This window comes from Pinus tabuliformis, chromosome 8, assembly GCF_031772625.1.
Source record: "Pinus tabuliformis cultivar Carrire ecotype Pingquan chromosome 8, CPIR1, whole genome shotgun sequence".
NCBI lineage: Eukaryota > Viridiplantae > Streptophyta > Pinopsida > Pinales > Pinaceae > Pinus > Pinus tabuliformis.
This window is the reverse complement of record NC_142294.1, coordinates 480387711-480459799: the sequence shown is the minus strand read 5'-3', so window position 1 is coordinate 480459799 and position 72089 is coordinate 480387711.

Below are 72089 nucleotides of genomic sequence, written 5' to 3'. Positions count from 1 at the left end.
TAATACTTGTTGTGTATGTAGATGATATTATCTTTGGTAGCAATGAAGAAGCTATGAGTCAAAGCTTTGCCTTGGTAATGCAAAAAGAATTCGAAATGTATTTGCTTGGAGAACTGACATATTTTCTTGGATTGCAAATCCAACAAAATGAAGGCGGTATCTTTTTGTCTCAAACCAAGTATCTCAAGCAGATCTTGAAGAAATATGGCATGGAAGATGTAAAACCAGTATGTACCCCCATGGTTACAGGATGCAGCCTCAGTGCAAATGATGAATCAGCAGCAGTGCATCAACCAACCTATAGATCTATGATTGGAAGTCTACTTTATTTGACAGGTACCTGACCAGACATCATGCATGCAGTGGGAATAGTTGGAAGATTTCAAGCAAATCCTAAGGAAACTCATCTTTAGGCAGTTAAGAGAATCTTCAAGTACCTTCAAGGAACTCAAAACTATGGCTTATGGTATCCTAGAGATACAGATCTCACACTTCATGCTTATACAGATGCAGATTGGGCCAGAAGCGTGGATGACAGGAAGAGCACAAGTGGTGGTGCATTCTTCATGGGTTCCAGATTAGTATCTTGGTTCAATAAGAAACATAGTTCGATTGCTTTATCTATAGTTGAAGCGGAATATGTGGCTGCTGCATCTTGTTGCACTCAACTCCTTTGGATGATGCAGACCTTGCAGGATTTTCAAATCACTTGTACACCACCTATCTCCATCCTATGTGATAATACAAGTGCAATCAGCATTTCAAAGAACCCAGTCATGCATTCAAAGACCAAGCACATACCGATCAAGTATCATTTTCTCCGGGAACAAGTGTTGGAACAAAAGGTCAAATTGGAGTATGTTCCTTCTAAGGAACAAGTTGTTGATATTCTCACTAAACCACTGCCCAAGGAAACTTTTGAATACCTCAGACAGAAGCTGGGAGTAGTTGATGCAGCATCTTGCTATTAAATCTTGTTTGTTTCAGAGAAAAATGGGTGTACGCGAGTTTCCTGAGGAGGATCCGCGTACATACGCTGGTTTGTGCAGAGACAGTCACGTATATGGAGGTTTGATGGATATCAATAGGGACAGGCTCTGGTTGAAGATATTCTGATATGGGTCTGACAGAGACCATCCAACACAGGTTCAGGGGGAGCAGATAAACTTCTAATGATGTATTATTGGCATTATCTTAGAAGATTTTGGTTCTAGTTCACAGCTGTTGTTGAGTTCAGGTGGAACAAAGGCAGAGGGAGAACAGAAGGAAATCTTGGTTGTTGATCTGAATGGTGATTGACAGATGCTGCTACTATCAGTTATTGGTGACTTTCATAAGTATTTCGTCTCTATTTCATGTATCTCTTTTGTGGTATCTCTTTTATGGTGTCAAGGTCATGTAACTGCCTATTTTGGTTTCCCCACTATGCCTGGGATGAACATGTAATAAACTTGGTTGTCATATGTAAATTTCTGATGATCCCCACTTGGTTGGGTGATCGATGTATGTATTGAGTCTTTTGGTGATAGGAAGGTCTTTTATCATGTATAAGTCATTGTTCTTCTTGAAGAACATCTTTTTGCAGATCTTGCCTACAGTCAGGGGGAGCATGGTCAGCACAACAGGGCAGAGATTTCAGCATGTACTCAGGGGGAGCACAACCCTTTTCCCTTGATGACAAAGGAGGAGAATGACTTTGAGGATTGTGGGGTCGCCATCAAGTCCAAAGGGGGAGATTGTTGGCATTATGGCACAAGTTTGGAGCTATGGCATAGGAGTTGTCCTCGATGGAAACTCTCTTTGGTGACAGATCTCAAGTCCAGATCTCAGTTCAGGCTTTCAGAATGAAGAAAAAGATATATACGCAAGTTCACCTAGACAAAGGTGCTTATACACGCGGGTTAGACGTTACAAAGGTGCGTATGCGTATACATGCACTTTCATGCAAGGAAAAGCACGTATATGTTGGAGAACTTACTTTTGGTCCATGGTAGTTACTCCTTGGTATTTGAACCTATGGTTTTGGACCATGGTATCTCGTCAGAAGTGTTGACCCCAGGTATTGGGTCCAAGGTATTGTTTTATTATGGTTTTGGACCATGGTATTGTGAAAGGCATAAGACTATAAAAGAGGAAGGAGATCATTTGGCAAAGTATCATCTGAATTAATTGAATATCTAATAAGTGCGAGATCTGAAATATTGGTGATTGGGGTTATGGTGCAGATCTGAATCTGAATGAAGGAGGAACCTTAGCGCAAAGAAGGATAAGTTTTATTGATGGGTCATAATCTTTTGGCTTGAATGATAATATCTTTGCATGATTTTGATCTATTATATGTGGCGCATGCTTGATCTATAAATCTGATAATCTGGGTCTGAATATTTGAAAGAGTGAATTATCTTTTATAGATCTGTACGCAGGTTCAGTGAAGCGAAGGTGCGTATACACGCTTGTTCAGTGAATGAAAACAACGTATATGCAGGTTTCTCCAAATGCAGAAGCGTATGCACACAGGTTTCAGGTTATTGAAATAGCGCATATGTTTTGAGTTGTGATCTAGCTGCTTTTGTTTATTGCCGTAGTGTTATGGGTTCAGAATTGGTGTGTGGTTACAGTTACTGTGTTCTGGGTACAGCTGTCAGAGAAGTGTTTATTTTGTTTCAGTTTTGATTGGTGAAAAGGTGATTGATTGATGCAGAAATTCTTGATGTTTGATTGATGTGGATCCAGTCTGAAAATTTATGAAACGTGGTCCCTGGAAGAAAGAGAAGGTTGTACCCTTCTGTAGGCCAGCACCTATGTACTAGTATCTTGGCTAATGCAAGAGCTAAGGGGGTTGTAGCTCCCTTCCAGGAGAAGCTGGAGAACGAGAGAGGGTTGTAGCTCTCTGCAGGTTGCAGCCTGCGTACTAGTAAAGGACTGCACCAGTACATTGTAAAAAGAAGTTTCTAATTAAAAGAAGAGAGAGATGAATTGCAGCAGGTGGTTTTCACCCACATTGGGTTTCCACCTTATATCTTGTGTCCTTATGTGTGTGATTGTCTTCAGATCTGTTTTACTGTTTCTGGTTACTGTTTATTAGATCCTAATACACAGATTAATGATCAACATCAGTAAGATAAGCTAAATTATAAGTTTGCATTGCATACGTGGGTTTCCTTCTTTGTAGTTGCGTATATACGCAGTTCTATCTAACTGAAGTAGCGTATATGATCTGGGTTTGAAAAAGAAAATATTTGACTTGATAATACTGATTCACCCCCCCTCTTAGTATTATTTCCAACAAGGCAAAGAAAGGGAAGGGGAAGGCTTCCCATTTCAAATCGAATTCTTCTCATGGAGGGAAGAAGGGTGACATGTCTAAAGTAATATGCTTTAATTGTCACAAGATGGGACATTATGCGACTCATTGCCCATCGAAGAAGTCCAAGAAGGGATCCTCGGAAGGATCTGAAGGTGAGGCATTAGCCTCTCAGTTTGAAATGGACTTTACCCTCATCGCATGCATGGTGTCATCGATGATGGGTTGTGTCTGGTATCTTGACAGTGGAGCCTCATTCCACATGTCCAATGATAAAAATTTATTCAGTGCCTTGGACGAGAAATAACTCAAGATGTGCATAGAGATGGGTGACGATGTAAGGTATAGTGTTTCAGGAGTGGGCACGGTTGCTTTTAAGAGGGAGCATGGAGCTCCTATCACCTTGACAGATGTGAAGTATGTGCCTGGACTGAAGAAGAACTTGGTATCGGTCGCAATGTTGGAGGACAAAGGCTACAACGTTGTCTTCAGTAAAGGAAAGGCATTCCTAAGACACATAGCCACAGGTCAAACCAAGAGGATATGGATTTAGGTGAAGAATCTCTATAAACTAGAGGTAGATGATTGTGCAACATTAAGTACAAAAGAAGAATTGGTGCAAAGCCAAGACATTAGCTAGTTGTGGCACATGCGGTTGGGCCATTTGCATCATAGGTGATCCAAAATGGATTTTGGATTAGACTCCTAAGTCTAAGTGTTCCTCACAGAGGAAAATGTAAGTCCAAGAATGTTCCTGGAAATAGCCCCATTGCAGAGATATTTCCTTCTGAATCTACTGCAACTCGAATGGGCTAAAATGGACTTCGGAGGTAGAAGTTATCGCAGAAAGAAGTTGCCCTTTGTTCTTTGGAAAAAGAGGCAAAATCTTCAAAAAATGGCAAAAAAAACCCTTACAAATGGAAATTGCATTGGAGATGGATCGAGAGGAGGACTTAACACAGAGGCGGAAGGAACCCCTGACTGCAACCTCCAACTTATTGCATCGGAGGTAAGCCTTCGCCCGATGACGGGACCCCAAGCCAATGTGACATGTGACTGCGATGATCAGTGGATCAGCATCGATGATGCCACGAGGTAAGGGAAGGACCCCCGGGGCTATGCGACATGTGATTGCGATATATCGCAATGCATCATCGCATCGCAGCGATATAAAGGGGTAATAACATGCGATTTGCGATCGCCAGACCCGACAGATTTTGTAAGTGCAGTTTATAAATTTTGAGTTCTAATAAAAGGGTATTTGTTGGGTTTTCTGTGTATTAGCGGATTCCGATAGAAAAGTTGAAATACAAAGGAAATGCGCCCGGAGCAATAAAAAAGACCCAAAAGGAATTATAGACGCAGCCTTATATTATTTGAGTTTCATAATGAGCGGGATTTCGGGCGGGCATCAGGCGGTAAGTGGTTTTGGATGGGCTCCGCCTGATCCCATACACTAGCCGACACGTGGCTTGGCGCAGGAGAGAGAAAAACGCCTTTTCGGGTGGGTAATCTCTGCGCATATAAGCCACCCGAAATGAATATTAGCTGTGGATCTGAGGTCACACAGATCAACGGTGGGCTTGCGATAGCCATAAAAGGCAGACCTGAAAGGGTTTATAGGGGCGATTTAATGAAATTTCAAGTCCGGAATTCACGCCCGATAGTGTATTTTCAGAAAAATATCTGTGTATTGGATTTTTCTCCATTTTCGGGTTTTTGCCTGAGGGAAGTCCCTGAATCCTCTATAACGGCTCCTGATCATTGTTCCACGCTGCAAGCGGGCGTTTTTACAGACAATGATGTGTTTGAAGCCACAGAGCCACAGAGCCAAATGGCTAGTCGAACAGACAAGAAGCAGAGAATCCCAAGAGCCGTAGAGTAGTAATGACACGCAGAGAAATGGCTGGGGAAGTGATAAAGCCAGGAAAAATGCCTCAAAGGAGCCATAGAGCATGATTGAGGGGCATAAGCAGGTAGCGCAGAGAGCTGAAAGAGCAAAAAAGCCAAAGAGCACGATTGACAGGCATCAAAGCTATAAAAAGGTCGCTAGAAGGTTGCTAAAGGTCACTGGGAGGTCTAGCAAACCATTGATGCACGCAGAGGCCAAGAGAGAGAGCTCAGAGAAGCTAGAGCTAAGAGCTAGAGCTAGAGCCGAGAACCAGAGCTAGAGCCGAGAGCTAGAGCCAGAGCACAGAGCCAGAAAGCCGAGGGCTTCAAAGCCAGGGATGAGATGGTGCTCTAAGCCCATTGTTTCTATGTAAAACAGTGGAGTTGAGTGTGAAGCTTGTAAAATAACTGATGCCATAATCCCAGAGAGCCTAATCGAGTTGACTAGAGCTCATGGAGACATAACCCAAGAGTTTTGGGTGAAATCCAAATTAATACTACTATCCATGTGTTTGTTATTTGATGCACTATTGCATTGTTACATGTATTTACATATCAGCACAAACAACAGATTTTAAAGCATATAATCAGTTAAAATAAACATAAGCATACAGCTTATTGTCAAGCACATTATTAGTTCCGCATTGGTTAATCATAGTTGTCTTGGGAATAATTTAAGCTTTGGAAGTGGGAGAGGTTCTTGTAAGTCCACAAGAAGCCTTTAGTGCCCCATTTTCAGATCAATGGGGCTTTGAAGATAATGTAGCAGATATCTATAGGACTTCCCAAAGGTAAACATAAGCAATTTGACACATGCAAAGGTTGTACCCTGGGAAAGTACACCAAGTCTTCCTTTCATGATCGAGACAGTCGAGCAGAGGCTATCTTAGAGTGAGTTCACACTGATTTGTGTGGACCATTCTCGACAGCATCCACAGCGAAGCAAAGGTATTATTTGATTTTCATTGATGACTATTTTCGTAAATGTTGGACTTATTTCATGCAGAAGAAGGACCAAACCTTCACAAAGTTTTGTGATTTCAAAGCTTTGTGCGAAAAAGAGCCAGGGAAGAAGATCAAGGCCTTGAGAAGCGACAACGGTGGAGAATATGTCTCTCAAGAGTTTAAGGACTTTTGTGCAGTGGAAGGAATTAAACAAGATTTGATGACACCTCATAACCCACAGCAGAATGGGGTGGCCAAGAGGAAGAACAGAACTATTATAGGGGTAGCACGAGCAATGCTGCATGACCAAGGCCTACCACTTCACTTGTGGACTGAGGCATGCAACACAACGGTATATTTTCATAATAGAAGCCTACATCGCATACTTGGGATGAAGACACCAGAGGAAGCTTTCTCTGGTAAGAGACCAAATGTGGGTCACTTCAGGATCTTTGGCTCATCGGTATATTTCCATGTGACAAAGGATGCATGGAAGAAGCTTGAGCCGATAGCAGAGTTGGGGATACTTGTGGGGTACACTGATACACCTCACAACTATCGAGTGTACTTGCCTACCAGTCGAAGGACAGTGGTTCGCAGAGATCTCAAGTTTGATGAGCAGAAGGCCATGTGAGTTTCCCTAGAGAGGGAGCTCCAACTACAGGTTGTGGAGGAACTTTTGGTTCCTAAGGAAGAGGAGCCTCAGACTGATGCGGAGCAGCTGCATGCAGAGGTTCGAGGAGTGGAGACATCCACTCAAGCAGAGTCTTCTAGAGATGGACGGAAGCGCACAAGAGAAGCTGATAGATTGTTGGAGGATGCGAGAGAGAATGTGGGAGCACCATCTTCTCAGCGCAGACAGAGGAGGTCACTTGAGAGGTACACTGGATACATGGCCCTTGTTGGGGAATGTGTTGAGATCAAGCCATCTTCCTTTGAGGAAGCAGTGTAGCAGCCGATTTGGATTGATGCTATGGTGGAGGAGTATGACTCCATAGTTCGTAACAATGTTTGGGACGTGGTTCCGAGACTGGAGAACAAGTCAGTTGTGAGTTCCTGTTGGCCATACAAGGTAAAGAAAGCTGTTGATGGTAGTGTGGAGAAGCATAAGGCAATATTTTTTGCCCATGGATTTTCACAGGTCGAGAGGATCATATTGTTGTAGTATATTTCAACAAAGGAGCAAGATGCTAACATTTTGACAAAGGCATTGTCAAAGTGTAAATTCGAGTTCCATAGAGACAAGATCGGGGTGGCAAATAATCCCTTTCTTGTTGAGAGGGAGTGTTGAAATATGGCAACAAGAACATTCCAATTTAATTTGTCCTTGAATTAGATTGTGAATTAAAATCGAATTTAGTCTTAATAGCTACTTGGAAATAATTAATTAATTTATTTCAAGTTAATTAGTTGGAGAAATTCAAGTTAGAAGTCTTTCTGAAGTCATGCAAGAGTTATCCCTTAAATTAAGGAGATAAGATTGAGTTATATTTGAGTTGTAATTAGTTAACTCAGTTTACTAAGTTAAGTCGAGTTAAATTAGTTACAAACTGTTTGAGGAACTAAAAGTGAGTTAACAGTCAGTTGATGCATGCATGCACTCAACTAGTGCTACTCCAGTTAACTGAAGATTCCCTCATTAGAAACTCATGCATGTCTATTCTGAGAAAGACCCAGTTGAGATTAAAGTCAAGGATAGTGTACTATCAGTTGCATGTGTTTTCTTATAAAGAAAACTCATGCATGCAGTCAAGGCATCATCCTTGAAGATTGCGCAGTTTTGGAGGAGATCATCCACTTGGTAACAGGAGGTTTTCCACTTGGTTGAAGGCAGATCATCCACAAGGAACAACGCAAGGAAATAGGAGCCTGGAGGGCAGAGAGGAAGGTTGGAGAGAAGCCAAGATTACCTGTGAGCATGTGTGAGGATTGTACTGAGAGCTGGCTAGCTCTGAGAGCTAAGACTTTGTATAATTCCTATGTATTTCCACCATGTATGATAATACAATAGTGTGGGGTTTTTAGCTGAGGATTTCCCCAAAGTATTTTCATGTGTATTGTGTGATTGATTCTTCTTCTTCTGGCTATATTGTTCAGCTCGATCTTTAAGCTTCCGCAAATTTGATAATAGAAGTAGGTTATAGTATTCTACTTTGATTTATATTGCATTATCGGGTTAACCTACACAGATTTTCTACACGTGGTTGAGCTCTCCTTGGGTGAATGTGTTGGTCATGCATGCATATCAGTTGCATGTGTGTCTCTTACACTTTCATTCCATGTGCTTGTTGCATTTCATCTTGTTGATCATGGTTATAGAAAGGGTTGTCATGAGGGACTTGATGTTGATTTTGTGGAATGCATTGTCATGAGTATATGACTGGCTACATGATTTTATGCAGCTTTATTACATCCTTGTATGGTAGGTTGCATTCTTGGTATGTTTGATTACATGTATCAATCTTGTAGGTTGGTTACGAGAATTGATCACTCATGCTCGACCACATGTGTTCATGGGTGTGTAGCTAATTAGTCGTTGCTTATGCATGTTGATAGTTGCATGTGGCAATGTGTACAATGGAGTAGTGGTTATCGTCATACATGAGGTCATGGTTTGTGTGGTTGATATGGTCATGCATTGATGATTGGACTCTAGCTAGAATGATGTGTATATGGTTTGGTACTCATGTGTTATATGTCTATATGTAGTTGTCATGCATGGATGGTCTTGGTTATGGTTATGCATGAATAGTAGGTCAAACATGCCTTGTGAAGTCATGGTATGAAATTTAGGTCATCAGGGTGATATTGGTATGTTATGATGCTAATGTGTTGAGATAGAGTAGGAGATTCATATCATCAAGGTGAAGTTGCAACACGTGACCTCAAGGCAAGAGCATGTCATCATATATGTTTGTATGTTGGTCATGCAAGTATGTAGGTTAAGAATTGTTATATGCATTAGGGTTATATACATTAGGTTTGTGTACATGTCTTTTGATGTCATGGTTACATTCATGATAGATGTTAGTTGTTTAGTGTAGTTATATGCACGTGTCAGATAGTCAAGAATGATGGTAACCTATAGTTGTTGTTATGAAACAAGCTCACAAAAAGATAGAAAAGATAGATCAATGCCTTAGAATTCAACCTCTTCGAGGGGGAAACCTCCTTTACATTACACAAATGAATGATTCTTTGATGATTCAAATGACAAGACCTCCTTTCTATATATAGGAGTCTAAGGAGTCACAATATAACTCGGCCGACCTAACAATAATAATATAAAGGCACAAAAATAACAATAGAGGGATTCTATGGGGCACAATAATAACATTATGGGGACAATAGGGGCACAACAATATTAATAAGGGATACAACTACAATAGTAATGGGGTAATCACTAGTATTATAGGGACCTAACAGTTGTAGGCATTGCTATTCGTTTTTTATGTTAGATAACTTGATGATTAGGTTATATGTTTTTGATGAGCATGATATATAGCTTATTGTTATTATATGCTATTAACTTGATGATTAGGGTTATTTCATTGAGATCTTTATTTTGTAATTTGGATTGGTCATAGGCGTGCTGATTATGTTCCTTACATTGGAGATATTGATGTTATATGTATTGTGTTAACCTGGTTTGACCTATGCATATGGTTATGGCTGTGATATTCAGGTATGAGCCAACATATTTGTGATATGGTGTTGTACTAATCTAGACTGATCGTACATATGTGATTGTTATGCTTGAACGACAAATGCTTATGAGTTTATGATGTGAACATGTTAGTTAGTGACTATTATGGATATATGATCTTATGTATGTTTAAGTTGATATGTTAAGAAGTTATATCGTGCTAACTAGCTTGATTGTGCAGACAAGATAGCCTTCCCTGAGATACAGTAAGGTATGAGCTCGCTTATGTCATATATTTGGTGCTTGACGGTTTGATTATGTTGTCTAGTTTTTTAATTTAACATGATATGTTACAATTTAGTTGAATGTTTGATGAATTGAATAATATGAGTATGTGTTCAAATGATTTTGTTTTAAGATGTTTGTACTAACACATATGTGTTGAGACAATTGATATGTACTTGAATGTAGTTGACAGTTGTAGCATTATGTCTAATGATTATGAGTTTGCTATGGGTTATGACATGATTGTTTGTAAAAGTTGATTTAAAATTGATAAATATGATTGTCTTGATATTTGTAACATGTGGTTGACATGTGTGAGCAGTTTTAGGGTAACATGCTAAGTACTAGCGTGACAATGTAATAGTTGATGTGGTTATATAACTAATAGTTGGATGATGTGATATCATGTAATAAGACTCAATTGCAGCAAGATAAATGGTAAAAGAAAGGACTGGGGTAATAATTCCTTTGGCTATGTTAGGAAACACTAATTCCAAACGAATGAGTGCTTCACATACACGAAATATTCTTGACCTTAATATTGTCTGACATTATTGGATATGTTCTAGATTCATGAACATGTACTTGAAAGATATGTTAGCTAGTCTCTAGTTATGGGTGGATCTGTCAAGGAATTGGAGTTCCATGAGAGATGGCGTGGATGTGTTCAGTTGCAAGGAAACATACTTGGCACAATAAGATAAGGTATCTGGTGTATTGTTATATTTATTTACGCATTGACAGTTATGTGTTTATGGCAGTATGATGCAGGGGATTGTATGGAAAAAGAGGTGGTCATGGAATCTTGAAGAAAGCTCAGGATGAGCTTTCCTTGGGAACCAAGGGGATTGAGTAATGGTGTTTGTTGCTACTCTGGTGCTTTTGGTCTTGTTGACGGTGATGGACCTGCAAACGTGTTAGGGGATCTCCCCAGTAACAAGTCCCAACTATATCTCAGATCGTTTGGTGTAGGAGTCCCAGCAGTGGGTCGCACGGTATCCCCTTGACCGCGGTTACGCACAGAGGCAAGTAAGATGTCCCTGTTGGTAGAAAGGGCATGACATATGCATCAAATCAAGGAAGGTGCATGAACTGTTCTAACATGTGGAGGGTGAGGTGAGTGCGCCCCTTGGGAACCTATGAAAGGACAAAGTTAAGAAGGGAACACACGAGCAAAGATGCATCACAAACTGGAAGGCAAGTAAGATAGCAATCCAAAGTGATGGTTAAACCAACAACACATTTCAGTAAGATTCATACATACATATACAGAAAGAGTCTATACACACACGTGTAAGCAAACAGACACATATATCATTTAGAGTAAACAATATAGCTGAAATACAATATGACATATGCATGAAACGTGCTAGCTCTGTTATATTAAGAAGTGAAAGTTCCTGTCATACAATATAACCATGACCAACCACTAGTTCTGACAGCAGAACGTTACAGTCACTACCAACTGCTCCTCCAAAGAGATATACTACAACTGCTCCTCCAAAGAGATATACTATCTCTGCACAATGGAGAAGCTAAGGCTCGTTACAATACTCTCCAAGCTTTCTCTAAGATACTCCTATCGGAATCTTGGCTGACCAAAAGCCTCTACAATGAGTTATGAGGTACTATATATAGCAAAGGGTGGGGTGACCCTTGACATTCCCCTTTGTGATTGTTCACCTACCCTTATGACTCTTCAACTACTCTATGATTGTTACACTCAACTATCGACACTTGAACTTCCACTTGACAAGATGTTACATACAATCTGCACATGTACCCATGTGAGACAAAATATGCTTGAGCAAGCCATGCAAGACATCATTAAGATTCAGACAGTTGTGGTGAGACCAACTCTTTGACATCCTTGCGATGATCGACGACAGTGAACTGATGCCAAGCTTGGTCATCCATGATGGTGTCCGTGTGCTCAATGGTGACATCCTGTTGAAAGCAAAGTCTTGCCTCTGTTGCATCCGGGTACACTATTATGGCTCCTCTGTCCAACTTGTCTGATAATATGCACATCACTGTCTTGAGTGCAGTTGGACCAACAACACACTGATGCATGGTGTCTGTGTTGATCTCCGAGTGTGTGCTAGTGACCATGCACATCAACTTGTCAAAATACATGTTCAACTCCAATCGGACTTGCTTGTTGTCTTCGCCTCGGTGAATGTGCCAAATGGGTAAGATCGCATGTGTGCGCATAATGACATCCATGCTCCTGAATACCCTTACATGCGATCGACAACATTTCTCACCCTGTCTGCTCCATGCCAGCTGCTAGATGGATCCATAACCTGTAGGGGCACAGTTTCATCAGTGTGTGCATGTTATGCCTCCTGTTGGCTTGTTCCCACTACAACTTCTTCTCTTGTCGGTGTAGCTCCTGTTCTTCTTTGAGTTGCTGCTTCAGCACCTGCAACTCCTTCTATGTTTCTCTCTCTACCTTTAAGCGATCCTCTTGTCACGTCGTCGCCTCATAGCCTCAATCTCCAAAGCTGCTTTCATCACAAGTGGATCCACTTGAGCTTGCAACTTTGTTCTGCCTTTGTGCTGTCAACAACCTTCCTCTCGTATTTGTCGCATGAAGGTGTGCTACCTTCAACTGATGCTAATGGTGCTTCTCGCTATGACACCACTGCTATTTCATCTTGATATCCTTGTCCATGAACAACTTGATGTCTTCATTGATAGGAAAGTTCGTAGACATTTGATCGACTACATCCTAGTTGTGCTATGAACGATGTCTTTAACTCTGCTCTCTTGGAATCCATTGTACCTGTGCTGCTGAGAGGTAGATGAACACTTGTGATACCTGGTGACATAGAAACACGCATGACAAGAAATCTATCAGTTGAAAACCAAAACAAACAGGAGGACTAACATGCAACATACTTGTGTGACTGTCTGTGAAGATTGTGCAATTTTCATCGGGAGGTTGGGAGACTGACTGTCAAAACTACGCAAGGCATAGTCCGGACTGTCGAGAGGCTAGATGACTATTGGAACTGTGCAATGTATAGTCCAACCTGGCTTGTTGAGGACTGAAACTGCACAATGCACGATTTCAGTTTGTAGTGACATGCAAACCAGCAAACTGCATTACGCAGTTTCTGGGGCCAGCAAGGCACTGCCTCCCAGAATTCCGCAACGCAAGCCTAGAGGTCAGTGATGGACCAGACTTAAGCAATTTCTAGAGGGAATGAAAAACCTTCACTTCTAGAAATGCGCAATGCTAGCTGGGCAAGGCAAGGTTCGGGCTAAGGTAGCCCAGACCTGCCAACGGGCGACTAAAAACTTGAGAAGTTTGAATGCATGGTGATATTGAGTGTAAACAATAGTGAACGATCATGCATGCAAATAGCAAGTGCAGGATTCAGAAAATGAGAAAACATGCACGCGTGTGAAGTGAGTCGCCACAACTGTGACCGACAGTGCAAAAACAATGTCATGCATGCGACAGCAGTGAGATGCAAACGAAAACTAAAACGATGCTTCTACAAGCTAACATACATCAAAACAACAACAAGCGCTCACTGAAATCAAGAAGACAACACTCACACAAGCTGAAACACAAAAAAGTGACAGAAACACCGTACAAGACATGTAAAGCAGGCTTACCCTAAAACAACTGAGTTGAATGTGCCGACGACTCCTAGATGCGATGTGGGACGTCAAAGTTGCAAGATAAAGGCGAGGAATGAGATTTGTAGCGTCCGGTTCATAAGCTTTGATAAAATTGAGTTTATGACGCGCATGCCACAAATATAGGAAAAGCGACACTTGGCGGGAGGTTTCTAAAATGATCATTGCATGTAGCCTCTAGCTGCTAAAAATATATCCATAAATCTAGGGATTCCTTTGCATGTTGCATTGGGAAAAGCAGTCCATGCATGAAAATCAGTTTTGCTCAGTCCTGGAGGGAACCTATCAACCTGAAGGCACATGCATCGGTCTGTGAGCCTGGGATGAAAATTTGTGCAGTTCTTGGGCTGAGCTAGGCTAGCTGTCCCAGAGGGATTGTGCAATTTCTGGGGTCAGCAGGTGACTACCTCCCAGAATTGCGCAATTTCTGGGCTAAGTAGTAGTGCTAGGTCAGATTGCGCAGTTTTCTGGAGGAAGACTGCCTGACTGCTCTGCACAATTCTGGAGCCCAGCAGGCTGCCAGGCTGATTTGCCACAATTTTTAGAGGGAAGGTTGGTTCCCCTCCAGAATTGCACAATTTTATGAGGGAAGCCTGACAGACTGATTTGTGCAATTCTTGAGCTTAGTAGGTTGGCCAGTTGATTTGTGCAATTTCTGGAGGGAAGGCTGGTTCCCCTCCAAAATTGCGCAATTTTCTGGGGGAGCTGCTTGGCCAGCACATGGTCTAAGTCTGAAAAGACAGCCTGTGAGGGGAGTGAAGAAAAATGACATGCACAGGCTGACAAGACACTGAGAAACAATTAAAACCTATATGCTTGATGGTGCAAGACATTTTGTTGAGGATGGTTGGTAGGGAGGCTTCAGAACGAAGCTAAGGAAAAATTTTGGAGGGTGTTTGTAGCCGCTACAACACTTGGCAACACACTGGTAGAACTCCAGCTCTCTGAATGGACCTTGTTCGTGAAAAGCAATTCTAACACCCCTAGAAGTATTATTCAGTTCTCTATTCATCTTGGCTTCCACACTTGCTTGATTGTAAGATGTAGTATTTTCCAAGCCCTTGGTCGGTCGACACACATTCCAAGCCAAGTCAACACAATTGTTTTGATTGGGTAGGAGGGGTATATTGGTGCACAAGTCATATGATCGTCAGAGTTGTAGTTTCATCTCTGGTGTTGCTCCACTGCCAGCAAGGCTGGACAGTACCCCGGCGGAGTCACGCAGGAACACAAGCATCACTCCGTTGCCAGCGAGCCTGGTCAATACCCCGACAGAGTTACTTGCATCACCTCTCTATGTAGGAAGCCTTTCTCTTCTTTCTCCTTATTCATTTTTCATTTTTTTGAAATTTGTTCACATTTTCATTTTCATAATTGTGCATAACACTTATTCATTTTAGAGGCAGAAGAGGGATCCCGACTTATTGAGAGAAAAAGAGGTCATTCCTTCAAAGAAGTAGTTTATATATACCTCTGACGTGCTTGTTAAGGTTTTCCCCCTCACCTTACTCTACTTGACTAAGATGAAAAGGATTAACCCAAAACAACTGACTAGAGTAGGTCATACTAGTCAGCGCACAAACATTGTGTTTTCACCAAGTTTCACTTCGAATAGTACGTATTTTCCATTGATGTATCATGGACTGAAGACAACAAGTTCCTCATACAAAGGCAGGATGACAGATAACCAAGTATTGATAACTGCATAAGTCCTCTTGTACTTTATCCAGCTTGTTTCAAGAGTCACACACAGTTTCATGTGAAACTAACCTACGAACATAAACAAGCACACAAACACAAAACGAAGCAGAAGCAGAAGTAAATGCATAACCAAAGCGAGTAAGCAAACAAGCAAGTGAGCAAACAAACATGCAAGGTAAGATGCAAACAAGCATGGAAGAAAACAAACCAGAAACAAACACTACTCCTACTCCTAAGCTAACGGTGCATGGGCCTGCTCATGTGAAGTGATACTTCCAATGCAGCCATGGAACATTGGTCGACCCATGTTGGTGAAGGCATGGTTCATGAACAACATAGCTACGTGAACCAGCAAACAAGAAAGATATAACAATGAATACAAACACACTCTGAGTTTAGATGCATCCACAGAACATAAGTGAGTACAAGTGCATGGCATGCAATCCATGGACTTACCATGATGATGTGTGACACTGTGTGCAAATGTTAAGCGTATGCATTCTCTTGACTGTGACAAGAAAGAAAACGTGAGAAAGGTAGACCACTTACATTGCGCAAGTGTGCTTGTTATATAAGATTCCTCCAACGCATGAGTGATGGGATCATGTAGTTCGAGTGGAGGAAGCAAAATCTGTGTGTGAGATTGATCTTCAGTGCATATAGATGAGTGATGAGGAGCCTTGGGTGTTTGAACAATTTCCTAATCGGAAGTGAAACCAACCTCAGCACAGCGAGGGCCTGACATAACCATCAGCTCCGGCTGAAGTGCCTCGATAGCGTGTGAGGTTTTGACTTCGTCGACAAATAGATCATCATAGACCAGTGTCTTAAACAGATTAACAACGATTGAATCAACATCATGATCATATGAAGTAAAGAGATCACGATAACCAAGATCAAAAAATTCAAGATGTTTGTCAGCATCCTCATGATTTGATGAATCACACAGAGGGGTAGATGAAAAGAAAGAATGTTCACCCTCTGTGTTCCCAGAAAAAGTAGATGGAGAATCAAGTATATGTTCAATGAATGATTTATCCTCTCCGTTGTCGGATGATGGATCGAAATCCGGTGTGTTCTGTGAATGATCAACAATGGGTGCATCTATAGACGGAGATACACATGTGAAATCAAGGATGGCAAAATCACCACAGATGTCAAGAAAACATGGAGGAGGCTCAAACAGAAGGGAGTCATCCTTCACCGAGGATTGATTCTCGAGATCCCATTCATACACTTCATGAATGACAGCGTAGGCTGGTTGTGCAACACCAACTCCGTCAATAGATTGATCCCCGTTCACAACAAGTGTAGAGTCTGGAATGGAAGAACACAAGACAGTGTCATCCGGAGGATCATCCAAGTATGAAGACGGAGGTTGAGGTACAAAATGCATGTGATAACCCAATGGATTCACAACCAAGCTTGCGTAAAAATTGAAAGGAGCGATGTCGGGAGGATGTGACGGTTGAACAAATGTGTATGCATGCTCTCCCGCATCAATTTACGATGGTGGAGCTATTTGATGAGGGGACGACGGACAACCACTTGTGAAAGTGACCGTGTCCATCCATGATTATGTAGCTCCATCACCGAAGTATGTTGAGCGGGGCTTGGACTTGAACTTCTTCTTGGGATTGACTAAGTTGTTAAGATAATATTTGAATCTATCCCAAAGATATGGAAATTTCATTTGACTTTTCGAAGCTTGAAACTGTAACACACGGAAGCATTCTCAAAATTCCATAGGGGATTCATGCGGGTCCTTCCGTTGTTGTAACAGTTTTTGGTCAAGAGGTTTTGGATCAAAATGATGAAAAGTAGATTCAATGAGATCACAGAACTGCTCAAGTAGGGGATTTGTGAAGTGTGTATGAAAGCAGCAGACTGACCTCTTCTACATCATCAAGGAATTCATATAAGTCTTCTAAGTACTCAGGCCAGGCTACTTCGCCTTCACCATCATACGTGAATTTAGACAAGACATCAAAAAAATCCCTCGTGATGTTGAGAGGTTCGGCATGCGAAAGACAACGTGGAGGGATGAGTGTAATGGAATCCATGATAGATGTGCAAAGGTTCAAAACAAGATGATAGGGCATAGCTTGTCATCTGGCCATCCTTCTAGTGCCAAAATGTTGATGGTACTGGATCCGCCAACATGTCAGGGGATCTCCCCGGTAACAAGTCCCAACTATACCTTAGATCATTTGGTGTAGGAGTCCAAGCAGTGGGACGTATGGTATCTCCTTGACCGCAGTTGCACGCAGAGGCAAGTAAGATGTCCCTATTGGTAGCAAGGGTGTGACATATGCATCAAGTCAAGGAAGGTGCATGAACCGTTCTAACACATGGAGGGTGAGGTGAGTGCGCCCCTTGGGAACTGTTGAGGGCCCTGAAATCGGGTCAACAACAAGGGGGATACCCACCTGGTCGGGAACCTGGTTGGCGGCTCCATGCCCGTTTGGTGTAGCGGGTCCGACTGGGGATAACGGGACCAGCTTCCCTATCTAAGGGGTGTGTGTGTGTAGAGTTTGGTGATGTGTGTGTGTGTACAATATGATAATGAAAATCTGGAATTATTTCTAAGCTAATTTAATTCCAAACTCTGAGACTGAATTTTATACTACTTTAATCTATCAAGAACAACACATCTAATCTACGCTAACCTGGGATAGGACTTTTTCCATTATGCGATCTAGAAAGATTTCACACAATAACTGGTAATGAAGATTATTCAACTATTATGAGAATATAAATCAATTAAGATGAACCATCCTGCATAAAAAGTTAAGCAAAACGGTTGTGAACAGCATATCGCATAATCAATTATTCATGTATTAAGCACAAATCAATGACTCCACCGTACAAAAGTGCCAAATGGTAGTCCACTCATTCATACATTAACATATAAACAACATCAGCTGTATATTACTCTAAGAATGTGAGCAGAAATTCGTCAAGAGATAAAAGTACCATTTCTGACTGATTTTATACTCACAGACCTTAAGCAATAACGATCTATTTCTACTTACTTCTAATGCCTACTAGGAGTACAGAAGTGCAACATCAGTAGCAGGTATTAAAATGCAAACATAAATAAATCTCGATCCGTCCATTCATCAAAAACCCCCTCCGAGGGTGCAAAAGTGCATGTTCTGAGGACAAGTTTTTTGACAAATTTCCGGACCCTTCTCCAATGCAACGAGAAGGGTTAAATACTACTAACTGGCTAATTTTAATTACACAAATTTAGGGAACGGCTTCAAATGACCACCCTTTTACTAAAACAAATTTATTTCTAAAAACTGAATCTAATTTCTAACCATTTCTGTATCTGCTCCTTAGTGCTGTAAGCGATGCGTTGTTCGCCGTGAAAGAGTCGGCTGCTTGTCCTTTCCTTTTGTTCAAGCTTGAAAATTAGAAATAACAAGAGCTGGCACCTCTTTCTAATGAACTAGAAGATATTTTTGAAAGTGTTCTTCTGGAGGAGTGTCTTCACGGCGTGTATACTTAGTACAACTCAGATTTCTTTCAAACTGATTGTGCTGTTGCTATTTCGGTTTCCGGCCGTGCGAATGACTCAATGAGCTGGGGATTTTGTTGCCTGAACGATTTTCTCAATTGAAACTTGTTTCCATTCTTTGTTCCAGGCTTTTCTGAGACGTCTTTCCCCTTAAGCGTTTTTCTTTTTGCTTTACCCAATTTGGGACTCAGGATCTTTCATAAACGCTTTGCTTTTGTGCGCCTTTGACTCTGTAGATAGCCTATTCCCATCAGCATTTGTTGAGTGATACTCTGGAATCCGCGGCCCTATTGTATGCGGTATCCATCTGCAAAGTCATCTCCTCTCTGTTCTTCTAGCTCTGGCGCTTTTCCTTAGATGTTTCCTGCATATAGATTTATATCAGTTGCTGACTTATAGTTCACGTAAATGAAAAGAGACAGAAGAAAAGATTGACATGAAAGCAAATTAAGTTCTAATGAATGCATAATCATGTCACCCATTATGACTTGACTCTTCGAAAAACGCAACATAATCATCTTTGGATACACAGGCGTACAATCATTAATTTCCCGTAAGGTGCGCGCCTAATTTTGGGCTCACAGATCATGCCGAGGAATGCCTGCGACGAATGGCTTTTGCGATTTGCATCGCAGCATCGAAGATTGCGATGTAATTAAGTGGTATCGCAGCAATTGATGGTCTCATTCCTCGCAAACCATAGATCGCAGGTCGCAACTTTGCATGGTCGCAAATCGCATATCGCAAGATCGCAAGGTCGCAAGGTTTTCGCTTTGTCACTTTGTGCTGCTTATGCGACATTGCGACGTCGCATATCGGCCGTCGGCGGTTCTTTAGGTTTTCCCCTTTTGAGCGCTTTTAATGCACGCGGTGCGATGAGTTCTCGCGTCGCTCCCTTTCAGTGTATTTATGCGCTTTGGGAGAGCGCCTCTTTTTCCTTTGCGACGCGATATAGCTCTTAGGGAGTTAATACAAAAGATTTTTCAAACAAAAATATTTTTTGGATTTTTTGGTTAAGGGTCCCCCTTTGCTTGATGTTATTACTAGTATCAAACAAAGAGGGGGGTTGTTGGTGACCACAACAATGGCGATTCACTGTGAAGAACCAGTTATCTCTGCATTTCTATTGACCGTTCACTTCCGAAACAGCAAAAAAAATTTTATATGTCTAAATTTTGTTATGGATAGATAGAGTAGATTACCCCTCACCTTGTCAACGATATTTTGTCTCAACCCTTTTTTATATCCCAATTTCTTGCTTCCTCAGGTTTTTTCTTGCACTCACATCAGACATTACTTGATCTTGATTAAAGATAAAATAAGGTCTTCTCTGCGTACTGGCTTTAAAGTATGCTCATTTGTCGTAGGTAGAGCCTCTGCTGCCCGCAAGCGTCCATAGCCTCGACAGGGTTACCATGTTATCCAGCAATGATCCTTTTTCCTGTTTGAGGTTACTCGCAACATTCCAGAGAAAAATCCTTTTTGACACATTTTTCCTTTTTAAATTCTCTAAAGAACAATGTCTTGGTTTGGTGGCCAAATTATGACACAGTCATTCACTTGATTTACACTTTTGTTGAACAAGCCGGCTCGTGATGAGACCTCTTGTCTTTTGATTGCAACAATCTTAAGTCGTTGCCCTGTTTTGATAGACAGTATTGGCAAAGTCAGCAAGTTATAATATCTGTGATCATGATAAGCCGGCTCGTGATGAGACCTCTTATTCTTTGAGATATAGTGTTTTCCTTAGATTGTTTCTCTAAATGTTGTAATTTCCTTTTAGCAGGGAGGAAGTCATTGTTTTTTCCTTAAGAAAGCTCTGGACGACAATAATAGAGTTTTTGAAAACAACAGCTTTGCAGAGAATGCTTATTTTATTATTGATGATACCTTTCATGGTGCTGATACAAAACAATTCTTTTACCAAAGGTTGCTTTTGTCAAAGTTTTTTAGAGGTCGAAACGAGTATCGTAATCAAGGTGAAGTTAACTCTATTTGTCAATAATAAAATTCAGATTTTCAAAAAAAATTGCTATTTGTACAAGCGAAATCAAAATCTGATAGAGAATTGGCGTGCTCTTTCATGAATCCTTTTTAAATGATCATCTACAACGGGTTTTATTCATAAAAAGAGAAAAACAAAACAAAATAAAAACTAAAAACTAAATCTATCCTACAAAAATTAGAAGAATTCTCTTCTATGGAAAGTATAATTTAAGAATCAGTCCATTGACAGGTAAAGAATCTCTCCTTCCTGCCAGATCCCGCAACACGAATGTAGACGGGCCTACGACTTCTACAATCTGAAAAGGGCCAAGCCACAGCTTTTGAAATTTCGTATGTTTGCCCTTTTCTTCATGAGCCTTATCCCATTTCAAAACTAAATCACCCATCTGAAAGTTTTTTCTGGTTATGATGCTTGAGTCAAAAGAAGATTTTATTAGCGCTTGGTGATGAGCATGGGTTTTCCTAGCTTGTTCTCTTTGTTCTTCTAGTTTGATTATTTCCATTTGTCTTAATTGTAAAGAGGAAGTAGATACTTCATCGATATATTGCACTAAAGACAAAGAGGGAATGACTAGGTGAGTCGGAAGAACCACTTCTCTCCCATAAACTAAATTAAAGGGAGAAGTGCCGATTGAAGCTTTATTTGTGATTCTATCAGCCCATCAAGCATTTACCAACGCTTTGTTCCAATTCTTTTGGTTTTGGTCGACTGTTCTTTTGATAATTATGATTAGGTTCTTGTTTGTTGACTCAGCCAATCCATTACCTTGCGGATAGTAGTTTGCATAATATTTCAGTTTGAACCCTCTTTTAAGCGCAAACTTAGTCATAGTATTTCCAGAAAAATATGAAGCGTTATCAAACATTAATGCTGTTGGCAATCCAAACCTAGTGATGATAAATTGATCTATGAATTCAATAATATTTTCAGAATGAACTGTCTTGAGAGGAACTGCTTCTACCCATTTGGTAAAATAATCAGTTGCCGTAAGGATATACTTATGCTGCTTAGAAGAGTGAGGAACGATCTCACCTATTGTGTTCAAGCCCCATTGACTGAATGATTGGTCGATGATGACTGGTTGTAGCGGCATGGACGGTTTCCTTTGTTTTCCTGCAGCAGTCTGGCAGACTTGGCATTTCCTTACGTGATTGTATGAGTCTTTGAACAGCGTGGGCCAATAATATCCTGCACGCAAGATTTTATGTGCAGTTGCATCTCCGGCATAGTGTCCACCCGCTGGCCCATCGTGGAGTTCCTGCAAAACCTTTTCGGCTTCAGTTTTCTCAAGACACCTAAGAAGCACAGAATCGTAATTCCTTTTAAACAAGACATCATTTATGAGCTGGTATTCTTTATCTTTTAATCTCAGAGCTATTTTCTTGATATGATCCAGACGTGATGGAGCATACCCGTTCTTAAGAAAATAAATGGTGTCAGCATATGATGATTCTGCATCGTTTAGGCTTACCTCATACGCTTGTACCTCTTCAGATGAGTTCTCCAGGATTTGCGATGCTCCGGCTAACATCTTGCAGAAGCCTTGACCTCTTACGATGTTTGCTGGTTTGATCTCAAGATCATATTCTTGTAAAGCGGTAATCCAATTAGCTCTCTTTTCGCCCACGTCTTTCTGCACCAAAAGGTTTCTTACCGCCGGAAACGGTACTACGACTTTAGTGTGGGCTTTAAGCAAGAAAGGTCTGAAATATTTGATCGCTTTGAAAACAGCATATGCTTGTTTCTCTACGTTTGAGTAATTAATTTCAGCACCTTGTAAGTTCGAGCTAAAGAATGCGATTGGAGCTTCCGCTTTCTCTTGATTTGCTTGGGTCAAAATCGCGGCATAGGATTTCTCTGAGGCAAAAGTGTACAAGATAAAAGATTCCGAAAAATTTGGGGTGGCCAAAGATGGAGCATTGATGATAGCTTGTTTGATTAAGTTGAACGCTTCGTGCTCATCTAGACCCCATTTGAAATTTGAATTCTTTTTTATCATTTTTTGTAAGGGAGAAATAATACGTGAAAAATCCGGGACAAATCTTTTGACAAAATTGATCTGTCCAAGGAAGGATTGCATGGCTTTATTGTTATGGGGTATGGATATTTCGGAAATTTCCTTGATTCTGTCGGGTTCTATGTGAATACCAGATTTCGACACTATGAATCCGAGCAATTTCCCTTCGCTTAATGCAAAGAAAGATTTCTTTGGGTTGAGCGAAATCCCATACCTCAAACATCTTTGAAAGATTTGCTTCAAATCTTTGAGATGGTTGTTTCGTTTTTTGGAGTACACTGTTATATCATCCAGGTAAATCACTACTGATTTATTGACTAACCCTTTAAACGCGATGTCCATGGCTCTCTGAAAGGTAGCTCCGGCATTGATCAGACCAAATGGCATCTTCCGATATGCATAAGTGCCCCATTTGGTTCGAAACGTAGTCTTTAACTGATCATCGGGATGCACCAGTACTTGATTGTATCCTGAAAATCCATCCAGGAATGACATTAATTCTGAGCCTGCTACTACCTGTAATATTTGCTCCATAGGTGGGAGGGGAAAGTTATCTTTCTGACAGGCTTTGTTGAGATTTCGGAAATCGATACAGATCCTAATGTCTCCGTTTTTCTTCCTAACGGGCACCATATTGGATACCCATTTAGAATGCCTTACGGGGAAGATTATTCTGGCTCTCAACAACTTATTAAGCTCAGTTTTTATCTGATTTTCTAGGTTAGGGTGTATTTTTCTGAGCTTCTACTGGACAAGTTTTTCATTGTCAATCATAGGGATAACATGTTGAATGATAGAAGTGTTGTATGTCTTTAGCTCATCGTAATTCCAGGCAAAAACGTTTTTGTATTGTCTCAGAAGACAGATATATGTTGATTTCTCTTCAGGGGTTAGGCCGTGACCTAGGTTAACGTTTTGTGGCTTCTGATCGGTCCCTAGGTTTACTAATTCATAGTTCAGGGTAGAACTGCAAAGTTTAGCATTGGCGGACCTTCTAAACCGACTTTTCAAATCATATAAATCTTCTAACTTGACCACTGATTTCGGTATAGCATTGTCAGAGCCATTTTGTTGTATTTGGTGATCATGATGGTCTTCGTCGATTATCTGATTTGAGTAGGATCCTTCAGAAGTAAGGAAATTTACGATGTCAGGATCGTCGTTGAACACTCTCCAATTGGTGATATTGTCACGGATGGATGGTCTAAAGATTAATTCTATTGAAAACCTATCAGGACTAAAATCTTCAGAAGGGATAAGTCTAGAGGCTACGTTAGCTAACAGGTCTGCGCTCGCGTTTTGGATTCTTGGAATTGACGAGATGTTGAATGCTACGAAATGTGCAGTGAGATCTTGAACTAACGATTGATAATGCTTTAAATGACTTGACAGGCAATGTATGGTGTTACGTACCTGTTTTACGACGATCTCCGAATCTCCAAAGACTTGAAGATACTTAACGTTTAATCCGATTGCTTTGTATAGGCCTTGAACCAAGGCTTCGTACTCCGCTGTGTTGTTCGTGCAATCGAACTCAAGTCTGCATGTGAGCATAATCTTGTTCCCGTCTGGGTTAATCAGAACGCATCCTGCTCCTGCTCCCTCATTGGATTTAGATCCGTCAAAATATAATTTCCAAAATAAAGATGTATTTACAGAATTATCTAAAAAACTAAAACATTTTGAGTCATCAGTTTGGGAGAAATTTTCAACTTGGGATAAAACTGAATTCTCTAAGTATGGTGAAATATGAGCATTGAAATTACCTAGGAAAGAATCTATTGCGTAATTGCCTACAATGCTGCTATTGTATGTTATGGCTTCATTTTCTCCTTCTGGTTCTGTCACTATGTATTTTTGGTGCAACTCTCGTTCAACCTTTATCTGATTTGGTTTACCATTGCATGGTAACCAGATGTGCGACCAATCGGTTGAAAAATATCCGTGGAGTTTCTCCGACCAATCCCTGCTAAGAATCAAACCATAGAACTCAGGGATATCAGCTACTAGAATGTCGATAACCTGACACACTTTTGGGTTAGACGACAATCTTATGGTCACCTGATTGAGTTCACCAATCACTTCGACTTGGGATCGATCAAGTTGAACTATACGTACCGCGGATTTTTGAGGTTGCACATTCAATTTGGCACATATTGACCTGGGTAAAATATTCGTTGAAGCACCAGAATCGACCAAGCAATTGTGCACGTTTTTATTGAAGATTTCATATGTGAGAAGAAAAGGAGGAGTATGGGATCTCGATCTTCCTCCAATCAAGGCGATGTCATTTGGATCAATTTTATTGATCGTGTTGGTTGGAGGTCTTCCCAGATTGTGGGAAGCTACAACTGTAGGTAAAGATGTAGTAGGCACAGCATGTAATTCTTTCATCATTATTTTCTGCTGGTGTTTCAATTTACTCAATTCATACAGAGTGATATTAGCTCTAGTCTTCTTCATGTCATCAATGATGTTATATTCCATGTCATCCGACACTATTAGTGTTCTTGATGGAGGAGTTTGATCAGATTGGACTGGGCTAAGCTGGGTCGCTTTAGCAGTTGTCTTTTTTGTTGCGACCTTTTCTTTTGTTGCAGGTTTTGCACCCTTTTGTTTTGGGGTAGTTAGGGGAGGATCAAGTTGATTTTTGCTTCTCGTGCTAACAGGAAATGCTTCTTGATCCTCTTCTTGTGGGAGGATGAAGTCCCACATTCCTTGTAGTTCTACGACCTCTTCCTCGTCGGTCTGCCCTTCAGTGGGATTCTCTTCTTCTTCGTCTTCTTCAGATTCAACGTTTGAGACAACACTAGGTGGTTTTACCTCCATGGGAGGATTTCTTTTAAAAGTCCTAAAGGGCTTTTTCGAAGAAGTCTCTGCTACTTGTTTCTTAATATCAATCATCTCATTGGACATGGCTTTCAACACTTTTTGTAATCCTTCCAAATCGAAAGGGTCTTTCGTTTTCTTCTTCTTGGTGTCTTCTTTGAAAGAGATCTTCTTAGATTTGCGTTCTTCTATAGCAGATCTCTTTTCTAGGGCTACCACGCGTTTTTCCACTGCTAACGCTTCTGTCAAGTTGTCGACTAAGGTGGTCTTGTTTGCCCTATCTACGAAGATAGCCAAGTTTGGAGGTAAAGCCGTGATGTACCATTCACATCTTACTTCCTCGCTGGGTTGTGAAGCAGCGGGGATTTTGTTGAGGATCTTATTGAACCGTAAGTTTAAATCTTTAATGGGTTCTCTAGCCTCAGCCTTAAGATTAGATAGGTCATTGATCAATGTCGCTGTGGATCTGTCATCACCAAACTTGGTGAGGAACTGACTTTGAAAAATGTCCCAGCTTGTGATGGATCCGGAAGGTAACGAAAAGTACCATGACCCGGTTGTTCCTTGCATTGTATAAGGGAAAAGCCGGACAACAGCTTCTTCATTAGTGACTCCATTGAGATTAACAGAAAGCATGAAATTATTGATATGTTCCTCGGCTAGCATGCCTGCTTCCGGATTGAATTTAGGCAACCATTTCTCAGGATGGGCCGGTATAGGGCTCAGGGGTGGAGGCATTAAAACCGCCCCAGGATTGTTCCATGGAGACTGGGCCATCGTTGAGCTGCTAGTTAATGGAAGTGCAGAAGATGATCCCTGATGCTGAGAAGATGAAGATACTAAGATCTTTGATGTTTGAAGAGGAAGGTTTGTACAAGATGGGTGAGTGAGTTGGAATGAAAGAGTGGGTGGTTGACTTCGCGGTGAGGGAGTTGATATGGACGAAGTGGATGAAGGAGTCTTACTGTCAGACTCTGGTGGTGTTTTCCTTGCTCTTTTCCTGGTAGGGAGAGGGAGTTCACTTGGTTGTATGCCAAATTTTTCACTCTTTAATCTGGTAAGGGGATGAGCAGGATTGTACTGCGAAGTCACGCTGCTTTTGGATTTATCAGACTTCTGGTTAAAAATAGAGAATCCCTGGAGTTTATGAATCAAAGTTTGAATTTCAGGGGGTTCAATGATAGATTGGTCTGATATATTCGAATATGTAGCAGTGGTAGATACTCGAGCGACTTCAAATTCCGGGTTTAACCGTGTTGGAGAAGTCGAGGGAGTTGATGAGGGTGTATTACTCTCAGAATGGTATTTAGATATTGCTTTAGGTGCCATTCATAGTTCGTGCCCTCCTTCTAGCGCCAAATATGTTGAGGGCCCTGAAATCGGGTCAACAACAAGGGGGATACCCACCCGGTCGGGAACCTGGTTGGCGGCTCCGTGCCCGTTTGGTGTAGCGGGTCCGACTGGGGATAACGGGACCAGCTTCCCGATCTAAGGGGTGTGTGTGTGTAGAGTTTGGTGATGTGTGTGTGTGTGTAGAATATGATAATGAAAATCTGGAATTATTTCTAAGCTAATTTAATTCTAAACTCTGAGACTGAATTTTATACTACTTTAATCTATCAAGAACAACACATCTAATCTACGCTAACCCGGGATAGAACTTTTTCCATTATGCGATCTAGAAAGATTTCACACAATAACTGGTAATGAAGATTATTCAGCTATTATGAGAATATAAATCAATTAAGATGAACCATCCTGCATAAAAAGTTAAGCAAAACGGTTGTGAATAGCATATCGCATAATTAGTTATTCATGTATTAAGCACAAATTAATGACTCCACCGTACAAAAGTGCCAAATGGTAGTCCACTCATTCATACATTAACATATAAACAACATCAGCTGTATATTACTCTAAGAATGTGAGCAGAAATTCGTCAAGAGATAAAAGTACCATTTATGATTAATTTTATACTCACAGACCTTAAGCAATAACGATCTATTTCTACTTACTTCTAATGCCTACTAAGAGTACAGAAGTGCAACATCAGTAGCAGGTATTAAAATGCAAACATAAATAAATCTCGATTCGTCCATTCATCAAAAACCCCCTCCGAGGGTGCAAAAGTGCATGTTCTGAGGACAAGTTTTTTGACAAATTTCCGGACCCTTCTCCAATGCAACGAGAAGGGTTAAATACTACTAACCAGCCAATTTTAATTACACAAATTTAGGGAACGGCTTCAAATGACCGCCCTTTTACTAAAACAAATTTATTTCTAAAAACTGAATCTAATTTATAACCATTTCTGTATCTGCTCCTTAGTGCTGTAAGCGATGCGCTGTTCGCCGTGAAAGAGTCGGCTGCTTGTCCTTTCCTTTTTTTCAAGCTTGAAAATTAGAAATAACAAGAGCTGGCACCTCTTTCTAACGAACTAGAAGATATTTTTGAAAGTGTTCTTCTGGAGGAGTGTCTTCACGGCGTGTATACTTAGTACAACTCAGATTTCTTTCAAACTGATTGTGTTGTTGCTATTTCGGTTTCCGGTCGTGCGAATGACTCAATGAGCTGGGGATTTTGTTTCCTGAACGATTTTCTCAATTGAAACTTGTTTCCATTCTTTGTTCCAGGCTTTTCTGAGACATCTTTCCCCTTAAGCATTTTTCTTTTTGCTTTACCCAATTTGGGACTCAGGATCTTTCATAAACGCTTTGCTTTTGTGCACCTTTGACTCTGTAGATAGCCTATTCCCATCAGCATTTGTTGAGTGATACTCTGGAATCCGCGGCCCTACTGTATGCGGTATCCATCTGCGAAGTCATCTCCTCTCTGTTCTTCTAGCTCTGGCGCTTTTCCTTAGATGTTTCCTGCATATAGATTTATATCAGTTGCTGACTTATAGTTCACGTAAATGAAAAGAGACAGAAGAAAAGATTGACATGAAATCAAATTAAGTTCTAATGAATGCATAATCATGTCACCCATTATGACTTGACTCTTTGAAAAACGCAACATAATCATCTTTGGATACACAGGCGTACAATCATTAATTTCTCGTAAGGTGTGCGCCTAATTTTGGGCTCACAGATCATGCCGAGGAATGCCTGCGACGAATGGCTTCTGTGATTTGCATCGCAGCATCGAAGATTGCGATGTAATTAAGTGGTATCGCAGCAATTGATGGTCTCATTCGTCGCAAACCATAGATCGCAGGTCGCAGCTTTGCATGGTCGCAAATCGCATATCGCAAGATTGCAAGGTTGCAAGGTTTTCGCTTTGTCACTTTGTGCTGCTTATGCGACATTGCGACGTGCGACGTCGCATATCGGCCGTCGGCGGTTCTTTAGGTTTTCCCCTTTTGAGCGCTTTTAATGCACGCGGTGCGATGAGTTCTCGCGTCGCTCCCTTTCAGTGTATTTATGCGCTTTGGGAGAGCGCCTCTTTTTCCTTTGCGACGCGATATAGCTCTTAGGGAGTTAATACAAAAGATTTTTCAAACAAAAATATTTTTTGGATTTCTTGGTTAAGGGTCCCCCTTTGCTTGATGTTATTACTAGTATCAAACAAAGAGGGGGGTTGTTGGTGACCACAACAGGAACCTATGAAAGCACGAAGTTAAGAAGGGAACACACGAGCAAAGATGTATAAAAAACTGGAAGGCAAGTAAGCTAGCAATCCAAAGTGATGGTTAAACCAACAACACATTTCAGTAAGATTCATACATACATATATAGAAAGAGTCTATACACACACGTGTAAGCAAACAAACACATATATCATTTAGAGTAAACAAGATAGCTGAAATACAATATGACATATTCATGAAACGTGTTGGCTCTGTTATATTAAGAAGTGAAAGTTTCAGTCATACAATACAACCATGACCAACCACTAGTTTGATAGCAAAATGTTACAGTCACTATCGCCTGCTCCTCCAAAAAGATATACTAGCTCTGCACGGTGGAGAAGCCAAGGCTTGCTACAATACTGTCCATGCATTCTCTAAGATACTCCTATGGAAGCTTGGCTAACCAAAAGCCTCTACAATGAGTTATGAGGTACTATATATAGCAAAGGGTGGGGTGACCCTTGACATTTCCCTTTGTGATTTTTCACCTACCCTCATTAATCTTCAACTACTCTATGATTGTTACACTCAACTATCGACACTTGAAATTCCACTTGACAAGATGTTACATACAATATGCACATGTACCCATGTGAGACAAAATAGGCTTGAGCAAGCCATGCAAGACATCACTAAGACTCGGATAGTTGTGGTGAGACCAACTCTTTGATATCCTTGTGATGGTCGAGAGTGGCGAACTGATGTGAATCTTGGTCATCCGTGATGGTGTCCGTGCACTCAATGGTGACATCCTGATGAAAGAGAACTCTTTCCTCTGTTGCATCTGGGTACACTATTATGGCTCCTCTATCCAACTCATCTGATAATATGCACATCATTGTCTTGAGTGCAGTTGGACCAGCAACAAAATGATGCATGGTGTCTATGTTGATCTCTAAGTGTGTGCCAGTGACCATGCATATCAACTTGTCAAAATAAATGTTCAGCTTCAGTCAGACTTGCTTCTTGTCTTTGCCTCGGTGAGTGTGCCAAATTGGTGGGATCGCATGTGTGCGCACAATGACATCCATGCTCCTAAATACCCTTGCATGCAATCGACAACATTTCTCACTCTATCTGCTCCATGCCAGTTACTGGATAGATCCATAACTTGTAGGGGTGCAATTTCATCAGTTTATGCATGTTGCGCCTCCTGTTGTGCCTGTTCCCACTCCAACTCCTTCTCTTGTCAATGCATCTCTTGTTCTTCTTTGAGTTGCCACTTTAGCACCTGCAACACCTTTTGTGTTTCTCTCTCTACCTTCGTGCGATCCTCTTGTCACGCTATCACCTCATAGCCTCAATCTCCAAATCTTCTTTCATCACAAGTGGATCCACTTGAGCTTGCAGCTTTGTTCTGCCTCTGCGTTGTCAACAACCTTCCTCTCTCATTTGTCCCATGCAGGTTTGCTACCTTCTGCTGCTGCTGATGGTGCTACTCGCTGCAACACCACTGCTATTTCATCTTGATATCCTTGTCCATGAACAACTTGATGTCTTCATAGATAGGCAAGTTCATAGACACTTGATCGATTGCTTCCGAGTTGTTATCTAAACAATGTCTTTCACTCTGCTCTCCTGGAAGCCATTGTACATGTGTTGCTGAGAGGTGGATGAACACCTATGATACCTGGAGACATAGCAACACTCATGACAAGCAATTTTTCAGTCGAAAACCAAAACAAACTGGAGGAATGACATGCAACATACTTGTGTGATTGTCTGTGAAGATTGTGCAATTTTCACTAGGAGGCTGGGAGACTAACTGCCAAAACTGTGTAAGGCATAGTCTGGACTGTTAGGAGGTTGACTGACTACTAGAACTACAAAATGCACAGTCTAGCCTGGCCTGCTGAGGACTGAAACTGCGCAATGCGCAATTTCAGTCAGCAGTGACATGCAAACCAGCAAACTGCATTGTGCAGTTTCTGGGGCCAGCAATGCACTGCCTCACAGAATTGTGCAATGCAAGCCTGGAGGTTAGTGTTGGGCAAGAATTTCACAATTTCTAGAGGGAAGGTAGGGCCTTCACTTCCATAAATGCATAATGCTAGCCGGGCAAGGCAAGGTTCGGGCTAAGGCATCCCAGACCCACCGATAGGCAATTGAAAACATGAGAAGTCTGAATGCATGGTAATACTGAGTGTAAACAAGAGTGAATGATCATGCATGGAAACAAAAAGTGCAAGATTCAGAAAATGAGAAAACATGCATGCATGTTAAGTGAGTCACCGCAACGACGACCGTTGGTGCAACGATGTCCGTTGGTGCAAAAACAGTGTCATGCATGCGATAGCAGTGAGATGTGAACAAAAACTGAAACAGTGCTTCAACAAGCTAACATACATCAAAACAACAGCAAGCACTCACTGAAATCAAGAAGACAACACTCACACAAGCCGAAGCACAAAAAGTGACAGAAACGCAGTGCAAGACATGAAAAGTGGGCTTACCCCGAAACAGTTGAGTTGAATGTGCCGACGACTCCTAGATGCGATGTGGGATGTCAGAGCTACAAGATCGATGTGAGGAATGAGCTTTGCAGCATCTGGTTCATAAGTTTTGATAAAATCAAGGTTATGACGTGCATGCCACAAATATAGGAAAAGTGACACTTGGTGGGAGGTTTCTAAAATGAGCATTGCATGTAACCTCCAGCTACTAAAAATAGATCCCTAAATCTAGGGATGCCTTTGCATGCTGCCTTGGGAAAAGCAGTCCATGCATGCAAATTAGTTTTTCTCGGTCCCAGAGGGAACCAGTCAACCTAAAGGCACATGCATCAGTCTGTGAGCCTGGGATGAAAATTTGCGTAGTTCCTGAGCTGAGCTGGGCTAGTTGTCCCAGAGGGATTGTGCAATTTCTGGGGTCAGCAGGTGACTGCCTCCTAGAATTGCGCAATTTCTGGGCTGAGCAGCCGTGCTAGGTCATATTGCACAGTTTTATGGAGGAATATTACCTGACTACTCTGTGCAATTCTAGAGCCCAGCAAGCTGCCAGGTTGATTTTTACAATTGCTGGAGGGAAGGCTGGTTCCCCTCCAGAATTGCAAAATTTTCTAAGGGAAGCCTGACAAACTAATTTGCGTAATTCTTAAGCTCAGTAGGCTGGCCAGTTGATTTGTGTAATTTCTGGAGGGGTGGTTGGTTCCCCTCCAGAATTGCACAATTTTATGGGGGAGCTACTTGGACAGCACATGGTCTAAGTCCGGAAAGACAGCCTATGAGGGGAGTGAAGCAAACTAACATGTACAAGCTGACAAGACATTGAGAAACAGCTAAATCCTATATGCTTGATGGTGCAAGACATGTTGCTGAGGATGATTGGTAGGGAGGCTCCAAAACGAAGCTAAGGAAAAATTTTGGAGGGTGTTTGTAGTTGCTACAATAGGTCTTTTGCAATTGTTGCACTTGATTTGCGATTTTGCGTATGTCTGGTGCATATCTATGCCACTTTGTTGCAGTGTCATATCATTATTGGTTTTCATGGTTTTATTCTTGGTCATTTCTTGGTATTTCCTTTTATGTTTTGAGTCTTGGGAATTGTTTGGGAAAGAGGAAAGTTAATGGAGCTCAGCGAGACCAATGTGGTACCCAATAGGTAATGTAAGACTCAAATGAAGCTTTGTGCATGAGTAAGTGTAGCGGAAGGTAAGACTATAATAGTCGGTTGGACTGGTTGGTCCATTGTGGTAAATGGATGATGGCAATACAAACATGAGAAAGGTAACCATGAAAGGTAAAGTAAATGGATCTAAGGTGTTGGATGCCTTAGCTATGTTTGGAACTGTTGTTCTCAATTATGTGCATGAATAAAGGAATTTCTCTTAACCTAGACCTTATGTTATCTGGTAATTATGTTACGATCATGATTATGCTGATGTTTATATATATATATATATATATATATATATATATATACCTATATATATATATATGTATATATGTATATATATATATATATATATGTATATATATATATAGGTATATATATATATATATATATATATATGTATGTATGTATATAGGTGTGTATATATGTCATGTTTGACAGGATCGTCATGGATCATGATTATTAACGCTAACATTTATATGTATATATATGTGTGTACATATGTCATTGTATGATAGGATCATGATTTTTTATGCTAATGTTTACGTATATGTATGTATGTATCCATGTATCTATGTCACTGTCCGACAAATCATCAGGAATCGTTCTTGTGGCGAAATGATTTCCTATGCAGGCAAATGACATGAAGAGGTTCCTGGTCTTACGAGGAATCAATGGGGAGGAGTAGCCCTAAAAAATATATGAGGTCAATATCATGTGTTTATGAGTTGATATTATGTGATTATATTATGTTTATGTTATGGACAGGTTATACCGAGGGATACAACAATGAAATGAAAGCAGTGTGGTCTGCGACATGCTGGGACAAGCATGGATAAGACACTGGAAGCAAGGTTGCTTGGTAAAGACAATATGGTTTTGGATGTGTGGTACTATTGTTGTGCACATGTTGCATATGTGATGTTACGTTGATGTAGTGTTGTGCGGATATTGCATATGAAGTGCTAGGTATTGATGGTGCCATGTAGATGTTGGATATGCAGTGTTGTGTACATATAATGCTATGTACATGTTGGATATGCAATGATATGTACAGGTGGTGTTGCATGCATGTTGTACATGTGGTGCTATGTACATATGGTGTTGTGTGCATGATTGTACAAGTGGTGTTGTGTACATGTTGTGCAAGTGGCACTGTGTGCAGGTGGTGTTGTGTACATGCTGTACAAGTGGCACTGTGTGCAGGTGGCGTTGTGATGCAGGAAACCCAAAAAACAATGCAAATCCCTCCATATACTAAACACTATCGAGTCTGGACTTATGGTTATGGCCACAATCACAATCGGAAGCGTTTCATGTGTGCTTTTACATTAAAAACCCTGGTCATACACTTATTTGGAATACAAAAGAATCATGGGAAACCCGCTTCGAAACACATAAGCTGGAACTCAAAAAATTATAAGCATGCGTTCATAAATCGTCGGGTCCGCCCTTCATAAGCTTTATTCCTTTTAAAACTCCAAAACTACTATGTTATCGCAACATACGATTATACGTTGAAAACATGAAAAAACCCGATCGGAAGCTTAAGGCCGGATCTCAAATGGAATTAAAGCCGCTTTATAAAGTCCATCAGGTCCGAATTGGAAATTACCTTTCACGCTTATTCGCACCCGAAATCCGTCCGATTGTCCATTCAGCGGATGGTCCAATCACGCCCATATTTCAATTTAATTAAATTGTGGTTCATTACCTCATCGGGTCCAGTTTGGGAAAACCACTTACGGCTTTTGAGGCCACCCGATAACTGCTTACCACCTTTCGGAACCCGCCTTCTGGTTAATGTGCGTGCCTTATCTTCATCATTGATCATGCATATGATCCAACATTTCACACTTCATCTCCGTGTCGCAATCACTCTGTCCTACCTCCCGGTTCCGATATCGCCCAAGGCTTTCCGCCAATGTGATATATCAGCGTGATCGCAATCAGAACTTTGTAAGGCCTAAGGTCCATCCTCCTTATATCAATCTTTGTCGATGTGATAAAGTGCTCAGCTTTCTCTGATTAGATCTAGTCCATTGATCTTAGAGATCTAACGGCCATTGTGCATCGATCCGTCTACTCCCTCTTGGACTTCATCTCGCTTGTTTTTAACAGATTCTGCATTATAAACGATTCTCCTCTATACTCTATTCCCACACAAGACTTTTATATATAACAGTAAGCTATCAGCCATGGTTATAACAATAAAGACCCAATCATGCTTTAATTGCTACGATTTATAATTTCAGGCATAAACACAGAATGGAATGCCTCATTTGTTCCGCAGGCTAATATATACAGAGACAAGCAAAGGACTTCAATACAAACGGCCCATTAACACACACACTGAAACATTTATTCAATATAGTAATATTTACAGACTCTCACCCTCTAGCTTGACTACAGCAATAAAAAGACCTTGTTTCAATCTTGAAATCCTCGCTCTCTCATCTCTGGCTTCTCTCGAACCTCTAACTAGCCTATCTAACCTTTCTAGCTTCTCTCTCGCTAACGCCTGAATTATACCAATAAATCATATTTTATACAAGAATGGGTTCATGAACCAATTCTGGTTCAGAACCATAAATCTCTCACTCTCTCCTAAAAAGTCTCTTCAACTCCACTCTTCTCTAAACAAACGCTAAATCAAGCTTTCAATTTCTTCATATTCAATTCAAACCAATTAAATCTAACTGTTTGGCCTGATCTCCACACAAGGAGGATCAATCAGCCACTATGCCCTTTTTTCATATTTGACAATAAATAAACACTCTCACATATTTAAATAAGTAAAAATTAACTATCTCTTACCTTCCAACCCCTTGTTAGTCACAACATGTGATCATGCTATCACATTGTTGGCTAGGCCTAAATGCTCCTGCATCAAGTTGTGTACATTTCGTGTATGCACGTTGTGTACATATGGTGTCGCATTCATGTCGTGTGTGTGTGTTACTGTGTACATGTGGTATTGTGTACACGTTGGATAGTGGTGCAGTGTACATGTGGCGTTGTGTACACATTGTGCAGGTGGTGTCGTGTACATGTGATGTTGTGCACACATTTTTCAAGTGGTGCTTTGTACATATGGTACAGGTGTACATGTGGTATTGTGCGCATGTCATACATGATGTGTTGAAGGCATGCGATACTAGGTGCATGTATTGCATGGTGATGTATGTCATGTGTGGTTGTATGTGTGTGAAGCGACCTATGTGTATGTGCACATGGTTGAGGAAAAGGCACCAGTGGTTTGTTAGGTGTGGCAACCGATCCAGAGAGCATACTAAATAAAGACAAAGGTAGAAGCTAAGGATTGATGAAAGGATAAGTATCAACATTTTATTCCAGTTTTATTATGCATGTGATATATGACTATGGTATATGATGATTATATGTGATCTATGATTCTAGTTTATGATGGTTACATGTGATTTATGATGTTGATCTATGATGGATGTGTTATGAGCTAACCTGATGTGATATGTTTATACATGATGATTTGGCCAAAGATGCTAGTTTGACTTGTTGTGACAGGAAGTAAACAGGATTGCAAGTATACCTTATTGACGAGCTACCAATGAGGTATGATTTGAGGTTATTTCCATTTTCTTTGAATCTAATGGAAATTATGTGTTTGGAATGAGAATGCATGAACATGCTTGATTGGGTGGTTGAAATAAACTGCAAGAATTGGTAACAACAACAAAATAAATAGGAACATATAGCAGTATGTTGGTAGAGTACTTCAGGAGCAAGGCCATTATGGGATAATGGTACTCAATAGGGTCCATTGATTTCCATGAGAATGCTATGACCAATATGATGGTTTTGAGGCAGGTATATGCCTTGGTTTTTGTATCTTCTGATGTGAGGAAGCGTTGCCAAGGGATGGATCGCCCGGGATAGGGGATTTCGGGGAACTTGGAAGGTGAGTGACTGCACGAAAGGGGGTGACCAGATTTCTCGAGGGACTGTGTAGCAAAGAAGGGAAGGTCGCGGATATATTGTTTTGGTCATTAACATTGCCATATGGAATCATATGCACATTGGGAATGCGCCCTGGAACAATGAGCCAGTGATTGTTCGCTGAGGGGACAAGTGGCATAGGATTATAGCATTGAACATTGGATGCAGCTTTGACTGTGGCAGTGGATTTTAGACTTCCTGGGAAGGAGGTTAATCCTGGTATTACTTTGAGGGTGGAGGGGTGAGCCTCTAGATTCCCTTGTTGATTGATACGGGCATCGTATCATTTTATTTGCTGGTTTAGGAAATGTGCATATGTGTATATGTGGTTGTTGTAAATATCGTAATGAGTTTTTCTATAAAGCTCTAGTATGCAGTACGGTTATTATATTGTCATGATGTTTTTCTTTTGAGTAGGTCTTTCATTGTAAATACTGCAATGAGCTAAGTTATAAAGCTCCATGGGAATTATGTTTGTTTTCAGCGGTTTTGCTAAGGTCTTGGTGTGGTTTAACACTGATGACGGTGTTCCCCAAGTGGGAGGGTCTGTAAAAACCTTGGTGAAAATTCATGTAATAATGTAAATAAAGGCAAAAATAAGACTACAGGTAAGGGACACGTATTCCAAGATGAATATTGGGAAAATATATCCTAGTGGGCATCACGAATGTGTGTTTTGGCTAAGGAAAATCGGCAAAGGCATCAAAAGGCAAAAAGGCATTTTTAGCACATTTATTTATGAAAATAAAGGAAATTATGAGAAAATTAAGGTAAAATATCACAAGTTGCATGTAAGGAGGAAATTGAAGGAAATTAATGGAAAATGAAGAAATTAGAGGTGTCATTAATAAAAAGGCTTCTGAGGATCAGTTGGAAAGCTCTTAGTCAGTGTTAACCTTTTGTCAGTTCAAGTTTGGAGCTCTCTCGTTATTCTCTCTCTCTCTCTCTTACTCTTGGTCACTTAGAGTTTCCTTGGGGCACTCTAGCTATGGAGCAAGAAAGGAAAGCAAGGAAAGCAAGGGAAAGGAAAGCAAGGATTAAGGAAGAAGAGTAGGTTTAGGCAGCTTCGACAGGAATACTTGTAGGTAACCTTTTGTATGTGTTATTTCATAATTGGTTTGGACATGCATGTCTTTACATGTTGGTGTATGGATCTTTTGTTGTTAGTGGTATGGTTTTGCCAGGTTATGACAGTGGTTTTCAGCCTAGCCTTGCCTTTTTCTAGATGCCATGGTATATTTGGATGTTTATCTCAGTTTTCAGCTTTGGTTTCTAGATGGATTTCAGAATCTGGGGCGGAGGTGGTCTCAAGTTTCATTCCCAAAGGCCTAGCAATCCCTTGACCAGTTTTGGAGGGATACACAGTAAAGCCTGAGAGAGAAATCTCAGTTTAGGGCCTAGTGATCTAGGTTATGATTGTGGTAAAGCCTGAGGGAGAAATTGTAGTTTATGGCCTAGTGATCTGGGTTATGATTGCGGTACGTCCTGAGAGACTAGTCTCGATTTAAGGCCTAGTGATCTGGGGATTGGATTGCGGTAAAGCCTGAGAGACAGGGAGACAAAATAATCCTAGAGGATAGTGATGGATTTCGGATGGAATTCCAAGTTCGGTTCGGTTGTGATCGAAGCACCAGTTTTGGTGTGATCACGGTTTGATGAGGGTGGAGGTGGTTTAATCTCTGGATTCTCTTGGTTGTTCATGGATTGATTGTTCTATGAGATCCCACATTCAGGCACAAGGGTGACTGGTTAAAAGAGAGATTTGGTTCAGCCATGTCTATGGTCGAGTGGTAAGTGGAAGCCTTGAACCTGGTTGGATTTGTCTATGATTAATAAAAGTTAAGTTCTCTTACTTTTGCACTTGTTTATGTGTGGATTTAATGGTTGTCATATCTATGATATTTATATGGTTTTATGCTGGTTATAAGCATGGTTATGTGACTGGTTCATGTCATGGTTATTTCATATATTTACTTGTAATTATTAAATGGATAGATGCAAGACCTAATTGATGATATAATAGTTCAATGGAGAAGGTGGTGATCCTTTTGGTTACGTTTAATAAGTTCTTTTAGTGATTTATGCTTTGTCTTGTATCCTAGACCTGTAGGTTGCATTGATGCCAAGTGTTTGACAGAATGTTAGTCTTGGTTGGGGATGCTCAAACCTAGTCCTTAGGTCAAATTTTGATTTGTTTATAATGTCATCATGTCTTTGATTGATTTTTGAGGTTGTAACAAGTTTTGGGTAGAGGTCAGGATTCTGGTCTAGAAAAGTGGCTTAAATCTCGGGAACGCTGGCACAGGTTTACTGGAAAGAGTCTAGGGACGCTGGCACATAGGCCCATGAGAGGGACGTTGGCTTTTGGTCGTTGTCTTACCTATATCATGAGAGAAAACAGAGATTAAAAGGCTTAAATCATCAGTGATACTCAAGGACAGGATGTTTGAGTGGTTGACATGTCTCCTAAGGGTGTTGTTGCTGATGTGGATGGGTTTGTTTAAGGTGTTACGTCGATTTTGTTGTCATTATGTATTTTTGAGGTTGAGGGATTAAACACATAGGACAACATCAAAACCACTTTGGAAGCTAGGATCTATCCCTGCCAGCTTCAAAGAGGGATCTCTCTATAAAATTTAGCTTTGTTTTATGTGAATTTAGGCTAGTTATTACTAAACTGATTATTTTTACTAGATTGTTTGGTTGATTAAATTGCTATAATTTCATTGGGCTATGGAGTCTAAAGATTAGTTGGATCTGCATCAAATTTTAGAGGAGTTTCACAGGGCAAGCTAGGTTACACTAATTGGATCTTTTAGAAATTTAAATGGATTATGAGACAACATAAATGTAAAATTTAGTATAAATTAAGGAGAAATTAAGAATTCCTTAATTTGACTTCAGCAAAAAACATGTAAATTACTAACAGCCAGAATAGGGTGCTCTGTGTAACATATCCTATTCATCACAGTTTCTGTTAAGTAATTAAGATTTTTAGAAATAATAGAGAAATAAAACAATGATCAAACACATAAACTGAAGAAAAACATCACCATTTGGTACACCACATGAATCCTGTGAAAATTTCCTTGTATTATTGATGCGTCCAGCAACTGGGAAATTACAATTTTTTGCAGAGGAAAATTATATTCAAAAATCAACCCTTAATACTTCAAACTGTGAAGTATTTATACAAATAATTACAAAATAATTACAAAATCATTGTCTCAACCGACAGTGTATTATTAGCATAATTCTAAACAATAAAATTGATCTTTAGCAGAAAGATAGGTGAGGTAGACAGCTGCATGAAGAGGTGGCTCTGTTTTGGTGGATTCAGTTGATAAATCAACCAAATCTGTACTATATTGTTAGTTGTACTGGCTGTTGTGCTGGTTATTGTGTTGGCTGTTGATTTTGCTACATCTGAATTACCTTGTAATCTAGTAAATCACAAAGTTCTTCCCACCTTTTTTCATCTGGTATGGTTAATTTAATTATCCTCTGGTAAATTTCATCAACCTCAGTATATTTGGCAAATGTTGGTTTTACCAGGAAGACATGTTTTACTTCATTCTGGATATAGAAGTCATTTTCCATAGTCTCTAAGAATGCTCTTGTTGTCATGTTTCCTTTTATCCCACTGAATTTGATGTTACTTCTAGCCACTTCCTTCATCTTCAGAACATAATCTTCTTGAGTTATCATCTTATCATTAATCACATATATGTTGGGCAATCCTTTTTGAATCAAGACTTCAATCCTGTTGGAAAACCTGTTTACACCCAGCTCTATTATTTCACACCTTTCCTCCAATTAATCAATGAGATTTCTTTTAGTCAAAACTTTCTTGACTTCCAAGATGGTGGTAGTCCTATCACTAATTCCTAATTTTTCAAGTTCATATTTAGTCTTTGAATTCAGGAATTTGATGATATTGGAGGCTTCTGAAGGCATATCTCCTAGCTTTTCCCTTACCTGAACAATGGCTTCAGTGGCCTTTTGTATCAATTCTTTTTGTTCAAAAATGATTTGGATACATGTCCAAATCTCATTCATAGAATCCATAAAACCCATCCAAATGGTTTCCTTGGCTTGGGCCAAGGTCTGATCAATTGATGTATCCTTCTCCACCTTCTATAACCTCTTTAGCAACCTTTGTGACTTATGCACTTCAACTAGACAAGAAAGCCTCAACTCTGGCCTTCTGTTCTTCTAGAGCTTTGAGCTGTCCTTGCAATGTCTTAATTTCTTCTGACTGGATTGACATATTCTCCAGTGTCTTTGTCACCTGTTCAACGCTTGTAGTTTGAGTTGAAGAAGCTGTTGCAGTTGTTGTTCCTGTAGCTAGGAGCTGAGTGATGGGTATGGCATCCAAGGGGACTAAGGCCATCCTTTGACTTTGTTCTTTCTCTTTGATCATTTTCTCCATTTCTGCCTCCATTTGTCTAATTGGAATATTCTTCTCTATGATTAGTTTCATCATGTCAGCCTTCTATGTTTTATTTTTTTCAATGTCTTTAGCCAAGGGATCCCCTGTGGCTAGCAGTTTCAACTGCTTTCTCAATGCTACAATGTCCATATTTTCTTCTTGATGATCTCCTCTACAGCATTTATATCCTTAGGATCATATCCTATCTTGATTACCAAATCTTCCAAAGATTTGATCCTATTGTCCTTTGCTAAAGAATACACACTTTCCATTTTCAACTAGGACTAAATGTTGGCATATGAAACCTACAGCTTAGACAATGACACGGAAATATTAGTTAATGTAGAAGAAATCATCTCACCAGTCTGTTTATGCATCTCCATTTGATCAATGGGATGGATATCTTTGGTGCTGAATTCAAATGTAGTACTCTTGTAATCTCCTGATGTCTTTGGATGTGGAATCTGGGCCTCAAGGAAGGCCATCTGCATTTTTCCCTGCTCTGTGTCAGAAACTAATAATAATCTACTTTGTGAGCTTTAGGTCTGCTTCCAAAACTAATTATAGGTGTTGTTCTTAAGAATTTCATTCTTAAGTTTGATCTCTCAATACCTATCAAAAACACTCTTTTCCTTCTCTCCTTGGACATTTTGTGAATCCATATCTATATCTCTTTGACCTTGTGATGCTGAAATTCAAATAGGAGATGTATCAAACTTACTGCTTGAAGGTAGTGAGTCTCCAATTATAATGGCATCCTGGTCTTCTATTTCCTTTTCTGCATTTGTCCTAGGAGTGATCTTTTCTCTCTTCCTGTAACTGATTCTAAAGTCTTTGGCCTCACTACCTGTTGTTGATGATGATCCCTCCTCTCTTTGTCTTTTACTTGTTTTCTCCTAAGGAGTAGGAGTCTGTAAATTGGAAGTAGAAAACAGTTTTTCTTCAGCTTCTTGCAATGTATTCTCTGCCCACTCTAATTGATTTGCATACTTTTCTATCTCGGGCCTTGAGGTATGGATATATGGAGTAGTTTTGTTTTCTACTCTCAACTTGGAAATAATACCCCAAGGGTCATAATACCATGTGAAACTCAAGCTGAATTTCATCTCCTTAAGAATTGTTTCTGCTTCTTCTCTTGTTGTCCCGGTATTGCATATGAATGGGCCCACCTGTGTCTTTATGCGAAATTGTGACTTCTTCTTTTCCACCATGAAGTGAATATCATCTAAATTTAACATTTTTCTGATGTATTCCATGGAAAAATCCTCATTGGGAGGTATTTTGGAAGTTTATATGGTGCTAATTCGCATCCATAAACTCTGATTTCTGTATAGTTTTGGTATAAATACCAATCCCTAGTCTTGGCCTAATCTGTCAAATGCAACACCCTTTTGATGTCTTCACTGATTTTGGGTTGTGTGGAACTACTTAGGATGTTCATAGCTAGGTGAACAAATTCCTCAATGAACCGTTTGTATGAGAATTCTTGTTGCTCTTTCATGACTAATGAAGTCCAAAATATCAGAGGCTGTTGGTTTCCCTCATCATCTAGCTTCTGCATAGCAAAATTAAACTTGTTTTATTGATAATAAAGAAACATGTAAATTATAATTGAAGTGTAATTAAACACTTGCTCTGTTGGAAATTTCAAAAACTACTCATGGATGTTATCAGCCAAGAATTGACTGAAATTAAACAAAATGGATGGTTTGTTGTATGTGGAAAAGATAGAAAGGAAGCCTAGAATGGGTTCATCTACCCACTAATCAGAATAATAACCCAAAATGTATGAAATTATGGTTATAATCTGTTTAGCTTGATTAGGGAAGATTGAGGAAGGGTATGGGGATTCTTCTTTGGTAATTAGGAATTTTCAAGTAATGGCTTTGGTAGCAAAAATCAAGCTTCTGATAGAATTGGGTGAGGGCTTCCAAGGAAAATGGGACATTGTTTTCATAGGGGGAGCTAGAATCATCTCGTTTATGGATTAGGCAGTAATTGTAAATAGGATAACTAGATGGGGTCATAATGGCTCTTTGGCTAGGAATATAATAGGCTTGGCATTTCCTAGTGAATTCAGGGGCCTAGAAGGTCAAAGGGAAGATATGATGAGGGGGATTGGATTTCCAGAGCCCAATTTCATCTGTTCTATCAGCATGTTTATCCTCTAGCAAACAATAGAGTTCTAAAAAATCACAGTCGCACTGTGTTTCACTGATCCTATAATCCTTATCAGCTAAAGGAATGTGATCTAAATCTATGGAGGGAGGGGTTAATGGATTGACATGTTTCTCCTTGTTTTTGCTCTTTGGAGGCATCATTAGATCAGTGAAAGATAACAATAATTGAAAGGAAATCTTACCAGGAATAGTTTGAGGTAATGAGTTGTCAGGGGAAGGACACGGAGCATTGCCAATTTCGATCTGGTCTGGTTCAACAAATGCTTGGAAAATGATCGCTTTGTAGAAACTGTGAATTACAAGGAATAAGCAGTGAAAGGGAGAAAGAGGATGGTTCAAAAGCTTTTAAAGGTAGAGAGGTAATTTATGTTGGAGGTTTGGCGTGATACTATTAAAGGTTGAACGGTTACCTGAAAAGGAAAATTGAATGCCCAATGGTAATTCTGTTGGGAGAACATTTAATTCGGCAACGACTATGCAATGTGGCGCAAGATGAGTGGCGGAGGTATCAGGGTAGGGACATGGTTGAGAGAATGAGGGGAAGGCACTTTTGGAGGGGGTAGAAGGCGATAAGCAGTATCACAAGGGGGGGGTGCGAAATAAGCAGAAGGTGCCATGTATGGATGAGGCCTAGCGGGAAAAACTGCTTTTCTGGACCCCCCCGCGGGTAAAAGTAGGATGGAGAGGGGGGATGAAAACAAATGAGGGTCGTGGATTGTGAGGGGTGGAAAATCCCAATGTTCTGACAATGACGTCCTTTAACCATATACGATAGAACAAGCTTTTTCCATATGCGCCTTTAATTTCTTACTTTTGAACTTACGATAAAGTTTGAAATATGAAATATATAGAAACACGTTATCCCATCGTTCTTTTTTTCTTTTTACAATGTCTTTGAGACTTAGGGGAAAAAGGTACATAAATATATTTATAAAACCAACTATTTCTGCCTACCCTTTAACTAAACTAACATTTTTATTTTTCTAAAGGGGTGCACTTAGACTAGCAAACCCATATTATTTATTTTATGAAAAATGAAAAAAACTACTTAATCCTATCTCTTATTTCTCGTATTGATTCAGATTAAACAATTGAATCAATGTCATTTTCTACCTAACTATTGATTTGCCAAGATTAAACTATTTGGCAAATCTTTGTTTTCTAGTCTAATTTGCAGAAATTGAAAACATGTTTAACCGTGATTATATTGTATGATTAAACAAATCACTAGTCATTGTGGCATTTTAAACAAGTTGTGCACAACCTTTATTTATTAATCATGAAGAAAACTATCTATCAATAGTGGCATTTAAATTTGCAACACTTTTGGTATTTTTTTTTGTTTTGATGGGGTTAAGTATTTTATTCTTTTTTTCAATTTTTTTGTTTTCCTCTTCTTCTTCTTCTTCTATTTATTCCCTCTTTTCATTTTTTATTCTATTTTTTTTTCTTTAATTTGGAAATCATTTTCAGATTGACAATTATTTACAATAAGATATTTCTGAAATAAAATACTCAATCACCTTGAGATCCTATAAATTATTGGACCCTAATAGTGGCTCCAAGTGGGGATGGCACTCTCCCTGTGAGGTGCCAAGAACATTTGATCAGTATCCTTGATTGTTCCATTTCAGAAATATCTACTCCTAATTTCTTTTGTTGTTGGAATAATTATGGCAACATATCAATTGAATCTTAGGGCCTTTTTTGCGGGCTTCAACTTCTGTTAATCAGTCACCCAATCAAAATAGTAAAAACAATGATATTTACAATGATTTGATGTAAGAAAAACTTTACTGCTAAGAGAAATAATGCTTCAACATTCTGCCATTCATAGGTCCACCAGGTATTTCTATTCCATCTAGGAGTTTGAGGGAAAATGCATTGTGTCCTCTGAAAGCATCAATGATATAAGGTCCTATCCATAGATTGTCAAATTTTCCATGCTTTCCTTTGTCCTCTCTTCTGGAATCCAATTTTAAAACTCTATCACCCAAAGTGAAATCATCTTCTTTAGTTCTTTTATCAAACTTCTTTTTGATATTCTCCTGAATGACTTGAGCTTTATTGTAGACTTCTTCCCTGGATTGTTGAAATTGAATAGTCTGATAAATCCTCCTTTGGATGTCATTGGGCTCAACCTACAATTCCTAAATTATCTTCACAACTGGCACTCCCAAAGAAGATGGAAAAACAACATCCATCCCATAAACCAATTGGTATGGTGACATGCCAATTGATTTCTTTGTTGTGAGTCTATCAGCCCAAAGAGCATTTATTAACTTGTTGTGCCATGAATTTTTGTTCTCTTCTAACAACTTTTTAATAATGTTAACCAGACTCTTATTTGAAGATTCAAACAACCCATTACCCTATGGGTAATAACAAGTTGAATGTCCCAAAGTAATATGATATTTATTGCAGAAGTCTATCATTTTCTTGGATTTAAAAGTTGTATCATTATCTATAACGAGATTGTTGGGGCATCCAAATCTAGACAGGATATTGGTTTCCAGAAATTTGATAATAACAATTGTTGGGAATAATACTGAGGGGGGGGGGGGGGGGGGGTGAATCAGTATTATCAAATCAAACACTTTTTCATTTCAATACTCAGATTCATATACGCTACTTCAGTGAAAGGAAACCGCGTGTATACGTAACTATGTGTAATGCAACAAGCGTATATCCAGTAAACTTATGATTTAGTTAATTGATCCTTAATGAGTGCATCATAACATTATTAACCATATGAACAGTAACCAGGAGTAGTAAAACAGAACAGATCATCACACATAAGCAACACACATGAACACCAAGATGTAAGGTGGAAACCTAATGTGGGTGAAAACCACCTCCTGCAATTCGTCTCTATCTTCCTTTAATAAGAAACTTCTTTTTACAATATTTATGTACTGGTGCAGTCTTATACCAGTATGCAGGATTCTACCTGCAGAAGGCTACAACCTTCTTAGCTCTTGTACTAGCCGATCCATTTACTAGTACGTAGGTGCCAACCTACTGAAGGCTCCAACCTTCACTCGTTTTCCAGCTGCTCCTGGAAGGGAGCTACAACCCCCTAGCTCTTGTACTGGCCGATATGTTTACCAGTACGTAGGCGCCGGCCTACAGAACTCTACGATCTTCTCTCTTCCTCCAGGGACCACGTTTCATAAATTTTCATATTGGATACTCCTAAAGCACAACACCATAATCTGAAGGCCACGTTTCATCCAATTTTCATACTAGACCCATCAACAACATTGAAGCACAAAATTAATCACCACTGCAAAACACCCATCAACTACACCTGCATCATCGATCTCTGAATCACCCAATACTGAAACACTAAAACCCTGTCAACAGCACAGTCACCAGAACACAGAATAGACAACAAAACTCTGCAATAACAACCAAATCCAACTACAACTTTAGAATATCATACTTCATACTATATACGCTACTCTGATGAACCCAACCTGCGTGTATACGCACTTTTACCAAAGCGAACCCGCGTACAAATCTGCAAATTCTAACTTATAACTTTGCAGCTATTCCAGACATCAATTATACCCAGAACATAACATTTACAGAATAAACATGTGTCAATAATTCAGATCTAGTCTATCCATAATCAAAGCATTCCAAGCCATAAGACCTCGATCCATCGTTCATCATCATTCACATGGGTGCATCCTTGGTTCAGATCAAGCAAAGCATCACAAACCCATAACCAGCATACTAGATCTCACACTTCACCAGATATTCATCACTTGCACTCTTTCATCCCTCTTGGCCTAATGATCTTCTCCTTATATAGGTTTAGGCTTCTCTCAATACCATGGTCCAAAACCATGTAGAACCAATACCTTGGACCCAATACCTGGGGTCAACACTTCGAACCAAATACCATGGACCAAATACCACGGACCAAATACCACAGACCAAAACTTAGTTTTCCAACATGTACGCGCCTTTCCTTCTGTGAACCTGCGTGTGTACGTATACACGCCTTTTGTTCTACTAACCCGCATGTATACGCACTTTCATCAAGGTTAACATGCGTATATCTCTCTCTTGACCTGCTGCACTATGATCTGTCATCTGAGTGAGTTGCCATCAAGGACAACACCTGTATCATACCTCTGAGTGAGTTGCCATCAAGGACAACACCTGTATCATAATGCCAACAATCTCCCCCTTTGGACTTGATGGCAACAACCACACCAAGTCACTCTCCCCCTTTGACATCAAGGGCAAAGGGCGGACCAAGATATTCTCTTCCTTGATATACATTCTGCTGTCCATACTCCCCCTGAGTACATGCTGAAGTTTCTGATTGAGCTCCCCCTTTGTACATGCCAAGATGTACCAATCCATCCATGCTCCCCCTGAGCACATGCAAGGTACCATATATGATCTGCACCATAAGCATCAGCATCCAGACCAGTAACCTGCAATACCATTCTTTTGACCAACCAGCAAGATGTATCATTTAGCCACATAAGCATCACCAAAGACTTCTAACCATAATTCCAACAATACATTATTAGAAGTATATGCTCCAGCTGAACCTGTGCCATACGATCATAAAAGAGTGACTGAACCATATCAGACTTCTGTACTTCTACTTTTCTTCAGAACATCATATACGCGACTATGCAGCATCTAACTCGCGTATATACACGACTTGTCTTCATGAAACCTACGTATGAGTTTTAGAACACTGATGTTCCACACTTTCAGCTTCCTCTAAGTCTGTCATGTCTGTGTATTCTGCTATGCCACATCTTTCTGGGTGTACTTCCTTTTTCTTCCATATCTTTAACTGTGATGATGTTTTCTCCTTTTGGTATGGTGCCCAAAATCTTCTCCTGCATTCCTTTGCTATGTGTCCAAGCTTTTTACATGCATAACATCTTACATGTTTCATATTCCTTCTGTAGCAATCAACAGCTTTGTGACCAAATATATTGCAAGAAAAACAATATCCCTTAAAATATCTGGAATGTGATGATCTTTCTGAGTGATGGTCATGAACCATTCTACTTCTGCATCTGGCTGCAACATGTCCAAGATTATGACATACATAACATTCAACATTATTCATCGAAGGAAATAATCATCTATCACTTCCACAGTTAGGAGCAAAAGATATTCTTTTAGGAATTTCTTTCCTTGGTTGTTGATGGGGTTGTCTTCTCATCTCCTTGTTGAGCATTTCATATTTCTCATTAGAGTTCCTTGCCTCACCTTCAACAGATTCATAAAAACCAAGACCAGTTTTGATAGCAGGAGACCTTTGACTACTAAGAATATCATCCAAAATCTTAGTACTGTCTTGAAATCGTAATAGTTTATCCTTTTCTTCTAATTTACCTTTCAAGATATTTACCTCAACTTGATGTTGTTCTTCCTTTTCCAGACATTGCTTCTTCAAAATTTCTTCAAACTTTCTTCCTTCTTCCACTTGTTGCCTTAGTTTGAGAATCTCTTTTTCTTGTTCTTCATTCAACTCCTACAGCATTTAACGAATTATGGAGGCACATTCCAGCTGAGCTTTTAAGCTAATAACTTCTTCTTTGAGGGCACTCTCCCTTTTGCTAAGTAGATCTTGTTGATCTATGATTTTATCTAATGCTTTATTTGCTTGTTCATCTTCAATCTAAGGTGATTCAGAATCTAAATGCTTGCTTCCGCCTAATGGCAAGTTGTCCCTGTTCCTTTGAGCTGTCTTCTTCTTCTTACGTGCTTTCTTTCCCATTGTTCTACGGATCTCCTTCAAGCGATCAAGTTTCTACTAAAGAACCTGGCTCTGATACTAATTGTTGGGGATAATACTGAGAGGGGGGGGGGTGAATCAGTATTATCAAATCAAACACTTTTTCATTTCCATACTCAGATTCATATATGCTACTTCAGTGAAAGGAAACCGCATGTATACGCAACTATGTGTAATGCAACAAGCGTATATCCAGTAAACTTATGATTTAGTTAATTGATCCTTAATGAGTGCATCAGAACATTATTAACCATATGAACAGTAAACAGGAGCAGTAAAACAGAACAAATCATCACACATAAGCAACACACATGAACACCAAGATGTAAGGTGGAAACCCAATGTGGGTGAAAACCACCTGCTGCAATTCGTCTCTATCTTCCTTTAATAAGAAACTTCTTTTTACAATATTTATGTATTGGTGCAGTCTTATACCAGTACGCAGGCTTCTACCTGTAGAAGGCTACAACCTTCTTAGCTCTTGTACTAGCCGATCCATTTACTAGTACGTAGGCGCCGGCCTACTGAAGGCTCCAACCTTCACTCGTTTTCCAGCTGCTCCTAGAAGGGAGCTACAACCCCCTGGCTCTTGTACTAACTGATATGTTTACCAGTACGTAGGCGCTAGCCTACAGAACTCTACGATCTTCTCTCTTCCTCCAGGGACCACGTTTCATAAATTTTCATATTGGATACTCCTGAAGCACAACACCATAATCTGAAGGCCACGTTTCATCCAATTTTCATACTGGACCCATCAACAACATTAAACCACAAAATTAATCACCATTGCAAAACACCCATCAACTACACTTGCATCATCGATCTCTGAATCACCCAATACTGAAACACTGAAACCCTGTCAATAGCATAGTCACCAGAACACAAAACAGACAACAAAACTCTGCAATAACAACCAGATCCAACTGCAACTTCAGAATATCATACTTCATACTGTATACGCTACTTTGATGAACCCAACCTGCATGTATACACGCTTTTACCAAAGCAAACCCACGTACAGATCTGCAAATTCTAACTTATAACTTTGCAGCTATTCCAGACATCAATTATACCTAGAACATAACATTTACAGAATAAACATGCGCCAATAATTCAGATCTAGTCTATCCATAATCAAAACATTCCAAGCCATAATATCTCGATCCATCATTCATCATCATTCACATGGGTGCATCCTTGGTTCAGATCAAGCAAAGCATCACAAACCCATAACCAGCATACTAGTTCTCACACTTCACCAGATATTCATCACTTGCACTCTTGCACCCCTCTTGGCCTAATGATCTTCTCCTTATATAGGTTTAGGCTTCTCTCAATACCATGGTCCAAAACCATGTAGAACTAATACCTTGGACCCAATACCTGGGGTCAACACTTCGGACCAAATACCATGGACCAAATAACATGGACCAAATACCACGGACCGAATACCATGGACCAAAACTTAGTTTTCCAACATGTACGCGCCTTTCCTTCTGTGAACCTGCATGTGTACGTATACGCGCCTTTTGTTCTGCTAACCCGCGTGTATACGCACTTTCATCAAGGTTAACATCCGTATATCTCTCTCTTGACCTGTGGCACTATGATTTGTCATCTGAGTGAGTTGCCATCAAGGACAACACCTGTATCATACCTCTGAGTGAGTTTCCATCAAGGACAACACCTGTATCATAATGCCAACAACAACATCAGTAGCCAATCTGGAAGGTGTGGCCTCAATCCATTTGGTGAATTAATCGGTAGCTATGAGGATCCATTTATGTTGGGCAGAGGATGGTGATGGATTTATCCAATGAAATCCAATCCCCATTGTTGGAAAGGGCTTTCAACAAATATGGGTTTTAAAGGCAGAGGCAATAGTTTTCTTTTTCCCTCAAATATTTGGCATTTGTGGAAAGAGGTTACCTTCTTATGAACATCAGGGAAAAGGGTAGGCCAGTAAAAACCAACTCTAAGGATCTTGTTAGCAGTGGTTTTCTAGTATAGATGTCCACTGCAATCACCTTCATGGAATTCTTGCATTGTTCTTTCTACATCATCTTTCAATAGACACTTTAGTAAAATACCACCAACATCTTTCGAATATAAAACATTATCTATGATGCAAAATTTCACTGCTTTTAATTTTAGAAATCTAGCCTTTGTCTTAGTTAAACTAGGAGGAGCATTTAAATTCAATAAAACAAAAATGAGGTCTACATACCAGGGTGAGGTTATAAAGCCCTCATCTAATTGTGGAGTCGCTTGTTCCTTTTGATCATCTAATGCAGCTACAAAGTTGATATCCAATGCATTAAAATTAGACTCAGCCATCAATTTGGCTAACCCTTGTCCTTTAATAAGCTTGGTGGGCTTGATTTCTATGTCATACTCAAGAATGATGGCAATCCATTTGCCTCTTTTACCATTTGGTCCATTTTGGGTTAAAATATCCTTGACCACAACATTTGGTACATAAGAAATAATGTGAGAATGGAGGATATACACTCTGAAATCTTTGATTGCTTTAATTAATGCAAAGGCTTGTTTTTCCATTATGTTATATTTTAATGCAACATCCCTTAAAGCCTTGCTGAAAAAAGAAATGGGTTGTTCAAATCCATCATTGTTTTTCTGTAAAAGAATAGCTGCAACAGTATGTTCAGAAGAAAATGAGAAGATTATAAAATCCTTAGTGAAATCTGGACTAATTAGGACTGGTGCTTTTGTCAATGCTTGTTTAACTTGGTCAAATGATTGCCTAGCCTCAATGTTCCATTTGATTTTTGAATCTCTTTTTAGCATATTCGTTATGTTTCTGAGGAGTTCTGCAAGGTTGGGGATGAATCTCCTTAGGAAGTTTATTCTACCAATAAATGATTGAAGTTCCTTAATGTTTCTAGGATGGTTGATTTTTAAAATAGCTTCAATTCTTTTGGGATCAATTTTAATACCTTCCTTAGAGATGATATGACAGAGAAGTTTTCGCTCTTCAAGGCCAAAAAGTGTTTTCTTAGGATTTATTAAAATTCCAAACCTTCTACATTTCTCAAATACTCTTCTCAGATGTAACAAATTTTCTTCATCAGTTTTAGAATAAACAGTGTTGTCATCTAGATAGATCACAATAAACCTACCAATTTCATCAGCAAAGGCAATATCCATTGCTTTTTGAAATGTGGCTCCAACTTTCATTAACCCAAAAGGCATCTTTACATACAAGAAGGTACCCCATGGAATAGTAAAGGTTGTTTTATCTTGATCATCAAGGTGAACTAAAACCTGATTATAGCCTGAGAAACAGTCTAATAAAGAAATCCTAGAAGATCCAACTACCTTATATAGAATATGATCCATTTTTGGTAAAGGGTAGTTTTCCTTTAGGGAAACTTTATTAAGGTTTCTAAAATCTATGCATAATCTGATTTCACTTGTTTTCTTCCTAGTTGGCACTATATTGGAAACCCATTTAGAGTACCTAAGAGGGATTATGATTTTAGAGTCATACATTCTTTTAATTTCTTTCTCAATTAGAGGCATCAGGATTGGATTTATTCTTCGAAGATTTTGTTTAAATGGTTTCTGATCCTCTTTAATTGGAATTTTATGTTGTATGATCCCTGTATCATAAGTTTTTAGATCTTCATAGCTCCAAGCAAAAACATCATTGAATTCTTTGAATAAAGCAATATATTTTTGTTTTCAGCAGTAGGCCAGGATTTGGATAGTTTTATGATTTTAGGCTCTTTTTCACTACCTATGTTGCACTCTTCTATTGTTTCCCCTGTGGGCTCAATCTTAGGTTTCTTAGCCACATCATTAAAATCAAATAATTCTTCTAATGGAACTAAACCTCTAGGTAAAATGTTATCCTTCAACTGAAGTGTTTCAATCTCTTCTTTTTCTGGATCTATCTCAAGCAATTCCAATTTATTTACAACTTTATTTATGTGTATATTTACATCTGATTTTTCTAACTGCATTTCTACATTAGAATGTACACCTATTTGATTTTCTAATTCAGACTCTAAGTCTATACTATCATCTTTAAATTCATCCTTAGATTGCAGAAAAATTTCAATTTGTTTATCACTACCAAACACCTGCCAATACTTCATATTATTTGGTACAACTAGTTGATGTTTCACTTCCACTGTATATTGTCGATTAGGGTAAGGAATTTTACAGGAGCTGGCTGAAAAATCCAGACTATTAGCCAAGATATTCTAATTTCTAGGAATTGCAGAAAGGTCATATTCCACAAAACTCTCTAGAAAATCAAGCACAACATTTTTATATGCTCTTAATCTAGGGTGTTTGGTTGAATATTCTCCTTTGATTTGTTTTATGATTAACTCGGCATCCCCTTGAATGGAGATTCTCTTAGCACCCAATTTCTTCAACAATTGCAATCATAATATAAGAGCTTCATACTCGGCTATGTTGTTTGTACACTAAAAATTGAGTTTGTATGAATGACCCTCAGCATGATTGTTTCCTGTATTTGCAACCCACACTCCTGCTCCAGAACCATATTTTCTACAAGAGCCATCAAAGCTCATGTTCCAAAGAGGTTCAAGAAGAGTGTTTTGTTCCAGAGCTTGTGCTTGGTTTGGATCTGTTTTAGAAATCTCAGTTTCTGCTTTGATCACCTGAGTATTGATGTCTCCATCATTATAAAGAATGAGAGAGTCTAAATCTGGGTGGACAAAATAAAGAGGATAGTTGTGAGGCTTGTCTTTACTACTCACCATGAATTTCATCAAGGTTTCCCTATATAATCTTCTTTGCTAACCAAACACTGGTATGGTGGCAAAGCTCATATCCATTTGTAGGGTCCCTTGGAGCTTTTCTCCCCATGAGCATGACAATAACATGCCATACTTAGGGGGTATATCTGCAACCACTATGTCCATTACCAGAATTTTGGCCAGGATTGAGCTAAAGTAACACATGGGTCTTTGATGAGACCTAGGCACCTCACTTTGCTGGAAACTAAGGAATATAAGTTTTTATAAGGTCTGGTAATGTCAAGTCCTAGTTTTTCCATAACAGATGTAGGCATTAAATTGTGGGAAACACCTAAATCTAGCATAACATTATGGAGGATCTTATCATGAATATTTAGGCTAACATAGAATGGAGGAACACCTCCTTCCTGTGGTTTGCCTTCAACTGCTGGTCCAAATAAGAGTTTAGGCCGATCATCATTCAAATTAATAGATCCTGTGTTTCCCCCTATGTTTAGATCTTTCATCACTTGAGGTTTGTACATATTCTTGTTCATTAACTCTGTTAGGGGAATATGAATTTTAAATTTCACTAGTTCATTCTGTTGGAAATAATACTGAGAGGGGGGGTGAATCAGTATTATCACATTAATAAAACTTTTTCATTTCCATAATCAGATTCATATATGCTACTTCCACAACTTCTTATGATTAAGTTAATTGATCTCCAATGAGTGCATTAGAACATTATCAACCATATTATCAGTTAACAGATGCAGTAACATAGAATAGATCATCACACATAAGGCACACACATGAACACCATGATATAAGGTGGAAACCCAATGCGGGAGAAAACCACCTGCTGCAAGTCATCTCAATCTTTTTCTTAATAAGAAAATCCTTTTACAATACTTGTACTGGTGCAGTCTTATACCAGTACGGGAGCTACAACCCCCTTTTCTCTTGTACTAGCCGATTCATTTACTAGTACGCAGGCTGCTACCTGCTATAATGCTCCAAAGATTTCCTTTAGCTCTTGTACTAGCTTAGATACTAGTACGTAGGTGCTGACCTACAATCTTCTCTCCTCCAGGTACCACGTTTCATCAATTTTCAGACTAGATACACTGAAGCACAACACATAATCTGAAAGGCCACATTTCATCCAATTTTCATACTGGACCCAACAACATTGAAGCTCATAATCAAACAACCTTCTGAATTACCCAAGCACTAGATCAATACATATACAATGAGAGTTATCAACCAGATCTAGTCCACCAGATCATATAAGGATAAGTCATTATGAACCTGATCCATTCATCTATCAATACTGAAGTTAATCATAATCATTCAATCAATCACTACTGTTATCAAAACATAATACCAGAAACTAGACATCACTTCAAAACCCAGAACACAGCAATGATAAACATGGACAGCTAAGTAGATTTCATGAGAAGTACGCAGCTTCACCCATATAACACCTGCGTAGAAGTACGCACTGTTTCCAACTGCGTTCCTGCGTACCCACACACTGTGCCTCACAGACTTCCTGCGTACCTGCGCTCTGTGTCCAATGAACTGCCTGCGCACCTCCGCATCTGCAGCGCTTCTGGGCCTGCGTATCTGCGCACCTGCAGCACTTCTGCGCCTACGTATCTCCGCACTTTTCTTTCACTGTACTTGCGTACTTGTGGGTATAGATAATTCCAAGACTTCAAGAATAACCCAGACTGTCAGATCTACAGATCTGAACATGCACCGAGGAGATGTCAACCCATTAGTAGATCCGACTTGTAATTCTCATGTTTATCCTTGATATTGATTCAACTCTCTCTCAAAAACCAATTACAAGAATTTCAGATCTAGCTTCTCTTAAGATCTTCTAATTTCACACAAGTGTCTAGCCAATTGATCTCCTTTGCTTTATATAGGCAAGCTCTTCCTAAAATCATGGATCAATACCATAGATAACCAAAACATGGGGCTCAATAATAATAATAATAATATAAAACAATACCATGGGCCAAAACCATAGAATCAAGAACGGCGGGCTAAATACCACGGGCCAAACATAGGAAACCCCACGTGAACCCGCTTCTCTGCCTTGAAGTAAGTGAACTGGGGGTACGCACCTCTTACACGGGATACCTGCGTGTATGTATGCACTTTATCTAAGACATGCCTGCGTGTACGCACCTTTTGTAAGGTGTACCTGCGTACCCCTTATTTTCTTCAATATTTGAGAGCTGATCATCAATCTCTGCTACTGTCCTGAAGTACTGTGATCTATCACCTGTATGGGTTGCCATCAAGGACAACACTTTAGCCATAATGCCAACAATCTCCCCCTTTGGACTTGATGGCAAAGCTTACTTGTGAACTGTCATCTGATCCCTTTGAACTGTCCTACATCCATCTCTTCTGTGGATTCATCTGAATGTATACAAGTGAGATGATCTTCTATGAGAGGGTTGCCATCAAGTACAACACATGCATCATAATGCCAACAATCTCCCCCTTTGGACTTGATGGCAAAAACACCAAATCACTCTCCCCCTTTGAAATCAAGGGCAAAGGGTTATGCTCCCCCTAAGAACATGCTCCCCTTGACTATAAACTAGATCTGCTGAAGTCTCTGAATGAGCTCCCCCTTTGTATATGCCATGGTGCATCAATCTGATAATGCTCTTTCTGAGAACAAGCTGAAATGTCTGCTCTGCTATATAGTGTTGTTCATGCTCAAGCTCCCCCTGACTGTAAGCAAGGTCTGCAAAAAGATGTTCTACAAGAAGAACATGACTCTATATATCATAAATGACCTTCCTATCACCAAAAGGCTCAATACATACATCCATCATCCAACCAAGTGGGGATACATCAGGAACTAAATACATTACATCTTCATCCCATGCATAGTGGGGAAACCAACATAGGCCGTTACATGACCTTGATATGACTGAAATATTTCATCAAATGACTACAATAGATAGAGACACACTATTATGACCTTTACATCGAATGATATACATGACATTTATAACAGAGACCAAACACCTAAATAAGATCATGATAAACATCAGCAATGACACTGAATGATCTGTTCCATAGCATCTATCACTAGCAACTTGTATTAGTGCATGAATCATCAAGGTATGTCCGTATCAACTCATCCTTTTGAACAGAATTCTGTATATACAGAATCATTCTATCATATGTGAGAAACACCATAGCCATCCAGATCTGCATGGACCAAGTATCATCAATTGGGAATATCAATCACATATGTATGAAACAACCTATCATCATATAGGTAAGAACTCATCATCATCATGTCTCCAACAATGCAAAATTGAATAATCATCCATGTATCCAGCCAACAATCCTCATCCATATATGTTCCAAGAATAATAGGAATCCTGCATCATAACTGTAATATGCATATGACGACAACAGCATATGAGTGACTCATCATCAATTAAAGAAGATGTGAATTCAAGCTATGTACTTCTCCTTATCCTTATGAAGATCACCATGTAAGCACCATACAAATCTGATCTAAATATCAACTATGTAACCCCAAGAATCATCTGAACAACTCATAACCATATCATAGCAAGATGAATCATTTATCCATATAAGCATCATCACCAAGGACTATTAACCATAATGCCAACAATGCATTAAGAACATATGCTCCCCCTAAACGGGTGCCATCTGTCAGATCTTATCAACAAGAAAAGTCAGCCAATAAATGCCTTAAGACAGATACGCAGTTTCTCATTATATGACCTGCGTGGCTCCGCACATCGTCTTTCGCTCCTCTGCGTATCCCCGCACCTGACTTTCTGTGTTTTTGCGTATTCACGCAGACAGCCTTCTACTACAGTGCGTACGTACGCACCTGTGCCATTAATCGCGCCGCGTACCTCTACTGTGGCCACGCATCCTCAGATGCTATCGCGCCGCGTATCTACGCACTGCGGCTTCTGTAGCGCTGCGTATCTGCGCACCTGCAGCACTTCTGCGCCTGTGTATCTCCACACTTTTCTTTCACTGTACTTGCGTACCTGTGGGTATAGATAATTTCAAGACTTCAAGAATAACCCAGACTGTCAGATCTACAGATCTGAACATGCGCCGAGGAGATGTCAACCCATTAGTAGATCCGACTTGTAATTCTCATGTTTCTCCTTGATATTGATTCAACTCTCTCTCACAAACCGATTACAAGAATTTCAGATCTAGCTTCTCTTAAGATTTTCTAATTTCACACAAGTGTCTAGCCAATTGATCTCCTTTGCTTTATATAGGCAAGCTCTTCCTAAAATCATGGATCAATACCATAGATAACCAAAACATGGGGCTCAATAATAATAATAATAATATAAAACAATACCACGGGCCAAAACCATAGAATCAAGAACGGCGGGCTAAATACCAATGGCCAAACATAGGAAACCCCACGTGAACGCGCTTCTCTGCCTTGAAGTAAGTGAACTGGGGGTACGCACCTCTTACACGGGATACCTGCGTGTATGTACGCACTTTATCTAAGACATGCCTGCGTGTACGCACCTTTTGTAAGGTGTACCTGCGTACCCCTTATTTTCTTCAATATTTGAGAGCTGATCATCAATCTCTGCTACTGTCCTGAAGTACTGTGATCTTTCACCTGTATGGGTTGCCATCAAGGACAACACTTTAGCCATAATGCCAACACATTCTCAATGTTGAACGATGTTTGAATCTTAATCAGGTTGGGAAAATCAGATTGATCAGTAATTTCTTTTGATATAGATTCCCTTCACTGACTTGTTGTTGGGATATCAATTTGAGTAGTTGTGGAAACATTATCAAATATCTTTTTGGTAAGAGTTTCTACTTTCTTTTTACCTGAATAATCAAAAAATTTCTTAAGGGAATTGTTTGTGGCCTTCCTAGTATCAGTTTCAAAGGATTTTTTAGTAGGATTCTTATACATTCTACTATTGAGAGTGTTTGAATTATTTTTTCTCCTAAGGTTGTACTGTCTATGAACTTCCATGATGGCATTCTCAAAACCTTGTTTATATTCATCTGATTCCTCAAAGTCAAGTTCGGTTTGAGTTAGGAGGAAAAGTTCTTGCTCCTCTTGAGTGAGAAAAACATATTCATCATCATTTATTCCCATCAAATTTATTTGACTGTCATCTAAACCTTCAATAATATTTCCCTCATCATCAATATAGTTTTCCTGAAAAGGAGGTCGGACTTGCTAGTCTGGACCCTTTTGCTCTCGTTGTTTGATCTGGGGAACATTTCTTCTGAAGTTTTGATTCCTATTTTGAGGAGTAGTTTGATTCCATTACCCTCACTAGATTATCAATTTTTTTATCAGAAGTAGAAGTGGAACGTTCTTCTTTAATGGTAACCCTACATTCAGATTTTAGTTTCACCTTCTTGGCTAAGATGTTAGCTTCAACTTTAATAGCATTGGCTTTCATTTCTTCCAAAGTTGTCAGGTCTCTCTCTCTAAGTTGATATTCCATGTCTACATCAAAACCATAAGGAAAATCAATTAAAGCTAGACCAAGGGAGGGTTTGATGTCTGTGGGAATTGCATTGTAAACAATGTTAAACTGTTCACAGTATTCCTCCACAGTTTCATTGGGTTTTATTTTAAGTCTTTTGTATTCATTTAGGAGTTGAAGTGGATTTTTCTTGATTTCCCATCTAGCTAAGAAAGTTTGATGGAATGCCTCAAGGTTGGCTATACTTCCTGCAAGTAAACTCCTAAACCATTTTTTGACATCACCTCCTAAAATTTGAGCAAACAATCTCATCTTTACATAGGCCTCATCTACTTCTTGAAGGTGTCTACGTGTTGTTGAGTAGTATGAGAACCAGTGTTATCAAATGTTAGAATTTTTGATTGATAGTCTGCAGGCATAGCATTTAGTTGGCCTGGTAACACCAAAGGTGCATACCTAGCTGCCATAGCTGGTGTGAGAATTTGATTGGAAGATGGACCTGTAGAAGGTGTAGTTGTGATAACTATAGGGATAGTAGGAACAATAGTTTGAGATATTATAGGTGAAAAAGTAGAGACTATATAATGAGTAGGACTAGGGGGTTGTAGATTAATAGACTGCGAAGGCTGGGTGGACAAAGAAGCTGTTGCAATTGTTAAAGCTGAAAATTCAATAAATTGTTGAATATAAGCTTCTTCAATGGCTTGGTTCAAAATCGAGACTAGATCCTGTAATTTATCAAATTGTTGTAGGTATTGTAGACCAGGATCTAATTCAGGTGGTTGAGTTTGGGGCATATATGGTTGCAATATAGTTTCATCAAATACAGTATGATCTACAAAGCTCTCAGATTTTGATCTGAACAAACTATGTTGGAAAGGCAAATCAAACTCTGTCTTGAATAATTTCAAACTTCTCAGGAAGAGAGTTAGACCTAGACAAAGGATTGTTCTCAGGAAGAGATTTGAACCTAGATAAAGGACTATTACTACCCTAACTCTTTGTAAGACTTTTCTTTCTCACTAATTTCTCTGGATTATCTAAAAATTCAGCAAGGTTGGGATCTGGTGAGCTTTGGTGAAAATTCTTTTAGGAGCCAAATCTATTGAAAACTTATCACACAACGAATAAAATCAAAACTAATAACACACTCAAATATATACAAGATTACAACCTCAGATCATGTATTTCATTGTGATATAAGAGCTTTAATTTATTGAAATATTGATTGAATACCATGGAATAATTATTTTTCAATTTAAAAAGTATTCTTCCCCAGTATGGTCACCACTATGTTGTCGTTCTATATTTTTGAGGTTGAGGGAGTAAACACATAGGACATTATCAAAACCACTTTGGAAGTTGGGATCTAGCCCTACCAGCTTTAGAGAGGGATGTCTCTGTAAAATTTAGCTTTGCTTTATGTGAATTTTAGGCTAGTTATTATTGTACTAGTTGTTTTTTATCGGATTGTTTGGTTGATTAAATTGATATAATTCCATTGTGCTATGGAGTCTAAAGATTAACTAGATCTGCATCAAATTTTAGAGGAGTTTCACAGGGAAATCTAGGTTGCACTAAATAGTTCTTTCAGAAATTTAAATGGATTATGAGACAACAAAAATGTAAGATTCAGCAGAAATTAAGGAGCAATTAAGAATTCCTTAATTTGAATTCAACAGAAAACATGTAAATTACTAACAACCAGAATAGGGTGCCCTGTGTAACATATCCTATTCATCACAGTTTCTGTTAAGTAATTAAGATTTTCATAAATAACTGAGAAAGAAAACAATGATCAAACACATAAACTGATGAAAAACATCACCATTTGGTACACCACACGAATCCTATAAAAATGTCTTTGTATTATTGATGCGTCCAACCACTAGGAAATTACAATTTTTTTTAGAGGAAAATTATATTCAAAAACCAACCCTTAATACTTCAAACTCTGAAGTATTTATATGAATAATTACAAAATAATTACAAAAATTGTTGTCTCAAATGACAGTGTATTATTAGCATAATTATAAACAATAAAATTGATCTTTAGCAGAAAGATAGGCAAGGTAGAAAACTACACAAAGAGGTGGCTCTGTTTTGGTGGATTCGGTTGATGAATCAGTCTAAACCGTGTTGCATTGGCTATTGTGCTGGTTGTTGTGTTGGCTGTTGTTTTTATTGCATCTGAATTACCTTTTAATCCAATAAATCACAAAGTTCTTCCCACCTTTTTTCATCTGGTATGGTTAATTTAATTACCCTTCAGTAAATCTCATCAACCTCAGTATATTTGGCAAATGTTGGTTTTACTGGGAAGACATGTTTTACCTCATTCTGGATATAGAAGTCATTTGCCATAGTCTCTAAGAATGCTCTTGTTGTCATGCTGCCTTTTATCCCACTAAATTTGATGTTGCTTCTGGCCACTTCCTTCATCTTCAGAACATAATCTTCTTGAGTTATCAACTTATCATTAATCACATATATGTTGGGAAATCCTTTCTGAATCAATACTTCAATCCTGTTGGAAAACCTGTTTACTCCCAGCTCTAGTGTTTCACACCTTTCCTCCAATTGATCAATGAGATTTCTTTTAGTCAAAACTTTCTTGACTTCCAAGATGGTGGCAGTCCTGTCACTAATTCCTAATTCTTCAAGTTCATATTTAGTCTTTGAATTCAAGAATTTGATGATATTGGAGGCTTCTAAAGGCATATCTCCTAGCTTTTCCCTTACCTAAACAATGGTTTCAATGGCCTTTTGTATCAATTCTTTCTATTCAAAAATGATTTGGATACATGGCCAAATCTCATTCATAGAATCCAGAATACCCATCCAAATGGTTTCCTTGGCTTGGGCCAAGGTCTAACCAATTGATGTATCCTTCTCCACCTTTTGTAACCTCTCTAGCAACCTTTGTGACTTCTGCACTTCAACTAGACGAGAAGCCTCAACTCTGGCCTTCTGTTCTTCTAGAGATTTGAGCTATCCTTGCAATGTCTTAATTTCTTCTGACTAGATTGACATATTCTCCAGTGTCTTTGTCACCTGTTCAATGCTTGTAGTTTGAGTTGAAGAAGCTGTCACAATTGTTGTTCCTATAGCTGGGAGCTGAGTGATGGGTATGGCATCTAAGGGGACTAAGGCCATCCTTTGACTCTGTTCTTTCTCTTTGATCATTTTCTCCATTTCTGCCTCCATTTTTCTGATCTGAATATTCTGCTCTATGATTAGCTTCATCATGTCAGCCTTCTGTGTTTCATTTTCTTCAATGTCTTTGGCCAAGGGATCCTCTGTGGCTGGCAGTTTCAGCTGCTTTCTCAATGTTGCAATGTCCAGATTTTTATTCTTAATGATCTCCTCTGCAACATTTATATCCTTAGGATCATATCCTATCTTGATTACCTAATCTTCCAAAGATTTGATCCTATTGTCCTTTGCTAAAGAAGACACCTTTTCCATTTTAAACTCGGACTGAATGTTGGAATATGAAACTTGCAACTTAGACAATGACATGGAAATATTAGATAATGTATAAGAAATCATCTCACCAGTATGTTTATACATCTCCATTTGATCAATGGGATGGATATCTTTGGTGCTGAATTCAAATGTAATACTCTTGTAATCTGTTGATGTCTTTGGATGTGGAATCTGGGCCTCAAGGAAGGCCATCTACATTTTCTCCTACTCTGTGTCAAAAAATGATAATAATATACTCTGTGAGTTGGAGGTCTGCTTCCAAAACTGATTGTAGGTGTTGTTCTTAAGAATTTCATTCTTAAGTTTGATCTCTCGTTCCCTATCAAAAACACTCTTTTCCTTCTCTCCTTGGACATTTTGTGAATCCAACTCTATATCTCTTTGACCTTGTGATGCTGAAGTTCCAATAGGAGATGTAACAAACTTACTGCTTGAAGGTGGTGAGTCTCCAATTATAATGGCAACTTGGTCTTCTGTTTCCTTTTCTGCATCTGTCCTAGGAGTGATCTTTGCTCTCTTCCTGTAACTGATTCTGAAGTCTTTGGCCTCACTACATGTTGTTGATGATGATCCCTCCTCTCCTTTTCTTTTACTTGTTTTCTCTTAAGGAGTAGGAGTCTGTAAATTGGAAGTAGAAAACAATTGTTCTTCAGCTTCTTGCAATGCATTCTCTGCCCACTCTAACTAATTTGCATACTTTTCTATCTCAAGTCTTGAGGTATGGATATATGGAGTAGTTTTGTTTTCTACTCTTAACTTGGAAATAATACCCCAAGGGTCATAAGACCGTGTGAAACTCAGACTGAATTTCATCCCCTTAAGAATTTTTTCTTCTTCTTCTCCTGTTATCCTAGTATTGCATATGAATGGGCCCACCTGTGTCTTTATGACAAACTGAGACTTCTTATTTGCCACCACGAAGTGAATATCATATGAATTTAACATTTGTATGATGTATTCCAGGGAAAAAAATCCTCATTGGGAGGTATTTTGGGAGTTTATATGGTGCTAATTCGCATCCATAAACTCTGATTTCTATGTAGTTTTGGTATAAATACCAATCCCCAGTCTTGGCCTAATCTGTCAAATGCAACACCCTTTTGATGTCTTCACTGATTCTGGGCTGTGTGGAACTACTTAGGATGTTCATAGCTGGGTGAAAAAACTCCTCAATGAACTATTTGTATGAGAATTCTTGTTGCTCTTTCATGACTAATGAAGTCCAAAATATCACAGGCTGCTGGTTTCCCTCATAATCTAGCTTCTGCATAGAAAAACTGAACTTGACTGCTTGATAATAAAGAATCATGTAAATTAAAATTGAAGTGTAATTAAACATTTGCTCTGTTGGAAATTTCAAAAACTTTTCATAGATGTTATCAGCCAAGAATTGACTGAAATTAAACAAAATGGATGGTTTGTTGTTTGTGGAAAAGATATAAAGGAAGCCTAGAATGGGTTCATCTACCCACTGATTAGAATAATAACACAAAATGTATGAAATTATGGTTATAATCTATTTAGCTTGATCAAGGAAGATTGAGGAAGGGTATGTAGGATTCTTCTTTGGTAATTGGGCATTTTCAGGTAAGAAGATCTAAAAAATATTGGCCTTGGTAGCAAAATCAATCTTCTAGTAGAGTTGGGTGAGGGATTCTAAGGAAAACGGGGCATTGTTTTCCACAGGGAGAGCTAGCATCATCTAGTTTATGGATTGAGCAATAATTGTAAACATGATATCACCAGATGGGGTCATAATGGCTCTTTGGCTAGGGATATAACAAGCTTGGCATTTCCTAGTGAATTCAGGACCCAACAAGGTCAAAGGGAATATATAATGAGGGAGATTGGATTCCCAGAGCCCAATTTCATTTGTTCTATCAACATGTTTTTCCTCCAGCAAATAGTAGAGTTCTAAAAAATCACAATCGCGTTATATTTCACTGATCCTATGATCCCTATCGGCTAAAGGAATGCGATCTAAATCTATGGAGGGAGGGGTTAATGTATTGATAGGTTTCTCCTGGTTTTTTCTCTTTGGAGGAATGATTAGATTAGTGAAGTATAATAGTGATTGAAAGGAAAGCTTACCAGGAACAGTTTGAGGTAATGAGTTGTCAGGGGAAGGAGACATAACATTGTCAATTTCGATCTGTTCTAGTTCAACAAATGCTTGGAAAATGGTCGCTTTGTAGAAACTGTGAATTACAGGGAATAAGCAGTGAAAGGGAGAAAGAGGATGGTTTGAAAGCTTTTAAAGTTAGAGAGGTAATTTCTGTTAGAGGTTTGGTGCAGGACCGTTAAAGGTTGAAAAGTTACCCGAAAAGGTAAATTGAATGCCCAACGATAATTCTGTCGGGAGAGCATTTAATTGGGCAACGACTATGCAATGTGGCGCAAGATGAGTGGTGGAGGTATCGGGGTAGGGACATGATCAAGCAGATGAGGGGAAGGTGGTTTCAGAGGGGGTAGAAGGTGGTTAGTGGTATCACAAGGGGGGGTGCAAAATAAAGAGAAGGCTCCATGTACAGATGGGGCCCGTCGGAAAACTACCTTTTCGGACACCCCCCCCCCCCCCACCCCTAGTGGTAAAGGTAGGATGGAGAGGGGGGTCGAAAACAAATGAGGGTCATGGATTGTGAGGGGTGGAGAATCCCGATGTTCTGACAACAATGTCCTTTAACCATATACGACAGAACAAGCTTTGTCCATATGCGCCTTTAATTTCTTACTTTTGAACTTAAGATAAAGTTTGAAATATGACATATATAAAAACACTTTATCCCATCATGCATTTTTTCTTTTTACAATGTCTTTGAGACTTAAGGAAAAAAAGGTGCATAAATATATTTATAAAACCAACTATTTCTCCCTACCCTTTAACTAAACTAACATTTTTATTTTTCTAAAGGGGTGCACTTAGATTAGCAAACCCATATTATTTTCTTTTATGAAAAATGAAAAAACTACTTAGTCATATCCCTTATTTCTCCTATTGATTCAGATTAGACAATTGAATCAATGTCATTTTCTACCTAACCACTGATTTTCCAAGATTAAATTGTTTGGAAAATCTTTATTTTCTAGTCTAATCTGCAGAAATCGAAAACATGTTTAACCATGAATATACTGTACGATTAAACAAATCACTAGTCATTGTGGCATTTTAAACAAGTTGCACACAACCTTTATTTATTAATCATGAAGAAAACTATCTATCAGTAGTGGCATTTAAATTTGCAACACTTTCAGTATTATTTTTTGTTTTGTTTTGTTTTGTTTTGATGGGATTGAGTCTTTTATTCTTTTTTGCAATGTTTTTTGTTTTCCTCTTTTTTTTGTTTTTCTATTTATACCCTCTTTTCATTTTTTATTCTATTTTTTTCTTTTATTTGGAAATCATTTGCAGATTGACAATTATTTACAATACAAGATTTCTAAGATAAAATATTTAATCACCTTGAGATCCTATAAATTATAGGACCCTAACAGATTCCATTTCCTTAAGGTCACCAAAGAAGTTGAATCCCTTATAGTGACCTCTCTCGTCGCATGTTTACCCCAGCTAGTCGGTTGCTTGGGTGGACTTGGGAGGAGGGGGTGTTACATTCATGTGTTTCCATTGGACCTCAACTTTACAATACATTTGATTTACAATATACATGGCCCACAATAGTGTTGTGGCAGATGACAGCTCATGACATGACTTGACATGACACTACTGACATGGACTAGATTTATGATGTGGAAATGTCAAGTCGTTGTTGCTGTTGAGTGTTAGATGTGTTCTTGGATATTCTTTCTCTGCTTCTCCACATAGCTTGATAATGCGAGGTCTTTAATGATATTTGGTCTTGGTAGGTGGTTGCATACTTGTGTTCCTTCGCTTGTTCTTGGTAGGTCCACTTGTTCATTCAACTACAAGTGAGTCTTTAGGCATGCTTCCCTCCTTCTTCTCCTTCTTCATCATCTCATCATGACTTGATAGTGTACCTGTTCCTACAATTCACTCATGACAGGATGACATCAATCTGAAAACTCCCTAGTCTAAGATGATGCATTATTATCCATGAACTGAGCCCAGGACAAGTGACAAGCTAGGAGAGAGGGCCCAGTAACTACGCATTATGCAGTTCTAGGTGACAGGGAGAGAGCTTGATCACTAAGACTGCACAGAGCGCAACTTAGGCTTGACTGAGGAACTTTTCAGCACAATCCTTACTAGGGAGAGAAATTGTGCAGTGGCCACTAGGAGTCAGGATTGCGTAGTTCAAGCCAACAGTGGGTGATGCGGGATGAGGCCCTGAGAGATCAATTCTGTGCAATTTTAGAGGCAAGGGGGACTGGGAAACAGAGAGGCCTAGAGGACAAATCTGTGTAGTTCTTGAGGTCAATGAGCTCCAGATGAGGGAAGGATACTAGAGGACACATCTACACAGTTTTGGAGGCCAAGGGAGGTTGGGGTCTCTACACATTGCGGGGTTTGTAATGTCCCTTAATAATAAAAATATTAAATATTAAATAAATAATAAACAATAAATAAAATTAATTAATTAATAATAATTAATAAATTAATTACATGCTCTAAATAAATATAAATAAGAATAAACAGAAAAATAGTAAAATTCAGTAAAGCTATCAAAAAGTAAAAACAAAAGAAATAAAACAAGAAAAATAGTAAAAATCAGTAAAACTATCAAAAATTAAAAACAAAAGAATAAAACAAGAAAGCAGTAAAGTTGCATGTTGACACATGGAGTGTGTGCATGTGGTTCCCCTTCTAATGTTTACTCTATTTAATAGATGGTGAGGAAGATGAGAGGCATTCCATCATTCCATGATTCCACCATCCATTCTCTTCAGAGAATCGTGTTGTGAGACAAAGGATACCCTGGCAGTAGTACGTTGATTGAGGGCTCGGGGGTGGCCAGTTGTAGCAAGTTTTTGTGCAACTGAGACTACGGTTGGGTGGAGAGTCATCCCTAAAACCTTGTTGCAGTTAGCAAACTTCAACTGAAATCACAGGTAAGTTTCTCTACTCATAGTTTTGAACTTTGATGTTAGTTAGTTGATAATTGCATGTTGATTATAATTACTTGATTAATCTAATTAATTACATGTTTATTTTGGGTTGTTATAGGGTTCCAACATGCAAGGGAAAAGCTTGAGGATTGAAAGTGCGAAGAGCACAGTTCAAGTCAGACTTGGAAGAACAACTGCACAATTTTTGGGGTTTGGGAAGGTTGTTGAGCTCTAGAATTGCATAGTATAACTGCCCTGGAGGAAAGTGACTACGCACTGCATAGTTCCAGGCAGCAATGTCACATCAATGAGGGTTGAGACTACGCAATGCATAGTTCAGACGGGGCCTGGTGAAGATGAGTTGCTTGGTCGGGAAGGTTTTCCAAAAGTGGCTAAGTGTGGGAGAAGATAGACTTGTGATGAAATTGAATTTGTAGCATACTTTGACGAAATGACAACATATACCGTCGAAGGAACAAACAAAGGATTACTCTCTGTGTGACTATCTCATGACAAGAAGCGACAAGTGCGACACTTGATATAGGCTATTAGGACGACTGTGACGACACTTGTGCGACGACGCTCAAGACTTTGTGTATGAGTGCGACAAGTGTTTAAATGGCTAGGAAAACTCGTCCACATAAAGACAAAACTTTGAAACCACTAGAAAAGGACCGTAACATTACATATGAGTCAACACATGCCAAAAGATGACAATTATCCCAACATGAGAAAGGGAACGAAACACTTAGCGAAAACACATGGAATGACTTTCAGTGTTTGTGACCATACATGTCATTGAAGACATAATGATATAAGTTGTCCTTCATACTATGCTAAGAGGTGTATTTCAACTTCATGAAAGATGTGCTTTGTTTTTCGTACCTACCCTCTAAAGGGTTATGAATCAGATGGAGTCTTCATGCGGTCTCGATCTTCTATCATACCCCAGGTTCCTTGGTCTTCTTATCTGATGATTATCTTTTCTCCTTAGCTCCTTGAGTGTCATCTAGTATGTCCTCCTTCTTCATATCCTTCTTTATCATCTTTCCATAGTGAAAGAGATTACTTGCATCTCCAACTTACTCATGATGAGAGGACATCAGCCTGAAACCCCTAGCTTAAGATAGAGCACTTGGATTCATGAACTGGATCGGGATTGAGTGACAGGTCAGGGGAGAAGGCTCAGTGACTGCGTGATTTGCGCATTTTAAGCAGCCAAGGGTCAAGCTTGATCATTAGTGCGTAGCTCATGCCAGACTGAGGAAAATTTATGCACAGTCCTCACTCAAGGAAAAATTTTGTGCAGTGCCCACTGAGGGAAAAAATTATGTAATTCAAGCAATCAGTGGCTACTGTGGGATGGGGCCTTGGGAGGACAAGCTATTGTTATAGACATTTTTGGGCACTGCAACCCCAATCATAAATGTCCATAAACCAAGGGCTCCTAAGTCCCTAAAAGTGTTGTTCCAACCCCTAAAAGAACAAGGTCAACTGATTACAGCATCTCCCAGAAGTTCTCCATGAAAAACGACTCAGAACTGGTCAAAACTGGACCATCTCACCTGCTCCATGGTCAAAGTGCGCTGCATCCCACCTAAATGCACACGGGAAGTGCGATGCATACTGAAAATCCCTTCTATGGGGTGTGATGGGCGAGAGTGGACAAATGGCAGGGTTAATCTGCAAGGTGGAGGATCATGGAATCTTCCAGAAACTTCTCCTGTGACACTTGCCTCTCTGCATTCGCCCAGGGATGAGTAAAAGATCATCAATCTCCAAGTGGAATCAAGAACTATCAGAGAGAGGACACTAATCAAATCTCAAAAGCTGACTCACCCCCCTTGCAAACATCTATATATGGATCCCTCATCCCAGAGATCCAAGGGCTGGAATTTTGTATCTTGTAAGGAAGTGCTGCTGGTTTCTTGGTGTAACATCATAGTGTTGGGTGATCTAAGCTTTTCATGAGGTGAAGAAGGGCTTTCTTGCTGAGAGGATGACGCTGGGTCAGAACAATTGGTTGTAATCCTCTTTGCTATTCTTGATTATTAATAAAGCTATTCAAGTTTTCCTCCACATTCTTGTATGATTGATGATATATGCATTTGTGTGGTCAATATATATCTGGTCCTATATTGTTTATGATTGTAGATCTCTGTTCTTGGATAGTGTTATGCTGCTTTGATTCCACATGTGCTCTTTGAAGCTGGGTAGACAAGGAAGCGAGTGGCAAAGACCTATCAGAAGGGAGAGGAATCAAGCAAGGAACCAAGCGCAAGACAGAGGTTGGTCTCCTTTTTTCCTCTCTTATCTACTTCTCATAAAGGAAAACGAAAGTGGTTTTAGTTTGTTTGTTTCTAAGGTAGCTACCAGCCTTAGTGGGACTAGCAGCTCTGCATAGACACTAGATTTCCCGATAACAAAATGGCGACTCCACTGGGGAGCGAATAGATTGTTTGTTTGTCTATATTTGTTTGCTTTATAAACTTACAGACGGAGCCTGAAGTCAAGCCAGCTAGCCTTCGAACTGCATTTGCTATGCAAGTGCAAAGTAGATCAATGCTGCTTCAGTCTATCTCCGGGTTTTGTTTATAAACTGAAAAATCGATTTACAAGCTCTCTAATTGCCCTTGTGGTGGCTCTAGTAACCTCCTTAGATCTACCCCTGTGATTTATTTACTGATTACCACTTGCTCGGCCAAAATCCCTGAACTGTGCTGCAAACTGTGATCAAGAACTGGATCAAAAGTCTCGCACTGTACCATCGCACCCTCTCTTCAAGGATATCAGTATGCATCGCACTTCCCGTGTGCTATAGGTGGGATGCATACTGGAATCCCTGTGTAACAGGTGCGCTGATCAAAAAGGGCTAATTTTGCCTTCAGACTTTGGTTTTTTCACTCTTTTCAGCTCTATTCAGGAGTTTTGCTGTCTGTAGTCAGTATACCTTTGTTGGAAACCCCCTTCCTTGCCATTATTCTGCCTCCATTGTGCAAAGAACTGTAAATGTTTTTATGTATTGTGAGCCATTTTCAGTTCTCTTTTACAAAGAAGTAGCATAATTGAACTGTCGTTTCTTGATTTGGAAGTGTCGCAAGTGTCGTTTTCAGTCATAGAAGAGAATCTGATTGTTCTTGATAGTCGATTACACTGTTACTCTTGTATTTGATTTGAATTAATAGTTTTTCAAGTGTCAAAAGCAAGTTTTCAATTCCAAATAACAAAGTGTCGTCATTGTCTTCATTTTGTCTTGAAAAGAAACTTGTTAGTAATGTCGCTTTGAAAAATAATTCAGATTTGCACTTAGCTTTCTTTTTATCATTCACACATTAAGAAGGCCGAAAACAAATACATGCATGTGCATTTTCATTTAGACTGTTTGTTGGTTTGATTTAGGACAGTGCATATAGTGTGTGCTCTCTGCTCTATGTTGAAAGAACATCATCTCTCTTTCCTTAGTAGCTAGGATTTTCATTGCAAAAAGAAGATTAAACGATTGTTTATCATCTTAGATTGCATTTTAGGAATTGTATATCTACATCACGCGGTGAACCTGAAAGGCAAATTTCTTAAGAAAGATCAACTGTAAAATAAATTTAATGAATCTAAAAACGCTTTGGAACCTAACGCACAACATTTAGAAGTCTAGGCTAGAGACGTATTCCGGCGTCGTAAAGCCTGGTAACTGTTGTTTTCATTGCTGGTTGGGTGATTCCTCCACTTTGAGACGATAAGTGCTAGTACGGACTTGTGCTCCCACGTACCGTCGAGTATATATTGGGAGACCACAATAGGCTTTATCCTTTATCCATAGGAAGCCGTGTCTACCGCCCTATCGATCGCAATGCACTGAACACAGCATTCGGGAAGATTGACTGCCGTACCGTAAAAAGTATTCTGCAG